Source organism: Heteronotia binoei, chromosome 17 (assembly GCF_032191835.1).
Source record: "Heteronotia binoei isolate CCM8104 ecotype False Entrance Well chromosome 17, APGP_CSIRO_Hbin_v1, whole genome shotgun sequence".
Lineage (NCBI taxonomy): Eukaryota > Metazoa > Chordata > Lepidosauria > Squamata > Gekkonidae > Heteronotia > Heteronotia binoei.
In genome coordinates, this window is record NC_083239.1 from 48,994,693 (window position 1) to 49,054,364 (window position 59,672).

Genomic DNA, 59,672 nt, shown 5'->3' on the forward strand with positions numbered 1-59,672 from the left:
TAGCTGTGTGAATCTGTGGGAGAGGCATTCTACGCTGTTAATACAAGGTTACACTAAACATCTTGGAGCTAGCTGGTTTTATTATGCATTCACAGGCCGGGGGAAGGAGAGAAGGGGGGAAGAAAGGAAAGGCATGGATAGAATCAAAACTCAGAAATAGCATGCTTGACAGTCAGGGCCAGATTAACAATTAGGCCAAGTAGGCACTGGCCTATGGGCCCCCATGCCTTTAGAGGCCCTGTGCTGGCTTTTCCCCTCAATTCCCCCCCCCCCCTTGCTTGCAGCCCACCCAGCCTGCATGTGCAGCCAGCAACTGAGCCGCTCTTTGCCCGACTTGCCCGGTGCAGCTGCTGCTGGCGTCATCAAGTTTGCCTCTTTCTGCCTCTCCCCTGCAGCTTTGTCAAAGGGGCTTTTAAGAAGGCGCCTGCAGGCTGCAGAGGGGGCCACGGGTTGCAAGGTGGTGTCAAGCATGTAATTTTCAAAGTAACCAGTCCTTGAGTTGAAACAAAGTATGGTTTATTGATAATCCATGTGGCTCTATTGAGCTAGGTATTGGAACTGATACAAAGTAACAGTAGGATGCATACTTAAAGATGGCACATCAAAGGTTCTCTAAACATGGCTACAAACTGTAAACAATTCTACATTCACCTGTGAAAATTCACAGTAACTTTCTTATCTCTCCTGTGGTTATTCTTCCTGGGTCCAGGTCTGGCCTGGGAAACTGTCCCTGGAGGCTTTATCTTCAAAGAGCAAATTCCTGCATTTGTTAGTAAAAGCGAAAGTGGTGCCTGCTATTTTCTACTTTGATGTGCCCAAGCTTAATTCAGGGTTAGTAATATCTTTAAAACATGGCAGTTATAGTCAGACAAAAATAGACAGTCAGAGAAGGATTAAACATTGCTTGACAGGTGGGTGCTCTGACTATCAGATAATCTGTGAGGGGCCCCCTGAGATTTGACTGCCTAGGGGCCTCCACAGGGCTTAATCTGGCACTGACAGGAGTCTACCCACACACACACACGTACTGTATCTTAACCTCACCATTCCACCCAAGTAGCTCAGAGTGGCATACGTCAGGGGTGGTCAAACTGCAGCTGAGAAGCCACATGTGGCACTTTTACGCATATTGTGTGGCTGTCAAAGCCCCCACCCAACTGGCCAGCTTGGAGAAGGCATTTGTCTCTTTAAATCACTTTGCCAAGCCAGCTGGAGGCTTGGAAAATACATTTAAAGTTACTTTCTTTCCACCTCTCCCATCTATTTTCCCTCCTTCCTTGCAACTCTTAAACAACTGACATTCTTGTCGTGTGGCTCTCAAGCGGCAGAGATCAGTTCACCTGGAGAAACTGGCTGCTTTGGAAGGTGGCCTCTGTGGCCATATACTCCACTGAATCATAGAATTGGAAGGGACCTCCAGGGTCATCTAGTCCAACCCCCTGCACAATGCAGGAAACTCACAGATACCTCCCCCTAAATCCACAGGATCTTCATTGTTGTCAGATGGCCATCTAGCTTCTGTTTAAAAACCTCCGAGGAAGGAGAGCCCACCACCTCCCGAGGAAGCCTGTTCCACTGAGGAACCGCTCTAATGGTCAGGACGTTCTTCCTAATGTTGCGCTGGAAACTCTTTTGGTTTAATTTCTTTTTCTTTTCTTTTCTTTTTTTGACAATCTCACTTTTATTTCTATGTCACATAGCAAAACATACTGATGCAAATTCATAAATAAACTCGGGATTGAATCCAGCCAGCTATTTCACAATGTAGGCCAATTCCACTCATTATTATTTTTTCTATAATTAAAAAATAATATTTTATGAAGTGTACATATATCAACAGATTTATACATCTCATATAAATACTTTTCATTTTTTGCTTGTTGTCTTCTACAAATTACTAATAACAAATAAATAAACTTTTCTTTATCTTATTTCCTTTCTTTGCCCAATTTCACCGGATCCCCAAACCACTTTTCCTAATTCGTATTCTAATCATAATTATATTCTTTCTTTTGTTTCCAACACTTCTTTAATTTAATTTCAACCCACTGGTTCTGGTCCAACCTTCTGGGGCCACAGAAAACAATTCCACACCATCCTCTATACCAGGGGTGGTCAACGGTAGCTCGCCAGATGTTTTTTGCCTACAACTCCCATCAGCCCCAGCCAGCATGGCCAATGGCTGGGGCTGATGGGAGTTGCAGGCAAAAAAAAACCTTCTGGAGAGCTACCGTTGGCCACTCTGGCTCTATACACCATCACCGAAGCCCATCCCCTTCCCAAAACCAGGCTCCACTTTCAGATTTTCTGGTACTTCTCATTCTGGAGCTGGCAACCCTATTTTAGACACATAGCATCCAAACTACCAGGAGGTTAGAAAGCCTAAACTCCACCCATCTGCAGGTTCATTTTTCTTTGTGGGAAAGGGCTTGGTTTGCTAGTGATACCATTGCCAGCTCTGATTTGGGAAATACCTAGAGATTTGGGAGCAGAGCCTGGGAAGGGACTTCGGTAGGGTATAATGCTGCAGAATCCATCCGCCAACGCACCCATTTTCTCTCTAAGGCGCTGATCTCTATTGAGATCAATTGTAACACTGTGGGGGGGAGGGGTAGATCTCCTTGAGGCTGGCAACCCTGCCTATAGTATTATTTCAATGCCATTTTTAGACGGTGGTGTTTTTACTCTTCAGAAAAACCCCTCAAAAGTTACTAAAAATTTGAGTTCCAAACCATATTTAATTGGTTTTAAAAACATTTTTTTTTTAAATCACTCTGCCAGTTTGGTGTGGTGGTGAAGTGTGCCGACTCTTATCTGGGAGAACCGGGTTTGATTCCTCTCTCCTCCGCTTGCAGCTGCTGGAATGGCCTTGGGTCGGCCATAGCTCTCACAGGAGTTGTCCTTGAAAGGGCAGCTTCTGTCAGAGCTCTCTCAGCCCCACCCACATCACAGGGTGCCTGTTGTGAGGGGGGGGAGGTAAAGGAGATTGTGAACCGCTCTGAGACTCTGATTCAGGGTGGAGGGTGGAATATAAATCCAGTATCATCATCATCTTCTTCTAAACACCGGTTGCGTTGTTGCCAACTGGGGGTTGGACTATTTCTAGAAATGTAGGCGCTAAACCCAGGGAGGGAGTTCATCCCAAGCTGCCATTCTCTCCAGGGGAACGGATCTCTCCACGGAAGAAGCAATCAGTGGTCATTCCGGGAGAACTCCAGGCTATACCTGGAGCTTGGCAACCAAAAGTACCACGCAGGGAGGGGGAGACACGAGCGCCGGGCGTCACATGTCCCGGCCCGGATGAGTCAGCACGGCGACGGTCACGTGGGCAATGGGAGCCCGGCCGGGAGGGAGGTGTCTGCCTGTCACGTGAGGGCCGGCGGTGCGCGGCGCCGCAAAGGGGGCGTGGCGGCGTGGCGCGGTGACGTCACGCGGCGACGGCGGCTCAGTCGGGGTGAAGCAGGGAACTGAGAGGACGCGTTTTCTCTTCCTCCTCCTCCACTTTTCCGGGCTCGGGTTGAGCGCAGCCGGCCATGGCCATGGATACGAGCGGCAAGGAGAAGGAGGCGCTGCAGCTGCTTGCCGAGGCCGACAAGAAAGTGCGGGGCTCCCAGGGCTTCTTCTCGGGCCTTTTCGGGTGAGCGCGGGGGGGGGGGGGGAGGGCGGCTGAAGGCTGGGCTGTGCATTTATATCCCGCTTAACCCGCCAAAGAAAAGCGGCCTTCGTCGTTCTCCTCGCCTCCATTGGAGCCTCGCCACAACAGCCCTGCCAGGTGGAACAGGCTTCCTCCTCGGGAGGTGGTGGGCTCCTCTTCCTTGGAGGTTTTAAAACAGATAGATGGCCAGTTGACAGCAGTGAAGATCCTGTGAATTTAGAGAGAGGTGTTTGTGAGTTTCTTGCATTGTGTAGGGGATTGGACCAGATGACCCTGGAGGTCCCTTCCAACTCTAGGATTCTATCCTGTGAATTTAGAGGGAGGTGTTTGTGAGTTCCCTGCATTGTGCAGGGGGTTGGACCAGATGACCCTGGAGGTCCCTTCCAACTCTAGGATTCTATCCTGTGAATTTAGAGGGAGGTGTTTGTGAGTTCCCTGCATTGTGCAGGGGGTTGGACCAGATGACCCTGGAGGTCCCTTCCAACTCTGTGATTCTAGAATTCTATCCTGTGAATTTAGGGGGAGGTGTTTGTGAGTTCCCTGCATTGTGCAGGGGGTTGGACTAGATGACCCTGGAGATCCCTTCCAACTCGTAGGAGTTTAGGTAGGTCGGTGGGGCTGAGTTGGCGGGTGTACCTGGCCCAAGGTCACTCTCCCAGCGCCCTGAGCTGGGCCAGTGGGGAGTTTGGACCCGGGTCTGCCCGATCCTAGTCTGGCAATCTAGCCGGCGCGTCAGGTTTGGGTTTTGGTAGGAGGTGCGAAGGAGTTGGTTATGGGCAATTTGGTGTAGAACCAGTTTGGTGTAGTTAAGTGTGTGGACTCTTATCTTGGAGAACCGGGTTTGTTTCCCCACTCCTCCACTTGCAGCTGCTGGAATGGCCTTGGGTCAGCCATAGCTCTCGCAGGAGTTGTCCTTGAAAGGGCAGCTGTGAGAGCCCTCTCAGCCCCACCCATCTCACAGAGTGTCTGTTATGGGGGAGAAAGATAAAGGAGATTGTGAGCCGCTCTGAGTCTCTCATTCAGAGAGGAGGGTGGGGTAGAAACCTATGATCTTGTTCTTCTTCTGTTAGTATGTTTGGGGAATTAGAGGGGGGGGTGTTCAGAGCGGGGGGGGGGCTGTGTTGACCTGCAGGAGCACAACCAGAACCGAGTCCAGTGGCATCCTCTTGGAGTGTATCATGCTACGCTAAACAATGCATTTTGCAACTGGATTTTTGTTGTTCTTACACAGCAAAAGTCCAGTTGCAGAACGCATTATTTAGCGTAGTATGAATGCACCCTGAGTTTGATTTCTGAGTGCTGGTCTTGATTCTAGCCAAAATGGAGAGAAGCCGATGGTGTGGCCCTAAACCAAAATCACACTCTCCTGTTTCCTAATCTTCTGTCCCCTCCCCCCCCTCGCATTTCCCCTTCTTCTCTAATCAAGCTGATTGCAATAGGCAAGGCACCTTTGCATCTTTTGCAAGCGTCGTTACAATATCCCTCCCACTTTCTGACTGGAATTGAAGGACTCCGCTCTCCTTTTTCACTTGTGTCTCGCCAAAAGAGCTTGGACTCTCGAAAGCTCAACCCCTGAAACCCCTGTTGGTCTGTTAAGATGCTTCGGGACGCGAATATAACTCTGATGTTGCAGTCAGAGGGTGCAGTTCTGCTCAGAATGGTGGTGTGAGGATTGTGGGTGGGGCAGCTCTGAATGAGCTGGTTGTGGAAGGGGTAGAATTCTGGCGAGGGCTGGTGAAAGGATGGGGAAATGGAGCCATCTGTGGGGTGGAGTGGAAGAGAGGAAGTCTGGAAATACCCTAAGAAGAGATTGGGAAACGGTCTGAAATGTGTGGATAAGCTGGCAAGGGAGGGCTCAGAAGGAATGGAATGAATTGTAGGAGGAGAAAGCAGGTTGAGGTGAAAGGGATTGTATGGATGAAGGTGGCGGGGGCTTTTTTTTTGGTAGCAGGAACTCCTTTGCATATTAAGCCACACCCCCTGATGCAGCCGATCCTCCAAGAGCTTACAAGGCTCTTAGTACAGGGCCTACTGTAAGCTCCAGGAGGATCGGCTACATCAGGGGTGTGTGGCCTAACATGCAAAGGAATTCCTGCTACAAAAAAAAGCCCAGGAGGTGGGAGATGGAAGTCAAAGGGAGAGGAGTTTTTGAAGCAGCAGCGTTTAGGGCATGGAGGTGTTCAGCAAGGAGATGGGTGGGCTCAGAAAGGTGCAGAAAGGTAGGGCTTGGGGTGGGTGTGAGCAGGGCCGGCCCTGAACTGTCTGGCACCCTAGGCAACGCTAACTTCTGGTGCCCCCCCCCCCCACTGATAGCCACACGGAGGCACCCAAATTGGTGCCCCCAAAAGGCCAGCGCCGTAGGCGATCACCTAGTTTGCCTAGTGGCAGGGCTGTCCCTGGGAATGCAGGCCAACTGTGCAGGTCTGCGTTCCTCTTTTGAAAAACAGGGGAGGGCCGGTGGCTCAGCGGTAGAGCATCTGCTTGGTAAGCAGAAGGTCCCAGGTTCAATCCCCGGCATCTCCAACTCAAAAGGGTCCAGGCAAGTACGTGTGAAAAACCTCAGCTGGAGAGCCGCTGCCAGTCTGAGTGGACGATGCTGACTTTGATGGACCAAGGAAGGTCTGATGCAGTAGAAGGCAGCTTCCTGTGTTCAGGGCATGCTAGGTAGAAGCGAGCCATCTGGAAGTGGCGGGTGGAGGTGTTAAACGAAGGGGCAGGTCTCTTGGAAGGGTCAGCTGTTTCCAATAGATGCCAAGTAAAGCTCTGGGGAGCAGGAAACATTTGCTGCTCATCTTGTGGTAACAGGGTGCAAGGGAGAAGTTCAGTAAGCAGCTGTGGGAAATGATAGTGACAAGGTGCGGAAGGAGCTGGAAGATAAGACAGAGTTGGGTGGCTGTCATGAATAAAACCGTCTTCAGCCACTTCCTAAAGCCTGGAAGTAAAGGGGGTCCAGGTAGTACTTCCTCTAAGCCAGAGGTGGCCAAACTTGCTTAACTTGCTTAACATAAGAGCAGTGTAGATTAAACTTCAGATGTTTGAGAGCCTCAAGACATGAATGTCAAATGTTTGAACCACAAGGAAGGGGGGGGGGAAGGAGAGGTGGAAAGAAAGCAGCTTTAAATGCATTCTCCCCGCTGGTTTAATGAGACGAATGCCGTCTCCAAGGCAGCTGACGGGGTGGTGGGAGCTTTGAGAGCCACAGAATACGTGTGAAAGCGCCACACGTTGCTCCTAAGCCACAGTTCGGCCACCGCTGCTCTAAGCTGTGGAGTCTTGTGAGCAGAAATTCCATTTTGTGAATTCCTGGTATTAAAGTTCTGTGCCACCGCATGAATTAGTTTGCTCCGGGGCTGTTTTTCCTGAGCGAACCGGAGGCTAAAAACCTGTGAGCTAGCTCACACTTAAGAAGGCTTGGAGGGAACACTGGTGGATGTTGTGATTGGCTGAAGCATCTCTGTCAGGGAAGGTACGACTTAATGAGAAGCAATTGCTGTGATTTATGACTTCTGTATTTTATAATAAAGATGCAAGTGGTCCTTACACATGACGTAGAAAAATACCATAACTGACAATGTGAATCCTGTATCACAAACTTCAGATAAGTCCCGTTGTGATGTTGTAGAGCAGGTCCCGTAATGAGTTGTAGGATGTTAGCCAGTTTCATTGTTTGTGTTCCTCAGAAGTTATTCATAGATCTTTCTCAGAAGTCATCTCCTTATTTACAACCAGGGGTGGAATTCCAGCAGGAGCTCCTTTGCATATTAGGCCACACACCCCTTGATGTAGCCAGTCCTCCAAGAGCTTACAAAAGAGAGCCCTGTAAGCTCTTGGAGGATTGGCTACGTCAGGGGGTGTGGCCTGATATGCAAAGGAGCTCCTGCTAGAATTCCACCCCTGCCGATGTTACTCCTGCAGTAAGGAACTTCCCTCCCTGAAGAGCTTTCTGGGTTCTTTATTGTAAGCTCTGGGAGGATTGGCTACTTCAGGGGTGTGCAGCCTAATATGCAAAGGAGTTCCTGCTGGAATTCCACCCCTGTTTACAACTCAGCTTTTACACAAGAAGCAAGCCAGTCCATTAACGTTTTGTTAATCAGGTGCAAGGTCTTCTGCTCTAATACTGGCAGAACACCCTCTAAGCATGCTGGCAACATAGTAGGAAGCTTTGTACCTGAGTTATAAGTAAGAGGGAGATAATTTCTGAGGAAGACCTACTATGAATAACTTCTGAGGAAGATTGGCCTTACGTCTAGATGCACAGCTTACTACAACCCATTGCAGAAGCTGTGCTACAATGTCGCAAGGATGATATTTTTTTCCAAATTTTGTGATAACAGGTTTGCGTTATGAGTTGTGGGTATCCCAGCTTGAAAGACATGTTAATCTTGCACCATAAATGAATGGACACACAGAGTGACTATAGTGACATGTATATTACTCACAGACACCTTGCTGTACTTAATTTATTGCAGCTGTCTCTGCCATATATCCGTAGAGTTGGATGATGAGCAATGTAATCTAGAAATTATTTTTTTTTATTCTCCCTTTTCCTTCCCCTCCCTCCCTGACCCTTTGGAAAACACAATAAAATCTGCTATTGTAGGACTGCATTATGAGTTGTGACATTTTTCTACGTAACGTGTAAGGACCATTTTGAATTTTTATTAATCTTTTTTAACAAACCATAAGTTTATTTTAAAAATTCCAAGTTATACAGAACTTTGTTGGGTGAAGTAGTATCAAGTAGATTAATTCTGTATAGAACAAAATTCTACTATGCATAAAGCACTATGTTATATAGCAGGGGTGGCCAACAGTTGCTCTCCAGATGTTTTTTGCCTACAACTCCCGTCAGCCCCAGCCAGCATGGCCAATGGCTAGGGCTGATGGGAGTTGTAGGCCAAAAAACATCTGGAGAGCTACTGTTGGCCACCCCTGGTATATATGACATTGTAGAACATCTTATTTAGCATTTAAGATAACGTCCCGTTTGACAATCAATCAGTTGATAGATAAATACCTTATTAAGAAGAATAAGATGATGATATTGGATTTATATCCCCGCCCTCAACTCCGAAGAGTCTCTCAGATTTTATTAATTTTTAAAGTGCCGTAGCCTTAAATCAGAGGGTTTGATTGTTAATTAGGGTTTTACACCGTGCTCCCGGTTTGTTCTTCTTCTCTAATTCAGGTATTAGGGTTTGTAGAATCTTTCGGGCTCAAGTGCCGTGTTTTACTGGAGAAAGTTTTCCTTCCAGACGTTTCGTTCTGAGCTGCGGAGAACATCCTCAGTGGCGTTGCAGCCGGAGCAGGCGCTCTGACCTTCTTGGCTGCTGTGCATCACTCAATGCACAGCAGCCAAGAAGGTCAGAGCGCCTGCTCCGGCTGCAACGCCACTGAGGATGTTCTCCGCAGCTGAGAACGAAACGTCTGGAAGGAAAACTTTCTCCAGTAGAACACGGCACTTGAGCCCGAAAGATTCTACAAACCCTAATGATGTTACTAGCCGTGAAAACCTGAAATCTTTGATAATTCAGGTCTGTCAGACGGCTTCAAGGGAAAGGGACCGTGCACTAAGCTGCTTTCCACCATGGACTTCCTAGCTTCAGAGAGCAGCCGTGCTGGTCTGCAGGAGAGAAGGGCAGGATTTGAATCCCCTTGCGCCTCAGAAACCGACACGACTCTCTGAAAGCTTTCGAGAGTCACAGTTCTGCTGAAGGAGCTTAGACTCTCGGACGCTTATGTTCCAAAAATCTCGTTGGTCTTGAAGGTGCAACTGGATTCTCAGCTAGCTTGACTTCTTGGTGGCAGTGATCTTTCGGGAGCAGTGCTCCTTCTGAGCTGTGGAGTCTTGGGAGTAAAAACTCTGCTTTGCGAGCTACTGGCATTAAAGCGGTGAGCTCCTGCATCAGTGAGTTGGCTCAGGGGCCGTTTTTCCTGAGCGGAGACAAAAAAAAGGTGTGAGGCGGAGGCTAAAAAAACTGAGCTGGCTCACACTGACTCAGTTTAGAGGGAATGTTTGTCAAAGGACACCTCATAATGTGCTTAGGTTTGTTCACTCGTAATGCACACTTGGAAGGTGAAATGGGCAGACATGTGGGGGCAGGAGCGGCCCGAGGGGGCACTGTTTTGGGAGGTAGAAGACAACGTTGGGTTCCGGGAGCCGGAATGAGAACAGGGGAAGAAGGTGCTGGCTGTGTGAATTATGCTGCCTTAGGTGGAGTGGAGCAACTGGTCCATCTTGTTCAGCGTCGCCTCTTTTGACCGGCAGCAATGCCACAGGGCTCTTTGAGACAGAGAATGATGTGTCCTAACACTTGCTGTCTGTGAGCTTTCGGGTGGGAATGGAGTCTGGGATCTTCCACCTGTGACTGCCTGGCTGTGGGTGATGGGAGCGGTCAGGATCTTCTCCGAGGTCTGCCCTTCAAAGGCTGTTGTTGAAAAAAAGTTTGGGGAGGGGCTAGGAGAAGCTTCTGTGTAAAAGCAGTCAAACGTTACCTGTCCTCCTGAGACTCACACCTGAGGTCCTGAACTTTGTGTCAGCTGTGACTGACTCCCAGAGAGTCCAAGACACCTTTTGCATCTAAAGTCTTCATCAGAGCCACTTGTCTTAAAAAAAGAGAAAAGTTTGATTATGGTTTAGACCAGGGTGTCAAACATCTGGCCTGGGGGCTGAATCAGGCCCCCAGAGGGCTCCTATCAGGCCCCTGAGCAACTGGCTGTCATCTGCTTCCTTCTCCCTCTCTCTTGCTTCCTTCTGCATCACAGCTTGCTTTGCCAGGCTTGCTCAGGAGCTCAGAGCAAAACCTCTGTGTTCTCCGTTGGCTGAGGCTCCTCCCTTGGGAGGAAGGGGGGGAGGGAGAGCTTGCTTTGCCAGGCTCCCTCAATCACACAGCAGAGCTACTGAGCCAAGCCTCTCTTCTTTCTATTGGCTGAGGCTCCTCCCCCACCTGGTCCCCTGGGGAAGGAAGGAAAGAATCCAGTTCCTTGGATCCCATGGGAGAAATACAAAGAAAGCACCTTTAAGACCCAACGAGTGCTAATGTTTTAAGCATGTTTTATTTTAAGGGTTTAAAAAAAAATCTTCAGTTGTGTTTGTCAGTGTCCTTTATAAAGTTTATATCTCTGCTACCAAGTCTTAAACAGGTACACACACAGCCCAGCCCGACATGGCCTGACCCAACAAGGTCTCATTTATGTCAGGTCCGGCCCTCATAACAAATGAGTTTGACATTCCTGGGTTATCAAGATTTCAGTTTTTCACGGCTGGTAACATCATTAGGGTTTGTAGAATCTTTCAGGCTCAAGTGCCGTGTTCTACTGTTCTACTGCATTGTCACTCAACGCACAGCAGCCAAGAAGGTCAGAGCGCCTGCTCCGGCTGCAACGGCACTGAGGATGTTCTCTGCAGCCGAGAACGAAACGTCTGGAAGGAAAACTTTCTCCAGTAGAACACGGCACTTGAGCCCAAAAGATTCTACAAACCCTAATTCCTGGTTTAGACAGTGTCCAAAAGCTCCTTCCTGCCTGCCACAAATGTAGTCTTTAAGGCATTAACTCCTTCCTTGGAGGTTTTTCAACAGAGGCGAGATGGCCATCTGACAGCACTGAAGATCCTGTGAATTTAGGGGGAGGCGTTTGTGAGTTTCCTGCGTTGTGCAGGGGGTTGGACTAGATGACCCTAGAGGTCCCTTCCAACTCCGTGATTCTATGATCCTTGCTCTTTTCTGCTGCGACAGGCAGCCGAACACGCCTGACCCGCCTTGAAGAAGTGAGCAGTGGCTCCCAAAAGCTCCTCCCCGGCCACAAATTTTTGTTAGTCTTTAAGCTGCCACAGGACTCCTGCTACAGACAGATTAACATGGCCACCCGTCTTGCTTTGGGGGAGGCAGTGATGCTTGAAGAAGTAATGCGCTGCAGGTAGACGAAGAATGTGGTGAAGCACAGTTGCCTGTGCGGGGGAAGGCCTCTTTCTCTGTGTCTGTGTGGCGAATGAGAATAACTTTACAGCAGGGGTGGCCAAACTGCGGCTCTGGAGCCACGTGCGGCTCTTTCACGCATATTGTGCGGCTCTTGAAGCCCCCGCTGCCCAATCAACCAAATTAGAGAAGGCATTTCTCCCTATAAATCACTTCTCCAAGCTGGCAGTTTGGAGGATGCGTTTAAAGTTGCTTACTTTCCACCTGTCTTTCAATTTTTTTTTCCTTTCCTCGCGGCTCTCCAACATGTTCATGTCTTGCGGCTCTCAAAACATCTGACATTTAATTCTGTGTGGCTCTCATGCTAAGCAAGTTTGGCCACCCCTGGCTTTACAGCCTTTTGCTCACCTTGAGTTATCACACACCCGGCTGGAAAACATATGGAATGGGGCTGGCACAAAACAAGAGGATGAAGATACGGAGCGGCTGAGGCCTGAATTGTGTGCTTCCATCTCTTCCTTGTGGGTGCCTGTGTTTCAGCGGGAGGCACCCTCCGGACTTGCATGCCAGTGTGAAGGGTAGAAATTACAAACCGGGAGAGCCTGTAAGGAATTGGGGCGCGTATGAACAAACAACAGGGAATTCTGCATTGCTGCCTCTAGTAGTGGAAGGTTGCTTCGTTCCAGGGAGAGATGAGCACCTTGGTGGTCACGTGGTTTTGACTCTCAGGAGTTTGGCATTTAGAGCTTAGTTGCCCACCATGCTGACAGCTAAGGCATTCAATGAAATTGCTGAGCAGTCGGGTTAGAACGGATAAAAGGAAGTCCTTCTTCACCCAAAGGGTGATTAACATGTGGAATTCACTGCCACAGGAGGTGGTGGCAGCTACAAGCATAGCCAACTTCAAGAGGGGGTTAGATAAAAATATGGAGCAGAGGTCCATCAGTGGCTGTTATCCACAGTGTGTGTATATATGTATATATTTATATAATTTTTTTGGCCACTGTGTGACTCAGAGTGCTGGACTGGATGGGCCATTGGCCTGATCCAACATGGCTTCTCTTCTGTTCTTATGTGTCATAGAGTGTTGGACTGGATGGGCCATTGGCCTGATCCAACATGGCTTCTCTTATGTTCTTATGTGATACAGAGTGTTGGACTGGGTGGGCCATTGGCCTGATCCAACATGGCTTCTCTTCTGTTCTTATGTGACATAGAGTGTTGGACTGGATGGGCCATTGGCCTGATCCAACATGGCTTCTCTTCTGTTCTTATGTGACTCAGAGTGTTGGACTGGGTGGGCCATTGGCCTGATCCAACATGGCTTCTCTTCTGTTCTTACGTGACATAGAGTGTTGGACTGGATGGGCCATTGGCCTGATCCAACATGGCTTCTCTTCTGTTCTTATGTGACTCAGAGTGTTGGACTGGGTGGGCCATTGGCCTGATCCAACATGGCTTCTCTTCTGTTCTTATGTGACTCAGAGTGTTGGACTGGGTGGGCCATTGGCCTGATCCAGCATGGCTTCTCTTCTGTTCTTATGTGACTCAGAGTGTTGGACTGGGTGGGCCATTGGCCTGATCCAGCATGGCTTCTCTTACGTTCTTATGTGACTCGGAGTGTTGGGCTGGGTGGGCCATTGGCCTGATCCAGCATGGCTTCTCTTATGTTCTTATGTGACACAGAGTGTTGGACTGGGTGGGCCATTGGCCTGATCCAACATGGCTTCTCTTATGTTCTTATGTGACACAGAGTGTTGGACTGGGTGGGCCATTGGCCTGATCCAACATGGCTTCTCTTATGTTCTTATTGAACATTGCGACTCTCAAACATCTGACATTTATTCTGTGCACCTCTTACGTTAAGCAAGTTTGGCCACCCCTGTGCTAAAGCGTCCTTTATGTTCTATACTTCCTGGAATGCACTGAGCATGCCTAGTCGTTATGAGGGCATTTGGGAAGGGGGAGTGAACAGCATGTCTTTCATTTGACAAATTATCCCCCCCCTTTACATTTTCCGCAAGGTCCTTTGTTAAAACACACATGCACAGAGCTCTGTCTTGTGTTTATGGCCTCATTTTACTCCTGGCAGAACCTCGTCCATTAGATACCTTGGTGGGTGGGTGGGGGGATATTCAAGTGTCATTAGAAAGAAGAGGAAACAGCAATAACAGAAGGCCTTGAAAGGTCCATAGCTGGCAGTGGGCTAGCTCAGTAGAGCAGCAAGTGGGGAGGGAGAGGGAGGGGCGGTGCTAGAGGGAAGGAATGGCCAAACTTGAAAGTCTGGAAGAGCGGATTTGGCAGAATTTCTTAAGAGGAAAAAAGGTTATCCTTTGGTTGATTGACTTCTGGGAAGCGATGAGGTGTTTCGACTCTTAAGTACTGGCAGTAAAGGCCAGGCTAGCCCAGCCTTGGAAGCTAAGAAGAGTCAGCAGTGGTCAGTGTTCAGATAGGAGATCTCCGGGAAATACCGGGGTTGTGACTTGGCCCTACCGGCTTTGAACATCCCTTACCTTGAAAACCCTACAGCAGTGGTCCCCAGCCTTTTTGGCATCACAAACCGGTTTTGTGGAAGACATATTTTTCATGGAGGAGGTGGGGGAGGAGGGGATGGTTTCAGGATGATGCAATCGTGCACTTTATTTCTAAAGCGTTTGGTGTGGTGGTGAAGTGCGCGGAGTCCTATCTGGGAGAACTGAATTTGTATTTCTAAAGCATTTGGTGTGGTGGTGAAGTGCGCGGAGTCCTATCTGGGAGAACTGAATTTGATTCCCCGCTCCTCCGCTTGCAGCTGCTGGGACAGCCTTGGGTCAGCCATAGCTCTCACAAAGCTGTCCTTGAAAGGGCAGCTTCTGGGAGAGCTCTCTCAGCCCCACCTTCCTCACAGGGTGTCTGTTGTGAGGGGAGGAAGGTAAAGGAGATTATGAGCCACTCTGAAATGCAGAGTGGAAGGCAGGCTATAAATCCATTGTCTTCTTCTACGTTGCAATATATAATGAAATAATTGTAGAACTCATGGCCTCGTTGCTAACAGGCCACGGACCAGTACTGGTCCACAGCCCAGGGGTTGAGCTGTGGACCAATCAGTTGGGCTGTGGACCAGTCTGCTGTGACTTGATAGCAAATATGTATAAAGCAGATTTGCTGGTGGGAAGGGGAATCCAATGTTTGCAGAACCCCCCAAACCCTGAACCTTGCATAGGGAAAAAAAAAAATCTTTCTTCCTGTCTCGTGTCCCCCATTGAGCAGCCGGCTCCTTCCCCACCTTAAACTCCGGCCAACCTCAGTCCCAACCAGGAATCCCTTTCATTGTCCGATCGATTCCACCCTACTGGTTAGTGGTAGCCGGGTTCTGGGTTAATTAATTAGAGGGGGGGAGGGGGGAAGAGAGCCGTTCCCGCTAGCGCAGTGGAAAATCACAGGCATCGCGATGCAGCTTTTCCTGGGAGCCCCGGGCGCATCCTCTGAACGCATTCTAGGAGATTTCCTTCTTGTCTCGTTGCCAAGACAAAGATTGCCTTCTCTTTCTGTGGGGCTCGCTCAAGGGTCGTTTGCCCTTGAGTCAGCTGTGATAGGAAAACAACAGAAAGTGCGTGAAATGCTCCTTAATCCCCCCCCCTCCAAATGGAACCTGCCATCGCCAGCGGAGGTAGCCTGTGGGTGGGGAAGGAGAGTGTCTCGGCTTCTCTCTGCAGCACCTCCCAGCAGCTGGTCTCTTTTCTCCCGCAGACGGTGTCTGTCACCGGAGCAGCCCATGCCTTGTGCAAAGGAGGGGAGGGTTGGGTTAGGGAGCAGAGGCTGGGTCGGATGAAGCGGGCGATTCAGGGTTGATTTTCCTGCCTTGCGCATCACAAGCGTCTGGGTCCAGAGAGGGCCGAACAGCTCTGCTCCCCCGGGGAGCTGCAAGAGAGGAATGTTCCTCAAAGGCTGAAGATAGGAGTCTGGGAGCAGGAGGAAGCCGGTGTATTTGGGGGTGTGGTGTGTGTGTGTGGGGCGGCCAGAATGGATTGAGCCAAGGAGCGCTTGAACACTAAGCCCTCTCTTTTGCAACTCAGAATGCTTCCTTTATAACCATCGTGCCATCAGCGCTGCTCAGGGAAGAATATCTGTGTTTGGAGATTATCAGATCAGTGCAGCTGTTAAGTGCACGGACTCTAATCTGGGAGAACCAGGTTTGATTCCTTGCTCTTCCTTCCCATGCAGCTGCTGAGTGACCTTGCTTCAGTCACAGTTTTCGGAAGAGCTGCTCGCTCTCTCTCTCTCTCAAGAGAGCAATTCTCTGAAGAGTTTTCTCAGCCCCGCTTACCTCACAGGGTGTCTGTTGTGAGGAGAGGAAGGGAAAGGAGATTGGAAGCCGCTCCAGGACTCTTGAGTGAAGGGCGGGGGATAAATTCAGTCTCTTCATCGTGAAACGATAGTGTAGGAGCAGCCCTGTGGGGTCAGACCAGCGATCCAGCATCCTGTCTCTCACAGTGGTGAACCAGTTCCTCTAGAGGGTCAGCAACAGGGCACAGAGGCTGAAGCCTTCCAGGACGAGGACCAGAAAATCCCTGCTGGATCAGACCAGTGGTCAGTCCAGTCTAGCGTCCTGTCTCACACACTTGCCAGCCAGTTCCTCTGGAGATCCAACCAAAGGGCACAGAGGCTGATAACTTCATAAGAACATCAGAAGAGCCCTGCGGGATCAGACCTGTGGTTTATCTAGTCCAGCCTCCTGTCTCAAAAAGTGGCCAGCCAGTTCCTCTGGAGGGTCAACAACAGGGCAGAGTGGCTGAGGCCTTCATAAGAACATCAGAAGAGCCCTGCTGCATCAGACCAGTGAGAGTCCATCTAGTCCAGCCTCCTGTCTCACACAGGGGCCAGCCAGTTCCTCTGGAGGACCAACAACAGGGCAGAGAGGCCAAGCCCTTCTCCTGATGTTGCTTCCTGACTCTTGGATTTAGAGGTTTACTGCCTCGGAATGTGGAGGCTCCCCACAGCCGCCATTGATAGACTTATCCTCTATGAATCTGTCTAATCCTCTTTCAGGCTTCCATTCCTTGGTGTCGGGAAGTGTGTGTGTGTGGGAGGGTGTCATGTAATCTCTCTGGCCCATTCTGCTCAGTTCCTAGGCAGGATTATAGCTCAACTGGCCGCTAATCTGTTTTTAATACACATCTACTGGAGAATAAGTGGACCTTTCTTCTAAGTCAGGGGTGGCCAGCGGTAGCTCTCCAGATGCTTTTTGCCTACAACTCCCGTCAGCCCCAGCCATCAGCCATGCTGGCTGGGGCTGATGGGAGTTGCAAGCAAAAAACATCTGGAGAGCTATTGTTGGCCACCCCTGTTCTAAGTAAATAAACATGCCGCAGGCTGCAAGCATCATGGGAGAAACACGTGGAGTTCTGGGGACTGTAGTTCTCTGGAGGTGGTTTTCCATCTTAACCTTCTAGCAGACCTGTAGTTCCCTTGGCCTATATGTTGGTTAAGTAGACCGACCTTCATTGTAATGGAGGGAGAGATCGAAGTCACAGAGTCCCGAAAGATCTCTCTGAAGGGTTTTATGGATGTGTTTTTCACCAGAGTCTAAAATCGAAGTATATGTAGCTTTTTCCCACCTGGTTTGAAAGCCTTCGCCGGAGTGTCGAACTCATTTGTTACGAGGGCCGATTCTGACAAAAATAAGACCTTGCTGGGCTGTGTTGGGCCAGGCCGTGCATGGGCCCAGGGCTTTTGTTGTAGCGGGATCTCTTTGGAATATTAGGCCAGACACCCCTGATGTAGCCAATCCTCCAAGAGCTTACAGTAGGCCCTGTGCTAAGAGCCCCTGAGAATTGGCTACATCAGGGGTGTGTGGCCTAATATGCAAAGGAGTTCCTGCTACAAAAAAAGCCCCGCATGTACCTATTTAAGATTAGGTAGCACAGAGATATAAAGTTTTTAAAGGACACAGACAAACTTTTATAAAGGATACAGACAAACACAAATAAAGGGTTTTTTTAAAATTTAAAATATGCTTAAAACATTAGCACTTGGTCTTAAAGGTGCTTTCTTTGTATCTCTCCCATGGGATACAGGGAACTAGACAAAGGAAGCTCTGGCTCTTTCCCTCCCTCCACAGGGGACCCAGGAGGGGGAGGAGCCTCAGCCAATGGAGAAAATAGAGGATTTGCTCTGTGGCTCTGCTGTGTGTTTGAGCAAACCTTGCAAAGCAAGAGAGAGGGAGAAGGAAGCAGATGACAGCCAGTTGCTCAGGGACCTGATAGGAGCCCTTTGGGGGCCTTATTTGGCCCCCGGGCTGCATGTTTGACACCTGTTTTAAAGGATTTAGGCCCCTTTTGAGTATGCTTAAGATCCTGTGGTTTTCATTAGAGTACCAGGCATAACCTTAATCCTCATCCTGTGCTCGCTATCTCTTCCAGTCTAATCTCTCTACCGTTGTCCTAACAATCCTGTTAGGTTGCCAGCTCAGGGTGCAGCTGGGGGAGCCCTGGAAATTTACTGCTGATCTCCAGGAACAGAGATGAGTCCCCCTAATGTACTTGATGGCATTATAAACCCCCTAATGTCCTTGGTTCACCCCAGCTCCGCATCCAGAAACTTCAGGAATCACCCATCGCAGAGTGGCAACCATACAGCCTGTAAAGTGGGTTGTATTTTACATCCCTTGCATTTTCATCTCACATTCAGAAATTATCTCTTCAGCTAGGACAATTAATTCAGTGTCTTCTTCAGAAGTAATTCAGAAGTCCTTCACCCAAAGGGCTTATGACACATCGAGGATGAGGGATTGGATAAGCATATGAGGAGAGCCATCAGTGGCTAATGAGCCTCAAGCGAATTGGTGGAGAGCTCTCTGTCTAAGGGGCAAGGTGGGATGCTCTGTATTCTTGGTGCTTGGGGGGGGGCATAGTGGAAGGGCTTCTAGTGTCCTGGCCCCACTGATGGACCTCCTTATGGCACGTGGCTTTTTTTTTGGCCACTGTGTGACACAGAGTGTTGAACTGGATGGGCCACTGGCCTGATCCAACATGGCTTCTCTTATGTTCTTATGGGACACAGAGTGTTGGACTGGATGGGCCATTGGCCTGATTCAACAGGGCTTCTCTTATGTTCTTATGTGACACAGAGTGTTGGACTGGATGGGCCACTGGCCTGATCCAACATGGCTTCTCTTATGTTCTTATGTGACACAGAGTGTTGGACTGGATGGGCCATTGGCCTGATCCAACATGGCTTCTCTTCTGTTCTTATGTGACACAGAGTGTTGGACTGGATGGGCCATTGGCCTGATCCAACATGGCTTCTCTTATGTTCTTATGGGACACAGAGTGTTGGACTGGATGGGCCACTGGCCTGATCCAACATGGCTTCTCTTATGTTCTTATGGGACACAGAGTGTTGGACTGGATGGGCCACTGGCCTGATCCAACATGGCTTCTCTTATGTTCTTATGGGACACAGAGTGTTGGACTGGATGGGCCATTGGCCTGATCCAACATGGCTTCTCTTATGTTCTTATGGGACACAAAGTGTTGGACTGGATGGGCCACTGGCCTGATCCAACATGGCTTCTCTTATGTGACACAGAGTGTTGGACTGGATGGGCCACTGGCCTGATCCCACATGGCTTCTCTTATGTTCTTATGTGACACAGTGTTGGACTGGATGGGCCACTGGCCTGATCCAACATGGCTTCTCTTATGTTCTTATGTCTCTTCCTGTCCCCCCCCCATACTATGTCCTCACAGTGACCCTGCGAGGTATGTTAGGTAGAAGAAAATCCTTTCTTGTCAGCAGAAGTTACCACTGGATAACTTCAGTGGTAATTTACTGCTCAGTGGTATATGCAGATGTACAACAGGAATTCGGCGGTAGATCTTAATTTTCAGGCCTTGCGTGCATAACAGGCAACAGGCATTGTCATTCACAATCGTAAGGGAATATTTTGGCTCACAGACACCTGCATTGGCTAATTACGTTGCTGGTTTTTTTCCAGCAAAGGCTCTCTGGTTGCCACAGTTTCCTAAGGGGGAATTCTGTAGCTGAAGTCGCCGCTCAACCCACACAGTCTAGGTTTAGCTCCGTGCTCCTTCACTGTGCCGTGTGCAGCCGGCTCAACGCCCCCAGACAAGGAATCTTCCGCCCGGCACTAGTGAGCAAAACCATAGCTGATGCCTTGATCTTGCTTGGAGGCTGACAGCCGATCTGGTCATAAGAACATCAGGGAAGTCTTGTTGGATCAGGCCAGGGGCTCGTCCAGTCCAACCGTCTTGTGTCACACAGTGGCCGTAACCCACGAGGCCACCTGCAATGTTCCCTCTAAGCTGAGTCATTGTGTGCGAGCTCACAGTTTTTTAGCCTCCAGCTCACATATTTTTGTCTTAGCTCAGGGGAAAAAATGTCCCCGGAGCAAACGAATGTATTCAGTAACTCACAACCTTAATGCCAGTAGCTCACAAAGTAGAATTTTTTGCTCACAAGACTCCACAGCTTAGAGGGAACATTGTCCACCAGCCGGGCCAGAACTCCAGAAGCCCTCCCACTGTTGCCCCCCCCCCCCCAGACACCAAGAAGACAGAGCATCTTTGCCCCAGACAGCGTTCCATCTTTAAAAGGGTAAAGGTAGTCCCCTGTGCAAGCACCGGTTGTTTCTGACTCTGGGGTGACGTCGCATCACGGCGTTTTCACGGCAGACTTTTTAACAGGGTGATTTGCCCTTGCCTTCCCCAGTCATCTACACTTTCCCCCCAGCAAACCGGGGATTCATTTTACCGGCCTCAGAAGGATGGAAGGCTGAGTCAACCTCAAGCCGGCTACCTGAAAACCCAGCTTCCGCTGGAGATCGAACTCGGATCGTGAACAGAGCTTAGGACTGCAGCTTTAACACTCTGCACTGTTCCGTCCTTACCTTATGGCTAATAGCCACTGATGGACCTCTGCTCCGTTCAGCTTCTCTAGCTGTTTATAGTTTGGCAACTTTCAAAACAGGATTCTGTACATTTTTTCCTTAAATAACCGAGAGGCTTAAGCCGCATGCATCCTGGAAACCTCTTTTCGTTCTGAATCGGAGCATAGCTCCCTGCCCCCTTCCCTTCTCAAGACAAGGCTGGAAAAGCCTGCTCTTCAAAGCCTGGCATTTATTTTGCTGATGCCAAAACCTTTTTTTTCCCCCTCCTCTGGCAAGGTCAGTCATCTTGGCCATCTGTAAGCAATTTTCGAAGAGAACTGAATCTTGTGCTTCTGGTGAAGGAATTCCTCTCCTCCTAAAGGCTGGGTGGCTAAAGAAAATATCGCAGAATGTTTCCAGGTTTGGCTGTGCAGGAGAAACGTGGGGAAGGTGCAGGATTATGCAGGGTCTTCCTTCCGGCAGGAAGTGTGCTCAGGATCCAAAAAGGGGAACAAGCGCTTTGCAACCTAGAGGACTGAATTGGGTCCTGCCGTTGTGTTTTTCATTTTTGCGTCATCTGCTGTCAAGACTGTTAAGGGACCTTGTGTTTGGGGACCGTTAGGTGGGCCCAGAAGACTCTTCAGTTGAGGCAGGTTTTTGAATACTTTGATCTGAATTTTATCTGGGCTGTATTAATGTCCCCGCACAGGGCTGAATATTTTATTGTTTGCATTGTATTTTGCTCTGTGGTTGCTTCCTGCTTTTGATGGTGGTAGAAATTAATAATCCAAAGAGGGAGGGATTGTGGCTCAGTGGTAGAGCATCTGCTTGGTAAGCAGACGGTCCCAGGTTCAGTCCCCGGCATCTGCAGTTGAAAGGACCAGGCAGGAGGTGATGGGAAAGACTTCAGCCTGAGACCCTGGAGAGCCAGGAAGTGGGGTTTACAGCTCAGTGGTAGAGCATCTGCTTGGTAAGCAGAAGGTCCCAGGTTCAATCCCCGGCATCTCCATCTTAAAAGGGTCCAGGCAAGTAGGCATGAAAAACCTCAGCTGGAGACCCTGGAGAGCAGGGGAGGGATGGTGGCTCAGTGGTAGAGCATCTGCTTGGTAAGCAAAAGGTCCCAGGTTCAATCTCCAGCATCTCCAACTAAAAAGGGTACAGGCAAGCAAGCGTGAAAAACCTCAGTGTGAGACCCTGGAGAGCCGCTGCCAGTCTGAGTAGACAACACTGACTTTGATGGACCCAGGGTTTGATTCCGTATAAGGCAGCTTCGTATGTTCATATCAAAGAATCCAAAGAGGGCACGTCAAATTCATCATCTTCTTTCTCACACTGGTTAGCCAGATGTCGCTAGAAAATTCACAAGCGGACAAAAAAGACAGTATTCATGTGTGCGTGTGCTTCGTACTCCACCTTTCTCACTAGGACTCAAAGTGGATTACACAGAGTGAGTTCAGCTGGGCGGGACATTCATTAAACAGTGAAATAGAATTTGGGTTGTAGAAGCGACCGGAAATATAAAAAGCAGAAGCGAAGCTGAAGTGTTAACGTAATGCTTAAAACAATACAAAAAGAGTTTTGGAAGATGATACAACAAGAAATCTCCAAAATTTTGGGTTACGACTTTAAGAAAACTGCAGAGACTTTTTTGCTTGGATTACAATTAGAAAAATTTCCAAAGGAAGACAGGACTTTAATTTGGTACTTGCTCTCAGCTGCTAGGACATTGTATGCGCAGCTGTGGAAACAGGGAAAAATACCAGAGAAATGGGATTGGATTGTGAAAGTTTTATCGTAGAGTGAGATGGACAAATTAACTAAATCTTTAAGAGGCGATGATTTAGATATATTCAAAAAGGAGAGGAAGAAATTTAAAGGATATATGGAGAAAGAGTGGAATGTAAAAAGACATTGGACAATTTTTTAGTATTAATGAGAAAAGAAAAGTATTGAACCTTGATTGGTTAGCGGTACCTTTATAATTGAATTTAAATTTATAACTTCGGGGAAGTCAAATATTGGAGGGAGGGGGGTTGAAATATCATATGGGTTAGTATAGAAAAGAGACAACTAAATATTGTAACCATATGTTATTAATAAATTGTTAAAACACGAAAACAATACAAAAACTACGTACTAGGGTCCCACTTATAGCAATCTAGACACAGCAGTATAGACCACAGACTCTTAATGGTTTATCCGAGTAATTTTTTGAATGGTTTAATACAGCGCAAGCCTCTTGTCCGTGTAGAAAAGTCCTCGAGTACTTCTGTTTGTGGAAAGCCAGATGGGCGGGGTCCTTCCTGACCACTCAGGCAGGCTGTTCTACAAGGGGGCAGGGACACAGCAGAGAAGGCCATGGGCTGTTGTTGATTTTGCCCGTTTGAAGGTTGGCAACTGCCCCAGTGACCGAAGCTGTTGTGGTGAATGATAAGTGAGCCAGTCTCACAGATTTGAGGGTCCAGTGGGGTCTTCTCAGCAGCTGGTATCTAGTGATATTCTACCTCATGCAAGATTCTGAAAAGCAAGTTAAAGATCTCTGATTTTTAGGGGGATGGTTTTGAATCAGGGTTGCCCAAAAAGCACAGCTTTGCTTGAGTGCATATTTCCATAGAGAGCCAGTGTTGGTGTAGTGGTTAAATGCACGGATTCTTATCTGGGAGAACTGGGTTTGATTCCCCACTCCTCTACCTGCAGCCGTAGAATGGCCTTGGGTCAGCCATAGCTCTCTTATCTGGGAGAACCGGGTTTGATTCTCCACTCTTCCACTTGCACCTGCTGGAATAGCCTTGGGTCAGCCATAGCTCTCTTATCTAGGAGAACCGGGTTTGATTCCCCACTCTATCTGCAGCTGTTGGAATGGCCTTGGGTCAGCCATAGGTCTCCCAGAGTTGTCCTTGAAAGGGCAGACTCTTATCTGGGAGAACCAGGTTTGATTCCCCACTCCTCCACTTGCAGCTGCTGGAATGGCCTTGGGTGAGCCATAGCTCTGGCAGAGGTCTTTGAAAGGGCAGCTGCTGTGAGAGCCCTCTCCAGCCCCACCCACCTCACAGGGTGGGTGTCTGTTGAGGGGGGGAAGGGAAAGGAGATTGTGAGCCGCTCTGAGTCTCTTGATTCAGAGAGAAGGGTGGGGTATAAATCTGCAGTCGTCGTCTTCGTATAACCACATCTCTGCCTGCCTCGCTTAGTATATTTACTTGTTGTTTTTCTCCCCCAAGGGACCCAAATTAGTTTGCATAATTAATGCAGATAATGAAAATACAATAGTCTAAACGTACCGTTTAAATTATTATAGCATGGGGACAGTCTAGAATCTAAAGGCCCGGCTCATTCAAGGGCATGAGCCTCAGGCTTCTGGCCCCACTTATGGTAAGTCTATAACAGTTCAACTGTATTTTTCATTTGCAACCGCAGGAGAGAACTCGGGGAATGATTTAGAAGTGGCTTCCAGGCTCTGCCAAGGTGCCCTCTGAGTGCGCCAGCACTGGGAGCTCTCACAGCATCCTCTGAGCGGGCTGGTTGCACAGGACCCAGGTAGTGTGAGCTGCCCTCTGAGAATCCAGGATCCTCATCTAATTCTGCTGGTTCTGTGGTGTGAGCCGGAGGCTTTGTCTCTTTGCTTGCATTACTCTTGGCAGCCAGCCTTCTGGAGCGCTCTCTGGAAAGATGATGATGGATTTATATCCCGCCCTGTTCTCTGAGTCTCAGAGCGGTCACAATCTCCTTTATCTTCCTTCCACAGACACCCTGTGAGGTGGGTGGGGCTGAGAGAGCTCTGACAAAAGCTGCGCTTTCAAGGACAACCTCTGCCAGAGCTACGGCTGACCCAAGGCCATCCCAGCAGGTGCAAGTGGAGGAGTGGGGAATCAAACCCGGTTCTCCCAGATAAGAGTCTGCCCTTTCAAGGACAGCTCTGCCAGAGCTCTGGCTGACCCAAGGCCATTCCAGCAGGTGCAAGTGGAGGAGGGGGGAATCAAACCCGGTTCTCCCAGATAAGAGTCTGCCCTTTCAAGGACAGCTCTGCCAGAGCTCTGGCTGACCCAAGGCCATCCCAGCAGGTGCAAGTGGAGGAGTGGGGAATCAAACCCGGTTCTCCCAGATAAGAGTCTGCCCTTTCAAGGAGAATTCCTGCCAGAGCTATGGCTGACCCAAGGCCATTCCAGCAGGTGCAAGTGGAGGAGGGGGGAATCAAACCCGGTTCTCCCAGATAAGAGTCTGCCCTTTCAAGGACAACCTCTGCCAGAGCTCTGGCTGACCCAAGGCCTTCCAGCAGCTGCAAGTGGAGGAGTGGGGAATCAAACCCGGTTCTCCCAGATAAGAGTCCGCACACTTCACCACTACACCAATCTGGCTCTCTGGTTTTATTCTCCCCATTGCTCTAGAAGTGGACGCCGATACCTTGACTTCCATCAACAAGAAAGTGCCTTTGGGTTTGCAGCTCAGGTGGCATGGCTCTCCCTCCTCACGTGGCCTAGCCGCAGCCTCCTCACCTGATTTTTAAAAAATGCGCTGGTGATGCTGTAGGCTGATGCAGCAGTGTGATTTTCTGTTTCCTAGGGGCGGCTCCTCCAGGGTGGAAGAGGCGTGCGACATCTACGCGAGAGCAGCCAACATGTTCAAAATGGCTAAGAACTGGAGCGGTACGTAGCACCCTTGGACCTTTCCTCTGTTTGAATCTTTCTCAGAGCAAGGTGCCTGAGTGGATTATGTCAAGATAGAGAGCTCACAGGTATGAATAGGCAAATAAATACAGAACACGGTGAGGGTTTTTGCTGATGCATGTAATACCAAAGCAGTTTTTATACTAAACCGTGTTCAATAGTATTCCAAAAATTCTCCTTTTCAAAAAATTGTACAGTGTTCTCTCTTTGTTTGCAGAACTACACAAAGTCCAAGAAATTCCAAAGTAGATATGGGAAAGGAAACGGAAAGGTCCTCTGTGCATGCACCAGTCTTTTCCGACTCTGGGGTGACGTTGCTTTCACAACGTTTTCACGGCAGACTTTTTACAGGGTGGTTTGCCATTGCCTTCCCCAGTCAGCTACGCTTTTCCCATAGCAAGCTGAGGACTCCTTTGACCGACTTCGGAAGGATGGAAGGCTGAGTCAACCTTGAGCCGGCTACCTGAAAACCCAGCTTCCGCCGGGGATCGAACTCAGGTCGTGAGCAGAGCTTGGGACTGCAGTACTGCAGCTTTAACACACTCTGCGCCTCTTTTCAAAGTAGGTATGACTTCTTCCCAAAACAGGTGTGGCTGCAAACGGTCTGTGCTTCTGTCCTCTTTTCGGGAGTTTCCTTCTTCAGGGCCCTTTCAAGAGAAGTCCAGGGGAAATAGGAGCATTGAGCCAGACCCATTGGAGACAAGAGCGCAGCCAATTGAAATAGTTTACCCTTTTGGCGAGCTGCCTGAAGAAGGAAACTCCCGAAAAGAGGACAGAAGCGCAGTCCATTTGCAGCCACACCTGTTTTGGGAAGCGGTCATGTCTGTCTTGGAATTTCTTGGACTTTGTGCAGCTCTGCAAACAAAGAGAGAACATTGAGCGGTCGGGTTAAAACGGATAAAAGGAAGTCCTTCTTCACCCAAGGGTGATTAACATGTGGAATTCACTGCCACAGGAGGTGGTGGCAGCTACAAGCATAGACAACTTCAAGAGGGGATTGGATAAAAATATGGAGCAGAGGTCCATCAGTGGCTATTAGCCACAGTGTGTATATATATATATATATGTGTGTATGTGTGTGTGTATACACACATACATATATTGGTCACTTTGTGACACAGAGTGTTGGACTGGTTGGGCCATTGGCCTGATCCAACATGGCTTCTCTTATGTTCTTATGCACAATTTTTTTGTAAAGGAGAATTTTTGGAATATTATTGAATATTGTTTAGTATAAAAATCGTTTTGGTGTTATATGCATTAGTAAAAATCCTCACACAGTGTTTTATATTTATTTACCTAAGTGGATTAGGCAGGGCTTTTTTTGTAGCAGGAACTCCTTTGCGTATTAGACCATACCCCAATGAGGTAGCCAGTCCTCCTGGAGCTTACAGTAGGCCCTGTATGAAGAGCCCTGTAACCTCTTGGAGGATTAGCGACATCAAGAGGGTGTGGCCTGATATGCAAAGGGTTCCTGCCACAAAGAGAGCCCCAGATTTAGGCAGGCTCTCTTTGGTTCTGGGATGATCCCTCTCGCTCCCATTGTGATGCGTATGCAGCCAGGCTGGGGAAGAGCCAAACAACCCTATTGAGTGCTCTGAAGAATGGAGAGCCTCCAAGAGCCGGGGAAGCGGCAAGTGCCGGAGATGTCTGCTCTCCTGTCCAGTTTCTTGCAGGGTTCCAGATTGTGATAGGAAGGATGGGTGGGAGAAGGAGAATCCATGCCACTCTTCTTCCTGGGTTCCCCACCTGTTCATTGATGTTTGAAGGACATGGGCATTGAGAGCTTGCTACAGAACACTACGGCCTGTCCCCAGCTAGCGACCTCAGAAAGGGGTGTGAAACTGTGTCTTATACCCTAAGACTGAAGTTGAGTTCTGCTGAATTAGACCAGAGGTCCATCTAGTCCAGCATCCTGTCTTACGCAGTGGCCAGCCAGTTCCTCTGGACAACCAACAACAGAGCATAGAGGCTGAGGCCTTTATAAGAACATCGGAAGAGCCCTGCTGGACCAGATCAGTGAGGGTCCATCTAGTCCAGCATCCTGTCTCATGCAGTGGCCAACCAGTTCCTCTGGAGGGCCAACAACAGGGCACAGAGGCCGAGGCCTTCATAAGAACCTTGGAAGAGCCCTGCTGGATCAGACCAGTGGTCCATCCATTCCTGCATCCTGTCTCTCACAGAGGCCAACCAGTTCTTCTGGAGGTCCAGCAACAGGGCAGAGGCCTTCATAAGAATATCATAAGAGCCCTGCTGGAACAGACCAGTGGTCTCTCTAGTCCAGCATCCTGTCTCATGCAGTGGCTAGTCAGTTCCTCTGGAGGTCCAACAACAGGGCACAGAGGCCGAGACCTTTCCCCTGATGTTACCTCCTGGCAATGAGATTCAGAGGCTGGCTTCCTCTGAACATGGGAGATTCCCTTTAGCCACCGTGGGGAGTCACCTCTCCTCCATGAACCTGTCTAATCCCCTTTTAAAGCTGTCTATTTCTGTCACTTCAGCCTCCAGCAGCGAATGCCACATTTTAGTCACTTGCTGTGTAAAGCAGCACTTCCTTCTGAGTCTGCTTCCCTGAGCCCTCTTCCCTTTGGTTTCGGAGTGATGGGACCACCTTTCGAGGGGCTTCCACTGGAGGTCTCTGGGGTGGCTCAGTGAACAGCGGCCATAGATCAGGCTTCCTTTTCTTCCAGTGCGTTCCCGTACAAGAGCTTCTCTTCTGAGCCCCGCGTGACCGCCTGCTCTTCTTTCCACAGCCGCGGGGAACGCTTTCTGCCAGGCCGCTCAGCTACATATCCAGTTGCAGAACAAGCATGATGCGGCCACCAGCTTTGTGGACGCCGGCAACGCTTTCAAGAAGGCTGATCCGCAAGGTAGGCGTGCTCTCGGTAGAGCGGCGGCAAGATCCCTGCAAGGGCAGAGGGCGTTTTGGACAAAAGAGGGCGCGTCGGTCCCTTATCCAAGCACTCCGAGCAGCTGGATGTGGAATTCGTCGTTTCATCCGTTAACTCTTTAAAAATGTAGAATCTGGGCCTCCCTACTGCAGTTCGCAGAACCCCCGGGGTTAACAAGATTCATCACCCTTTACTGAAGAAGTCTGCGTTTCTATGTAGTGATTGGCACAGAGGTGGAATTCTAGCAGGAGCTCCTTTGCATATTAGGCCACACACCCCTGATTGTAGTCAGTCCTCCAAGAGCTTTCTGGGCTCTTTTTTGTCAGCTCTTGGAGGATTGGCTGCATCAGCGGGGGTGTGGCCTGATATGCAAATGAGCTGCTAGAATTCCACCCCTGGATTTGCATTTTATATTTCAGGTTAGGCATTCTCCCTCTTGGGTATTTTGTGTGCGTGTGTGTGTGCGTGCGCACCCACACCTGGAAGTAATGGGGGCTTCTGATGATTGGCGGCCAGGATAGATTCAGGTGGGCAGCCGTGTTGGTCTGAAGCAGTTTGCCATTAGAAAAAATACATTAAAATGTAGCGGAAGATGGGTTTAGTATATGTAATGAGATAAACAGCCAATATCCCTTGTTTCGAGTGTGTCAATACAAAAACATTCTTTCACTATATTTTAATGCATTTTGTTCTAATGGTGAACTAGAATGATGTATATATATCTATGTGACGTGTTATAAGGTAAATTAGTTGGACAGGGAAAAAAACATCTGGGAAAGAAATGCCCTCATTTTGACCCAGGCTTATTAGCAATAGAATTATTAACAGACATTCTCACCTTCTGACATGTTACTGTTTTATTGGTTTCCCATGCAACTTAGATCAAAGGTTTTCTGATTTTGTTAATTTTTCTCTTCTGCTATTGGAAGAAGAAGAAGACTGCAGATTTATACCCTGCCCTTCTGTTTGAATCAGAGACTCAGAGCAGCTTACAAACTCCTATATCTTCTCCCCCCAAAACAGACACCCTGTGAGGTGGGTGGGGCTGAGAAGAAGTGGAAGAAGACTGCAGATTTATACCCTGCCCTTCTCTCTGAATCAGAGACTCAGAGCGGCTTACAATCTCCTCTATCTTCTCCCCCCACAACAGACACCCTGTGAGGTGGATAGGGCTGAGAAGAAGTGGAAGAAGACTGCAGATTTATACCCTGCCCTTCTCTCTGAATCAGAGACTCAGAGCAGTTTACAATGTCCTCTATCTTCTCCCCCCCCCCCCGCCACAACAGACACCCTGTGAGGTGGGTGGGTCTGAGAGAGCTCTGACAGAAGCTGCCCTTTCAAGGACAGCTCCTGCAGTAGCTATGGCTGACCTAAGGCCATTCCAGCAGCTGCCAGTGGAGGAGTGGGGAATCAAACCCGGTTCTCCCAGATAAGAGTCCGCACACTTAACCACTACACCAAACTGGCTCTGCAGATCTTAACAGAAACTCGAAGCGTTCTCCACCTCCAACAGCTCCTTTGGTGGGAGTTAGCTTGTGTTATGTTTCCTAATCAGTGCGTGCGTGAGAGGCACGAGTATCGGAGTTTAACTTTGTACCGCTTTGCATTCTAAACCTCACAAACTGTATGCTTACTGTACCTCATTCCTCGTCCGAAGAAGTGTGCATGCACACGAAAGCGTGCATTCGGAATAAACATTCGTTGGTCTTAATGGGGGCCTGTGGAATATTCAGGGAGGTGGCCGAATAGAAGCCTGCCCCCGCTTCCCAACCACTGGTATTCCAAGGAGGTCTTCCATCCAAGCACTTGCCAGAGTCGACCCTGCTTACCTTCCGAGCTTCCCTCCCTCCCGTCTGACTTTCATTCTGTGTGGCTCTTGCTTTAAACAAGTTTGGCCACCCCTGGAGTAGATGACCTTTGTGGCCCCTTCCAGCTGGTACGTTTTACTTTTTTTGTGTGCCTTTAGTTTTCCTCCTAGGACATGGTGTATTTGCACAGCAGCTAGAACAAGCAGGCCGTTATTTCCCCCAGCTGTGCTCTTTCTAGGCCAAAGGGCTGCTTCTGTCTCTCCCGGCAGACGGTCCCTCTTCTAGGGTTTTGCGTGCCTGTTTGGCAGGCAGTGATAAACCGGGGATACAGGGGCAGGTAGGCGGAGAGGCGACCACTTCTGCGTCAGACAGTCGTGTGTGTGGGGGGGAAGGGGGAATAATGAAGTAACCTGAGGAGAAAGCAGATTTAATCCTCCCTGTGGATTTTGCTTAATCTTTGGAGATTTGCATCATGATTATCGTCGCAACAGCCAGAGCAAAGAACGCTGAGAATCGCCGTACTCGGGAACGGAGCCACATTGGAGCGATGGGAGGGCTCACCCGAGGAGTCTTCAAAGGGGGCTGCCCTGACTTCCGCGGCCACCTCCTGTTTCGATCGCTCGGGATCTTCTGCTCTTTAGATCGGGCTTCCTTTTCTTCCGGAGCAAACCCTAGAGAGGAGAACGTGGTCTGCCGATTGGGGTGTGTTTGCAGAACGTGACATGATAGAGGTTGACAAGATAATGCTCGGGATAGAGAAGGTAGAGAAAGAAGTCCTTTTCTCCCTTTCTCACAAAACATGAACTCGTGGGCACTCCATGAAATTGCTGAGCAGTCGGGTTAGAACGGATAGAGGAAGTCCTTCTTCGCCCAAAGGGTGATTAACACGTGGAATTCACTGCCACAGGAGGTGATGGCGGCTACAAGCATAGACAGCTTCAAGAGGGGATTGGATATGGAGCAGAGGTCCATCAGTGGCTATTAGCCACAGCTTATTGTTGAAACTCTCTGTCTGGGGCAGGGATGCTCTGTATTCTTGGTGCTTGGGGGGCGGCACAGTGGAAGGGCTTCTAGCCCAGGGGTAGGGAACGTTGGCTCTCCAGATGTTTCCCCCCCCTACAACTCCCATCAGCCCCAACCAGCATGGCCAATGGCTGGGGCTGATGGAAGTTGTAGGCAAAAAACATCTGGAGAGCCAACATTCCCTACCCCTGTTCTAGCCTCACTGGTGGACCTCCTGATGGCCCCTGGGTTCTTTGGCCACTGTGTGACACAGAGCGTTGGACTGGATGAGCCATTGGCCTGATCCAACATGGCTTCTCTTATGTGAGCTGCGTATGTGTAGACGGCGTGGGGCAGAGGGTGGCGTTCTGGCCCCGGGAGTGCCATCCGACTCCTGGTTCATGAGGAGAGATCACCGCCGCAGTAGGAATAACTTTCATTAAAACAGTGAGGGCTAGAATCGGCTTTCTAAAAGTCAGGAATGCCTAATTCCTAGGAATGTAAAACGCTAAATATGAGGATTCTTTCGCCCTTTATATCAGGGGTGTCAAACTCTTTTGTTATGAGGGCCGAATCTGACATAAATGAAACCTTGTCGGGCCAGGCCATTTACGATTATAAACTTTATAAAGGATACAGACAAACCCAATTAAAGATTTTAAAAAAAAACTTAAAACATGCTTAAAACATTGGTCTAAAAGATGCTTTCTTTGTATATTTCCTGTGGAATACCGGGAACTGTGCAAAGGAAGCTCTGGCTCTTTCCTTCCTTCCCCAGGGGACTGGGGGAGGGGGGGGAGCCTCAGTCAATAGAAAGAAGAGAGGCTTGGCTCATTAGCTCTGCTGTGCAATTGAGAGAGGCTGGCAAAGCAAGCTCTCCCTCCTCCACTTCCTCCCCAAGGGAGGAGCCTCAGCCAGGGGAGACAATAGAGACTTTGCACTGTAGCTTCAGCGTGATTGAGTAAACTTGGCAAAGCAAGCTGTTATGCAGAAGGAAGCAAGAGAGAGGTAGAAGGAAGCAGATGACAGCCAGTTGCTCATCGGGCCTGATAGGAGCTCTCTGGGGGCCTGATTTGGCCCCCAGACTGCATGTTTGACACCCCTGCTTTATATATTTTACTATATTTTCCAGTGATCTGCGATGTGGGGTTGGAGGAGAGCGGGCCACCAAAAAGACAACTGTGTGTGTTTTAGACCGGATCAAGCTGGAATTCTCCCTATATACTAAAAGCGCCAAGCCGAGGCTATGGTACTTTGGTTGAACAATGAGAAGACAAAAGTCTCTGGGAAAGGCAGTCATGCTAGGAAAAGCTGAAGGCAGCAGGAAAGGAGGACGACCCAAGATGAGACGGATCGATTCAGTCCAGGAAGCCGTGGCCTCAGATGGCAAGACCCGAGGGCTTTTTCTAGCAGGAGCTCCTCTGCCTATTAGGCCACGCCCCCCCCGATGTAGCCAGTCCTCCTGGAGCTTACAGAAGGCCCTGTACGAAGAGCCCTCTAAGCTCTTGGAGGATTGGCTACATCGAGGGGGCGTGGCCTAATTTGCAGAGGAGCTCCTGCTAGAAAAAGAATTGGGTTGCCATTAGCTGGAAGCAGCTGGACCGTGCTTGGCCTACCTGTTTCCCAAGGTGTGGGAACCTGGCAGAGGGTTACCTGTGCGGTCCAGGAGGGCCTGTGCCTTCAGACCATGTTTTCCAGTGCAGGCCTCACTGTTCAACTTCTGCACACAAGACTGACAGCGAAGCACATTAGGACGTTCCTTTTTTGTTACGTGACGCTTAAGCAGAGCCAACATAAGGATGTGTATGTATGCTAGATTGAAAAGGTCACGTCGTTGAAATGATAAAACCTTTCTGCGCAATTTAAAAGGGTTGCTTTGTTCAGATTTGATATCCTCGTTAATTCCACGTACGGACAAAAGGTGTATCGTTCTGAATTGAATGCGTTCCGTTCTGCAGTTCCTCAGCCATCCACCGAAGGGCAGCAGGGAGCTCTTACTGTGCTGCCTGAGCTCGGCCGCGGGTTTTGAAGTGGCTCTTTGTACCCAAGTAGGCTTGATAGTGTTTCTTGTGGTTGCCAACTCTGGGTTGGGAAATTCCTGGGGATTTGGGTGGGCGGAGCCTGGGGACAGTAGGGTTTGGGGAGGCGAGGCACCTAAGTGGGTTATAATGCCGTAACGTCCCCCCTCCAAGGCAGCCATTTTCTCCAGGGAACTGATCTCTGTAATTTGGAGATCCAGGGCAATGCCAAGAGATCTTCAGGCCTCACCTGGAGGGTGGCGACTCTCTTCCCTCAGTTATGGGGGTGGTCTGAGAGAACAGACTGCACCCATTCCCACCTGGAGGAAAATGCACAATGGTATTTGTTTGTATTTATATCCGGCTTTTATTTATATTTATAGTTATTTATATTTATTTACATCCAGCTTTATTTCTATTTATTTATATCCGGCTTTTATTTCCCATTTTATTTCTGCTCTCAGTCAACGCAGAATAAGGTTGGGCCCGAAACATGGAAATGGTGGTTCGTTTCATGATTGGTTTGCCTGGTTCGGTGGTTCGTTTCATTCCATTTTTTAATTTTCTGAGGGAATTGTGGTCCGTCGGTTTGCTTGGTTCGGGAGGGCTAGAAAGCACTGGCACACCTTGAACGTGTCATACAGATGAGCCTGGGGCGATTGTGTCACCTTTGGCTGGGTGACATCATCACGACAGGCCCATTCGTGGCTCGCACGGAGGATCCCCTGCTGCTGCTGACACAGACAGACCATCCAAAAAATGACCTGCTTCGTTTTGCAAGTTGTGCCCTAGCGCGAGTGCCCGAACCGATTCAGAACAAACCACAAATCGGCTATTTTAGGCACGGATCGTGCTTCAATTCGTGCTCATCCTTAAAGGAGAATACAGAATGTCATTTATTTATAAAGGTAAAGGTAGTCCCCTGTGCAAGCACCAGTCGTTTACAATTTTGGGGTGACGCTGCTTTCACAACATTTTCACGGCAGACTTTTTACGGGGTGGTTTGCCCTTGCCTTCCCCAGTCATCTACACTTTCCCACCAGCAAGCTGGGGACTCATTCGACCGACCTTGGAAGGATGGAAGGCTGAGTCAACCTGGAGACGACTACCTGAACCCAGCTTCTGCTGGGATCGAACTCAGGTATGGGCAGAGAGCTCAGACTGCAGTACTGCAGCTTTAACTCCCTACACCTTTATTTCCCACAGCTTTACATAGTTCTGCTCCCATTTTACCCTCACAACGACCCCGTGAGGTAGGTCCGGCTGAGAGGGCATGGCTGGCCCAAGGTCACTTCCATGACACAAGTGGGGATTTGAGCTTGAGTTTCCCAGAGCCCCGTGGCGCATAGTGTTAAGAGCCAGTTTGGTGTAGTGGTTAAGTGTGCGGACTCTTATCTGGGAGAACCGGGTTTGATTCCCCACTCCTCCACTTGCACCTGCTAGCATGGTCTTGGGTCAGCCATAGCTCTGGCAAAGGTTGTCCTTGAAAGGGCAGCTGCTGTGAGAGCCCTCTCCAGCCCCACCCACCTCACAGGGTGTCTGTTGTGGGGGAGGAAGGTAAAGGAGATTGTGAGCCGCTGTGAGACTCTTCGGAGTGGAGGGTGGGATATAAATCCAATATCTTCTTCTTCTTCTTAAAGCTGCAGTACTGCAGTCCTAAGCTCTGCTCGTGACCTGAGTTCGATCCCGGCGGAAGCTGGGTTTTCAGGTAGCCGGCTCGAGGTTGACTCAGCCTTCCATCCTTCCGAGGTTGGTCAAATGAGTCCCCAGCTTGCTGGGAGGGAAGTGTAGACGACTGGGAAGGCAATGGCAAACCACCCATAAAAAGTCTGCCGTGAAAACATTGTGAAAGCAACGTCACCCCAGATGTCAGAAACGACTGGTGCTTGCACAGAGAACCTTTCCTTTCCTTCCCAGATCCTAGTCCGATACTCGTGTCTCACGCACACGCTGATTAAAAAACATAACACCAGCTAACTCCCATCAAAGGAGCTGTTGGAGGTGAAGAACGCTTTGAGTTCCTGTCAAGATCTGCAGGCCTCGGCAGATTTCCCCTAAGTGGGTATTGATTTCCTCCAGGGAGGGGAGTGTGCTATGAATAAACTCCTGGCTTTTTGTCCCTTTTAGGGAGGTCAGAAGAGCTGGCAGATGGCTTTATTATTTCTTCCCGTTATGTGTTAAAACTGCAAACTCCTCTCTCTCTCTTAACAGAGGCCATTAACTGTCTGCTCAGAGCGATTGAGATCTACACAGACATGGTAAGCTGGTCTTGAGGCATATCTGTTGTGCGATTCAGAGTCGATTGACTTGGAACGTTTTGCGGAGGGTGGGGGGGAGTCCCTGTGAATCCTTTCTTCTGCCTACTTGCTGTGATTTAGATGTCACGCTCAGGTGCAAGAAGCTGTAGCGTAGGTGTGCTGAGTATCCTAAGTGGCTTGATTTATTTCAAACATTTTATTAGCCACCTTTTCTGTCTTGCGAAAATCAAGGTGGCTTACAATTCATCGAATGGTTGGAAAATGCATAAAACACAAGTGTTTAAAATGTCAGTCAGGACTGCCAATAAATAACACCCCCCCCCCCCCTAAACTAGTCAAATGCCCATCTAAATAAAACCATCTTCAGCTGCTAACTGAAGATCAAAAGCAAAGGGTGCTTTTGATCACTCCAAAGGTGATTAACATGTGGAATTCACTGCCACAGGAGGTGGCGGCGGCTACAAGCATAGACGGCTTCAAGAGGGGATTGGATAAACATCTGGAGCAGAGTTCCATCAGTGGCTATTAGCCAAAGCGTATTGTTGGAACTCTCTGTCTCGGCAGTGATGCTCTATATTCTTGGTGCTTGGGAGGGGCACAGTGGGAGGGCTTCTAGCCCCACTGATGGACCTCCTGATGGCACTTGGGTTTTTTTGCCACTGTGTGACACAGAGTGTTGGACTGGATGGGCCATTGGGCTGATCCAACATGGCTTCTCTTATGTTCTTATGTCTGGGGCAGTGATGCTCTGTATTTTTGGTGCTTGGGGGGGCACAGCGGGAGGGTTTCTAGTGTCCTGGCCCCACTGATGGACCTTCTTGATGGCACCTGGGTTTTTTGGCCACTGTGTGACACAGAGTGTTGGACTGGATGGGCCATTGGCCTGATCCAACATGGCTTCTCTTAAGGGGTTGTTCCATAATTGTGAGGCTGCCACTGACAAGGCCCTCTCTCACATGACTGTCAAGTGAGCTTCATTGATTGGTGGGACAGTCTTAATTCCAGAGCAAGGATGTATGAGGGCAGTTTAAAACTGTGATGGGAGCAGCTGGTTCTCTGCCCCTCGGTTGTAAGACATTGTAATGTCCTTGTCTAGATCTGTGATGCAGCCTCATCGGTAATAGGGTGTATAGTTGGGTCACCATACCTCAAAAAGGACATGACAGAACTGGAAAAAGTAGAGAGGAGGGCAACAAAGATGAGGGGGTTGGAAAACCTGCTCTAGGAGGAAAGGCTGGGTCGTTTCAGTTTAGAAAAGAGACTAAGGGGCAACATGGTAGAGATTTTTTTTATTAAATATATATACATATATATTTATTCCAAAAAGTGGGGTGCAGAAGGACAAAAGGGGAAGTGTGAATTCATCAATAATTTTCAAATATGAAAAGTTACATACATAACTGACATGTGAAAACGGATAGTAGTAGAAGAAGACTGCAGACTTATACCCCGCCCTTCTGTCTGAATCAGAGACTCAGAGCAGTTTACAATCTCCTATATCTCCCCCCCCCCCCCCACAACAGACACCCTGTGAGGTGGGTGGAGCTGAGAGGGCTCTCACAGCAGCTGCCCTTTCAAGGACAGAGTCTCAGAGTGGCCTACAATCTCCTTTCCCTTCCTCCCCCACAACAGACACCCTGTGAGGTGGGGTGGGGCTGAGAGGGCTCTCACAGCAGCTGCCCTTTCAGGACAACCTCTGCCAGAGCTACGGCTGACCAAGCCATTCCAGCAGCTGCAAGTGGAGAGTGAGTGGGATCAAACCCGGTTCTCCCAGATAAGAGTCCGCGCACTTAACCACTACACCAAACCGGCTCTCTAGTAAAACATCACTATTACAGCATTTTGAGGTGAATTTAGTCACCACTGCTTTGATCCAGCAGAGCTCTTCTGATGTTCTTAGGCCTTGGCCTCTGTGTCCTGTTGCTGGACCTCTCAAAGGATCGGTTGGTCACTATGTGAAGCAGGATGCTGGACTAGATGGACCACTAATCTGATCCAGCAGGGCTCTTCCGATGTTCTTATGAAGGCCTTGGCCCTCTGTGTCCTGTTGCTGGACCTCCCAGAGGAGCTGGTTGGCCCCTGTGTGAGACAGGAGGCTGGACTAGATGGACCACTAGTCTGATCCAGCAGGGCTCTTCCGATGTTCTATGAAGGCCTTGGCCTCTGTTTCTTGTTGCTGGACTCGCAGAGGAACTGGTTGGCCTCTGTGTGAGACTGGAGGCTGGACTAGATGGACCCTCGCTAGTCTGATCCAGCAGGGCTCTTCTGGTGTTCTTATGTTCTTACAAGTTGCCAAGATCTGAACAACCATTGGGGAAAGGTGGCTGCTACTGATGGAGGGGGCGGCGGCAAAGACTTATTAATAGCTTCCTCAGGGTAACGTTTGCTGGCTGTACAAGTAGCTGGTGTTCCCGGCCAGATTGGCAGTAAATCTTCTATGGAGATCGTCTGAGTGGAGACCCGGTGCTTTCAGTCAATGCAGTATCCTAGCGCGGACGGTACTTAAGAGCGTAAGGCAGATGGCTTTGCCAAGTAAATCAAAGAACGCATCCGAGCTGTCGAGGCTGATCCCTGGACATCCTTGAAATAAGTTAATTGAAAGCCGTACGTAAGCTTTTACGAGCATATGCAGTCCTGCCATCCCATGAATAAAAATAGCATGAGTGAGGCATTGAGCCGATGAAAGGAAAGCAGTCCAAATGCATCCCGCCCTCCAGACGCTGGGCGAGGGGGGCCCTTAAAATTAATGCAGCTGAATCTTTGCAAAAACAACTAAATAATGGCCCAGGAAAGGTCCCCTGTGCGAGCGCCAGTCGTTTCCGACTCTGGGGTGACGTCGCTTTCATGTTTTCACGGCAAGGCTTTTGACAGGGTGGTTTGCCATTGCCTTCCCCAGTCTTTTACACTCCCCCCCCCCCCAGCAAGCTGGGACTCCTTTTACCTACCTCGGAAGGATGGAAGGCTGAGTCAACCTGGAGCCGGCTACCTGAACCAGCTTCACCGGAATCGAACTCAGGTCGTGAGCAGAGAGTTCAGACTGCAGTACTGCTGCTTTACCACTCTGCGCCACGGGGCTGCTAGATAATGTCCCAATCATTGAATAAATGGCCACTTTCCCATGCCCTGTTAACCCAAATGGGTTGTTTTAGGGCAGGGTGGCCAAACTGTGGCTGAGCAGCACATGTGGCTCTTTTACCGCTACTGTGTGACTGTGACTCCCGAAGTCTCCACCAACCTCGTCTGCTGGCTCGGGAAAGGCATTTGTCTCTTTAAAGAAGACGACCACAGATTTAAACCTACCCTTCTCTCTGAATCAGAGTCTCAGAGCGGCTCACAATCCTTTCCCTTCCTCCCCACAACAGACACTCTGCAAGGTGGGTGGGGCTGAGAGAGCTCTCCTAGCAACTGCCCTTTCAAGGACAACTCCTACGAGAGCTATGGCTGATCCAAGGCCATTCCAGCAGCTGCAAGTGGAGGATCAAACTCAGTTCTCCCAGATAAGAGTCCGCACACTTAACCACTACACCAGATTGGCTCTTCTCACTTCTCCAAGCCAGCTGGCAGCTTGAGAAATGGATTTGAAGTTAAAGTTGTTTTCTTTCCACCTCTCCCTCCATCCCTCATCTACTCGCCTTCCTCCCTCCTCTCAGATATTTGACTTTTTCTCTATGTGCCTCTTACCTTGAATAAGTCCAACCACCCTGTTTCAGGGTCAGGGAAGACCTACTAAGCAGCATGCATATCCCAGAATGCCGATCTGTGTTTCTCATCCCTTTGCCTTTGTTCTCCCGCCCAGGGCCGTTTCACCATTGCAGCCAAGCATCACATAACGATAGCGGAGATCTACGAGATGGAGCTGGTGGATATCGAAAAGGTACGAGACAGGAGACTCCGCAGAGGGGCAGGGGAGGAAATTTTCATTTTGTCTGAACGAATCGATTAGACAGGGTCTCCTTGCCTGTTTCCTTAAGGGGCTTTCTGCCCCCTGAAAGAATGCAGGGGGGGGGGTGTTATCAGAGCCAGGGTGAAGTTAGAAGAGCAAGCACATTTGAAACTGGGAACTAGAAGCCAGGGGGATCTGTCCAAAGAATTTAGGGCCGGGCGTGGATGGGGGCGCCTCCTGACAAGGAGAGTAAAGTGACCGTCGCCAGGCAAATCAGAGATGGGGAGATGTGTTTTAAATGCCACGGGGTTTCCTTGGGCTGTTGCTCGGTTCAGTATAAAGAGGGCTTTCTCGTGTCTGTTGGTATGTCAGAGTGACACCTTCCTGTGCGACAGGGCTGTGCGACAGGGCTGTGCGACGTCACATGAGATTATTTCCAATCCTTGAAGGGTGGGGGAGGGTTGATACTTCAGGCCGCACGGGGCATTATCTTCTGCAGGTGCTGATTTTTAAAGCTGGGTTTGACCCTCTTCCCAAACCAGGCCGTGGCAGAGTTGAGCACTCCACAACAAAAGAAGACTGTGTGTGCGTGTGTGTATCAGTGTTCCCTCTAAACTGAGTTAGCGTGAGCTAGCTCACAGATTTTTTAGCCTCCAGCTCACACCTTTTTGTCTTAGCTCAGGAAGGATGGCCCCAGAGCACAATAATGGATGCAGCAGCTCACAACTTGAATGCCAGGAGCTCACAAAGTAGAATTTCATGCAGCACACAAATTGGACATAGATAGATATATATGCACACACACACACATGGGGGGGAGGTTTTGAGCAGGAATGCACGGGAATGCAGTTCCGGCTGGCTTGGTGTCGGGGTGCAGCCTAATATGCAAATGAGTTCCTGCTGGGCTTTTTTCTACCAAAAAGCCCTGTATATGTGTTTGTGTGTGTGTGTGTGTGTGTATAAGTATGTGTGTGTATATATATGTGTGTGTGAGTTGTATATATATGTTTGTGTGTATATGTGTGTGGGTGTGTATGTGTGCGTATATTATGTGTGTGTGTGTATGTAAGTGTGTGTGTGTAGTATGTGTATATATAGTGTATGTGTATGTGTGTGTATTGTAAGTGTGTGGTTGTGGTGTATATGTGTTGTGTGTATATGTGTGTGGTTTGTATGTTTAGTGTTGTGGTATATGTGTGTGGGTGTGTATATGAATTATGTGTGTGGTGTGTATATGTGTGTTGTGTGTAGGTGTGCTATAAGTATGTGTGTGTGTATATGTGTGTATATGTGTATATGTGTGTATGTAGTGTGGTGTGTTGTATTGTATGTGGTGTAGTATGGTGTATATGTGTGTGTTTTGTGGTGTGTGTGTAGTGTGTGTGTGTATAAGTAAGTGTGTATATGTGGGTCTATATATCTATGGCCAATTTGTGTGCTGCATGACTCATTTCTTGAGGGCCAGGTGCTGTCTCTTAGGGTTCCCCTTGCAGAAGGGAGCGGAACAGGGAGGCGTTTTGGCCCCCGCTGCTTTTTAATTTCTATATTAACCCTATGAATAAATATAAATAATTAAAATAAATTAAATATGGTGCCATTTTTAATAATTTAGTTTGTCACCCTCCAGAATGAGCAAACGGAGCAATTCCACCTTATTAGATGCAGAGGATGCGATAAATCCGGTCTCACTCGCAAGGGGGGGCCTTAGGAGAGGACTTTTCAGCTTATTGCCAAGCGGAGCAGTTTGTGGAAGATTTCCCAGTCTGAGATCAGCTGGCCTGGGACGGTTGGGAGAGGGAAGGAGTTCCCAGAGGACAAGCTGGTCACCTCACACTTTGTCAGCTCTGTTGTTGAGGTGGTTTACCTGCAGAAGAATGTCAATGAAAGTCCATCGAATTTGCCTCATGCATTGGACTCCCTGCCACCGACAGCTTCCAGGTGCACAAGGATGTGAAGTTTTGCTGCTCGGTCTCACTTATGAACTCGCCGATGGCCTTTGACAGATCTTGGAAGCAGAGTTGCCAGTCAAATGCAAGTGCCCATGCCTGACCTTTTGCTTGCTTCCTTTCCAGGCGATAGCCCATTACGAGCAAGCTGCGGATTATTATAAAGGCGAAGAATCAAACAGGTAACCAGAAGCCTTCCGTGCCGGGTCAGGAAGCAGCAAGGCCTCCTCTGCTGTGGCACCCTCGTTGCTTTGCAGTGATTCCATGCCTCTCCATGGGGTAGACCTTGGGCTGCTGCTGTGTCTCAAGGGAGTTTAACATAAGAGGTGAAATTGCTGAGCAGTCAGGTTAGAATGGATAAAAGGAAGCACTTCTTCACCTTAAGGGTGATTAACACGTGGAATTCACTGCCACAGAGGTGATGGTGGCTACAAGCATAGACAGGTTCAAGAGGGAATTGAATAACATGAAGCAGAGGTCCATCAGTGGCTATTAGCCACAGCATATTGTTGGAACTCTCTGTCTGGGGCAGTGATGCTCTGTATTTTTGGTGCTTGGAGGAGGGCACAGTGGGAGGGCTTTTAGTGTCCTGGCCCCACTGGTGGACCTCCTGATGGCAACTGGGTTTTTGGCCACCGTGTGACACAGAATGTTGGACTGGGTGGCGCACTGGCCTGATCCAACATGGCTTCTCCTGTGATCTTATGTGCAAGAAGCCCCTGCCTTGTCTTCTGTGATTCGCTGAAGTGGCCTGCAACTGCTGGGAAAGGCTGTCCAGAGATTTGGGATTGGGGGCTTTCAGCTCAGTTCCACCTTTTCAACAGGGGAAGTACCGAGTGGGGTGGCTTCCATCAGTGACAGTTTGTTAGAGGGAGAATGGAGGTTGGTCCAGAAGAGATGGAGATGGGTGGGTGGAGGAAAGTGGCAAGTCACAGCTGACTTAGGGCAATCCCATAAGAACATAAGAGAAGCCATGTTGGATCAGGCCAATGGCCCATCCAGTCCAACACTATGTCACATAAGAATATAAGAGAAGCCATGTTGGATCAGGCCAATGGCCCATCCAGTCCAACACTCAGTGTCACATAAGAACAGAAGAGAAGCCCTGTTGGATCAGGCCAATGGCCCATCCAGTCCAACACTGTGTCACATAAGAACAGAAGAGAAGCCATGTTGGATCAGGCCAATGGCCCATCCAGTCCAACACTCTGTGTCACATAAGAACAGAAGAGAAGCCATGTTGGATCAGGCCAATGGCCCATCCAGTCCAACACTCTGTGTCACATAAGAACAGAAGAGAAGCCATGTTGGATCAGGCCAATGGCCCATCCAGTCCAACACTGTGTCACATAAGAACATAAGAGAAGCCATGTTGGATCAGGCCAATGGCCCATCCAGTCCAACACTGTGTCACATAAGAACATAAGAGAAGCCATGCTGGATCAGGCCAATGGCCCCTCCAGTCCAACACTCTGTGTCACATAAGAACAGAAGAGAAGCCCTGTTGGATCAGCCAGTGGCCCATCCAGTCCAACACTCTGTGTCACATAAGAACATAAGAGAAGCCATGCTGGATCAGGCCAATGGCCCCTTTAGTCCAACACTCTGTGTCACACAGTGGCCAAAAAAACCAGGCACCATCAGGAGGTCCACCAGTGGGGCCAGGACACTAGAAGCTCTCCCACTGTGGTCCCCCCACAAGCATCAAGAATACAGAGCATCACTGCCTAGACAGAGAGCTCCAACAACACGCTGTGGCTAATAGCCACTGATGGACCTCTACTCCAGATGTTGATCCAATCATAGAGTTTTGAACCCCATAGAGTTTTGAAGGCTAGAGACGTTCAGCGGTGGTTGCCATTGCCTGCCTCTGTGCAGCGACCCCGGACTTCCTCGGCGGTCTCCCATCTGAGTCCAAACCAGGGCCCGACCCTACTCATTTCCCAAGGTCTGACGAGGTCAGGCTAGCCTGGGCCAATCAGGACAGGGCGGAGAGTATCAGAGTTGATTTGCCCTTGCCTGCCTCTGCGCAGCAACCCTGGGCTTCCTCGATGGTCTCCCATCCAAGGACTAATCGGGGCTGACCCTGCTTAGCTTCTAGAATCTGACGAGGTCAGGTTAGTCCGGGCCATCCGGGTCAGGGCACGGCATCTTAAAGCGGGCAGTCCGCCGTAAGCAGGACTAATGAGATAGGAACCCCCCTCCCCAAATATTATATGAACAAACAATGGTTGCCTACACACAGCCCCGTTGCTAAGAGTCACAGGGGGAGGGGGGCCACGTGGTGGGTTGTAGAAGGGGGAGTCAGGGGGGTGAGAGCAAGAAGCTGCAGAGGGTGGGGGCCACCCCTCTCCCTCCCCCTCCAGTGTGCTTTAAATTGCATGTCAGCTCCGGTCCCCCCTTCTACCTTCCCTGGAGCTCAGCCTGCAGCGATCAGCTTCCAATTCCGAAGTTCCAAAGAAGGCCGATTTGTATCTCTGCGCTGCCTCCCCCCTCTCCCTGCTTTCCTGTGCCCTTCCCCAACCGGGAATGCACGCGGCTTGTACACGCTGGGGGTGGGGGTGGGAGACGGAGATGTGTCCAGGCCTCCCTCCTCCCCACCCTGAAAGAACTCTAGCTGCCCTTGCAGCTTGGAACCCCCCCCCTCCCCTTCCATATTATGCAGTCTAGGGGCCTCTTCTCCTCCCACCCACCCACCCAAGAACTTTACCGTTCTGGCCCATGGCAGTGGAAAACAAGGCAGCACATGGAGCCCTCAGCTCTTCATGGCCAGAGTAAGGGCTGCTGGGAGCAGAGGGTGGGGATGGCCACCCACCTACCCACCCAGCTTTCAGAATCTGCCTGCCCACCGCCCAGTTCTGCTCAGAGTGCTTCAGGGGAGAGCTTGCTGGTGCCACTGCCTTCTTCATGTGCTGAGGCGATCAGGGGGAGGGGTCCCCAGGGGAAGGGCGGAACCAAGGCTTGAGGAAGGGGGCCCATAAAATCTACAAGGAGGCTGGGCGCCATGGGGCGCTACAAGCCTACCTACCCAGCAAAACAAGTTATTTACGGTGTGTGCTTTACTGCCAAGGGACATACAGGTGCTGACTTTTTTGTACGCTTGTCGATCCTTCCCTCTTAACCCCCGCCCTGTGCACCCAAACCTCTCTCTTCCCTCTGAGAAAAACTGTGTCTGTAATATTAAAAGCGGAGGTGGGGTGGGGGGAGGGACGAGGTCTTTGGAGGAAAGGACGGGCAGGCTGATAAACGAAGTCCTCCCCCCACCTACTCCCACTGAGCCATTTTGCTGGGCATGTGCTCGCTCTCTCCCCTCCCGCACGAGCACAGGGCTGAGCCAGAGCAGGCATTTGTGCTGCAGGGTGCTGTTCCACGTTGCCGAGCAATAGGAGCCCGGCTGAAGCGAAGGGTGACTGACACATGGGATTCACTGCTGCAGGAGGTGGCGGCGGCTACAAGCATAGCCAGCTTCGAGAGGGGATTGGATAAGCATCTGGAGCAGAGCTCCATCAGTGGCTATTAGCCACAGCGTATCGTTGGGAATCTCTGTCTGGGGCAGTGATGCTCTCTTCTGGGTGTTTGTGGGGGGCACAGTGGGAGAGCTTCTAGCCCCACTGGTGGACCTCCTGATGGCGCCTGGGGTTCTTTTGGCCACTGTGTGACACAGAGTGTTGGACTGGATGGGCCACTGGCCTGATCCAACATGACTTCTTTTATGTTCTCTTAAGATCCTGTGAATTTAGGGGGAGGTCTATGTGAATTTCCTGCATTGTGCGGGGGGTTGGACTAGATGACCCTGGAGGTTCCTTCCTTCTCTGTGATTCGATGAAGGATCCGTTTCCTTCCTTACCTTCCTTCCCGCTCCTTCCCGTTTGGGAGGGTTGGCCTCTTTCTCAGAGATGCCTTTCTTCCCGGGGAAGTTCCTGCGTTTTGATCCTGCTCACCCTTCCTTGAGCTGCTGCTCTTTCTTGGGGGGGTGGGGGGAGGACCCAACGGGTTGTGTGGATGGGGAGGGGGGGCATTGGCTGCTGCCATTTCTTGTACAGACGCCTTCAGCTTCTCTTCCTCCTCCTCTTTGCAGCTCCGCTAACAAGTGTTTGCTGAAAGTGGCCACCTACGCCGCTCAGCTGGAGCAGTACCAGAAGGCCATCGAGATCTACGAACAGGTCTGTTCTCGACTTATTATCAAATTTATATCCCGCCCTCCCCTGACGGGCTTAGGGCAGATAAAAAACATTGTCACATTTTAAAAAAGCAGGATATGCAATAAAATCATTTCCATACATTTTACAGTTGTTAAAAGTCCCAAGATGCACGTTGGATGTTTTGGTTTCAATTATATTGGTGTCAGCGAGATTCTCGGTGCTGTGGGATAGTAGCCACCTCCCCTTAACCGTCAGAAGTGAGTTTGAGCAGTTCGGTCTTCCAGGCCCTGCCGCACGTTCGACACCCCTGTCCAGGTTATCAAAGATTTCAGGTTTTCACGGCTGGCAACATCATTAGGGTTTGTAGAATCTTTCGGGCTCAAGTGCCGTGTTCTACTGGAGAAAGTTTGTCTTCCAGACGTTTCGTTCTCGGCTGCAGAGAACATCCTCAGTGGCGTTGCAGCCGGAGCAGGCGCTCTGACCTTCTTGGCTGCTGTGCATTGAGTGGGGCCAGGGCTGCTGGAGAGCTGCTATTTCTAGGCTGGAGGGGGTGTGGTGAAAGGGCAGTAGGTTTGTGGATGTGCTCATTGTTTGATGGGGCTTCCTGTGATAAGGAAACTGGCTGTTGAATGTGACCATTGTTCTGTGTTAATTGCTGGGAGGGTTGGAAGGGGTGTGAAGGAAAGGGAGATGGTTGTTGACTGTGCTGATTGTTAGATAGATAGATAGATAGATAGATAGATAGATAGATAGATAGATAGATAGATAGATAGATAGATAGATAGATTTATTGTTATTGTTCTCAAAAAAGAAAATGAGAGCAATGAAATGAGGTGCTCTTCCACAAACATACCAACGCATCAACACCCACAAAAGGACATTTACATAGACCATTTAAATGCATCTAAAAACAAATAACCATTCATAACCCTGCATTTAGCCTAACCACGGCACTTGGATAGAAGCTGCCCTTGAATCTATTTGTCTTAGCCTTCAACACTCTATATCGCCTACCTGACGGTAAGATCTCAAATAGCAAGTGGCCCGGATGTGAAGGGTCCCTTAAGATCATTTGTATCTTCCTTTTACAAACCATATCATACAGATCCACCAATGAGGGGAGAGAACATCCACAAATCTTCTGTGCTCTCACCATCACTCTTTGGAGCACCCTTCTCTCTGCTTCCGTGCAGCTCCCAAACCACATGCAGAGGCAATAAGATAAAATGCTCTCAATGGAACTACGATAAAAGGCAACCAGCAGACTCCCTGACAGTTGTTGTAATCTTAAGAGTATTAAATAGTATAGTCGTTGCTGGGCCTTTTTCTGTAGAGCTAAAGTATTTGCCCCCCATGTTAGAACCTGTTTCATAGTAATTCCCAAAAACTTCCATTCTGTCATCTGTTCTACCATAACCCCATCAATAAACAACGGCTGAATGTCCAGACTACTCTTCCTATAATCCACTATATTGTTCTGTGGAATGTGCTGGTTGTTCTGTGAATTTCCCCTGTCTTAGTTCATTAAGACTCCTGTTTTCGTGCTTTGTCTGAGCGACTCTTCTTTTTCACTCAATTTACAAAACAGTCCATGAATTTGAGGCCAGGTGGGGACATCCTTTGGGCCAGGGACATCCAGGGGATAGCGCTCAGCGGAGCGTAAGGTCCTCAGGGGGGTATGTGGGGGGGAAGGCGGTTCCTTAGCTATTCTGGTCCCAGGCCATTAAGGTCTTTAAATGTTAGCACCATATATACTCTACAAAAATACCCAACACAGTCCAAATAGGAAAGACTGACTTTGACGAACCGAGGGTCTGATTTGGTACGGGGTGCTTTCATGTGTCCGTGTGAAAGGTAGCCGTAAGCAGAGCTAGTACTCAGCATACATCTTGCGAGGAAACAAAAGATGTGTCATAGATTCGACAGGCTGAGTTTCCTAGGGACGTGGGAGTCCCCAGAGTCTACCGGTTAGCTTTGCTAAAAGGAGCACGCCGAAACAGGCTAAGGACAACCACCTGCAATGAGCAGGAGCCGTGAGATAGGATAAATATCTCTTTTTTTCCTTCCTCTTATTTGGCATCCAGGTGGGCACCAGTGCGATGGACAGCCCCCTCCTGAAGTACAGTGCCAAGGAGTACTTCTTCAAGGCTGCCCTGTGCCACTTCTGCATCGACATGCTCAACGCCAAGGTTCGGGCGCTCCTTTTGTCTTCCTAGGGGGAGAAGGTGCTGAGTTTCGTATCCGCGTTTACGGGGATTTATTTGCATTTTTTGTAGTCCACCTTTCTTGCCAAAGCTCAAGGTGGATTATTTTATTTATGGAATTAAGTTTGAGTCCAGTGGCACCTTTAATTCTGGGTGTAAGCTTCCATGTGCATGCAGTACTTCAGAAGGTATCTGAATAATACCGTATGCGGAATATCTCCAATTCTCTGTTCCCAGTAGTTGGCTAAGCCAGTTTGGTGTAGTGGTTAAATGTGCAGACTCTTACCTGGGAGAACTGGATTTGATTCCCCACTCCTCCACTTGCAGCTGCTGGGATGGCCTTGGGTCAGCCATAGCTCTCGAAGAGTTGTCCTTGAAAGGGCAGCTTCTGGAAGAGCTCTTTCAGCCCCACCCGCCTCACAGGGTGTCTGTTGTGGGGGAAGAAGATAAAGGAGATTGTAAGCCGCTCTGAGTCTCTTAATTCAGAGAGAAGGGCGGGGTATAAATCTGCCATTCTTCTTCTTTATATGCATTCTTTGTAGTCCATCTTTCTTGCTGAAGCTCAAGGTGGATTATTTTATTGAACTAAGTTTGAGTCCAGTGGCACCTTTAGGACCAACAGAGTTTAATTCTGGGTGTAAGCTTTCGTGTGCATGCAATATTTCAGAAGGTATCTGAATAATACAGCATGCAGAATGTCCCCAATTCTCTGCCCCCAGTAGTTGGCTAAGCTGCTAAGAGAAAGTGGCGTTACGCAGGTCTTATTGGGGAGGGAGCTGTCTTTTGTATGAAAGGCCAAAGCTTTATGGTAGATCTATATGGAGAGCCAGTTTGGTGTTGGAGAGCCAGTTTGGTGTAGTGGTTAAGTGTGCGGTCTCTTATCTGGGAGAACCGGGTTTGATTCCCCACTCCTCCACTTGCACCTGCTGGCATGGCCTTGGGTCAGCCATAGCTCTGGCAGGGGTTGTCCTTGAAAGGGCAGCTGCTGTGAGAGCCCTCTCCAGCCCCACCCACCTCACAGGGTGTCTGTTGTGGGGGAGGAAGGGAAAGGAGATTGTGAGCCGCTCTGAGACTCTTCGGAGTGGAGGGCGGGATATAAATCCAGCATCATCTTCTTCATCTTCTATATAGTGTGGCCTCATTTGGAATACTGTGCACAGTTCTGGTCACTGTATCTCAAAAAAGACCTTGCAGAGCTGGAGAAATAACAAAGGGGGGGGGCAAGATGAGTAGGGGGTTGGAGCCCCTTTTCTGTGAGGAAGGACTGAAGAGTTTGGGACTTTTCAGTGTAGAAAAGAGAGGATTGGGTGGGTGGGGGCACGATAGAGGCTTATAAAACAACACGCAGGGTGGAATGGATTGACAAAGAGAGTTTTTTCCCTCCCTCTCTCCAATATTAGAACTCGAGAGCATCCAACAAAGCTGACAGGCAGTAGGTTCGGGGCAGGCAAAAGGAAATACTGCTTTATACAGAGCGATTAAAATGCGGGATTCTCTGCCAGAGGAGATAGTGATGGCCGCAGGAATAAACAGGAGGATTAAACAGATTTATGGAGGAGAGGTCTGTCAGTGGCTTCCTGCCGTGGTGACTGAGGGGAACTTCCACATTCAGAGGCACTAAGCGTCTGAATCCCAGAGCCTCAGAGGAAGGCCTCTCTGCCCTGTTGTTGGCCCTCCAGAGGAACTGGTTGGCCACTGTGTGAGACAGGAGGCTGGACTAGATGGACCTCTGGTGTGACCCAGCAGGGCTCCTCTTACGTTCTTTAAGCCATACGGTAAAACAAAGTGTGTGCAAGGTGCTATGGCATCATGTGACTGCAGATTGTGGGACTCCGTGGCATAAAGTGGGAAGGAACATGGATTGCCTCAGGGGCAGTGGCCTCTTAACATCTGAGCAGCAGTGTTACTAAACAGGTAGAGTGCCCTGTAACTAACCTGCCTTTTGTTTTGGAATCAGCTGGCTGTACAGAAATACGAAGAAATGTTCCCGGCTTTCTCAGACTCCAGGGAGTGCAAACTGGTTAAAGTGAGTCCTCTGTTTATGTCTGTGTGTGTCTTTGTCTTTCTGTCTCTCTCTCTCTCTTTCTCTGTCTCTCTCCCTCTGTCTTTTAATCTTGCCTTTCACTCTGTCTTAATATGTTTTAATATGTTAGGGTCCTAATATGTCTTAATATGTTTGGGTCCTACCCTTTGTCAGGAGATAGCCAATAGAATGACGACCCTGATTTCTGCACTTGGCAGTAGATGCCTGTCACTTTCATAGTGGTGTGTCAGTAAACCCATCCTAATCTCTGTGAGCCACTAGCAGTTGGACCTGAATGCGCAGAGCCTAAGGATGGAGAAGGGGGAGGTCATGCAGGGCCAACCAGCATCGCCTGAAGGTGGCCCAAGAGCCAGAAACTTATTTAAAGAAGATGATATTGGATTTATATCCCGCCCTCTACTCTGAAGAGTCTCAGAGCGGCTCACAATCTCCTTTACCTTCCTCCACACAACAGACACCCTGTGAGGTAGATGAAGATATTGGATTTATATCCCGTCCTCCACTCCAAAGAGTCTCAGAGCAGCTCACAATCTCCTTTACCTTCCTCCACACAACAGACACCCTGTGAGGTAGATGAAGATGTTGGATTTATGTCCTGCCCTCCACTCCGAAGAGTCTCAGAATGGCTCACAATCTCCTTTACCTTCCTCCCCACAACAGACACCCTGTGAGGTAGATGAAGATGTTGGATTTATATCCTGCCCTCCACTCCAAAGAGTCTCAGAGAGGCTCACAATCTCCTTTCCCTTCCTCCCCCACAACAGACACCCTGTGAGGTAGATGAAGCTATTGATTTATATCCCATCCTCCACTCCGAAGAGTCTCAGAGCAGCTCACAATCTCCTTTCCCTTCCTCCCCCACAACAGACACCCTGTGAGGTAGATGAAGCTATTGATTTATATCCCGGCCTCCACTCCGAAGAGTCTCAGAGCGGCTCACAATCTCCTTTCCCTTCCTCCCCCACAACAGACACCCTGTGAGGTGGGTGGGGCTGGAGAGGGCTCTACACAGCAGCTGCCCTTTCAAGGACAACCTCTGCCAGAGCTATGGCTGACCCAAGGCCATGCTAGCAGGTGCAAGTGGAGGAGTGGGGAATCAAACCCGGTTCTCCCAGTTAAGGGTCTGCCCTTTCAAGGACAACCTGTGCCAGAGCTGTGGCTGACCCAAGACCATTCCAGCAGGTGCAAGTGGAGGAGTGGGGAATCAAACCCGGTTCTCCCAGATAAGAGTCCACACACTTAACCACTACACCAAAGGGAAAAGAAGTCTTGGGCGAGCAGCCGAATCAGCCAGCTGCAGGGAAACCTGGCCCCCCTTTGTCACTTTACATTTGAACTGATCCACAAGGCGCCCTAATCTCCCGTCTCTCCCAACAGAAACTGCTGGACGCTCACGAAGAACAGAATATCGACAGCTACACTGAATCGGTATGGACTCAGCTCTCCTCTTTGCATAATGCTAGGCGGGGGTGGCTCATTAACCTGGCTTCTGTTGTGTCCGCTGGGCTGTGAAGACAGACCAGACGTCCCTCTGCGGTCGGAGGACGGCTTTCTTCTAACTTTGGGGGAAGGGCGTTTCTGAGGCTGCCCGTGTCCTTCCCTTCTTGGTGTGCCTCTCCCCCCTTTCTTAAAGGAAAGCAGACAAACTTTAGGGAATAAAGAGATCAAGATGGGTAGCTGAGTTATTAGCCTGTTTTGCGGCTGCAGAAAAGAGCCAAGAGTCCAGTTGCGCAAAGACAGACGGTAACAAGATTTGTGGCAGAAGAGGAGCTTTTTGTGAGGCACTTCTCACAGTTCAAGAAGTGAGAAGGGACTTCCAGATGGTCCTCCCCTGTGTAGTGCCAGGGCTAAGTTTTAAGTTGACTCAGTTAATAATTATGGCTAATAAACCTCTTAACTCTTTGGAGAAATTAATTAACAAGGGCAGGACCTCAATAATAATAATAATATGATATTGGATTTATATCCCGCCCTCCACTCCGAAGAGTCTCAGAGCGGCTCACAATCTCCTTTACCTTCCTCCCCCACAACAGACACCCTGTGAGGTGGGTGGGGCTGGAGAGGGCTCTCACAGCAACTGCCCTTTCAAGGACAACCTCTGCCAAAGCTACAGCTAACCCAAGGCCATTCCAGCAGGTGCAAGTGGAGGAGTAGGGAATCAAACCCAGTTCTCACAGATAAGAGTTTGCACACTTAACCTCTACACCAAACTGACTGTTATCTCTATTATATATATGGGGGGGGGGCAAACAGTAGCTCTCTAGATGTTTTTTGCCTACAACTCCCATCAGCCCCAGCCATTGGCCATGCTGGCTGGGGCTGATGGGAGTTGTAGGTAAAAAAAACATCCGGAGAGCTACCATTGGCCATCACTGATATATACTCTCTTAAATCTACCGCTATGGACTGATACTTCCAGCCAGCAACTGGCTTGGCAAAAAGATTGTCATAATACAATCAACGATGACCAATGGGAACAAATTGGGTTATCATCTTTATTTAAAACCAAATCTTACGACTTTTGATTACAGAATTACCAGATTTTTTCAAGACGGTATGTGACTCTGTGCAGGCTTTATAAGGGGCAAAGTAAAGGCTAATCCAAATTGTTGGGAAGGCTGTGGGCAATCTGGTACATTCATACACTGTTTGTGGGAGTATCCTGAGGTCAAGGCCTTCTGGAAAAAAAGTCCCGGAAAAACCCCCCAGAAGTAGTTGGGTTTATAGTTCCACTTACTCCAGAATCACTGCCGCTAAACTTTTGGCCTAATTCTAACTTATCTTACACTCCAAAAAGAGTTGTTTGCTTTATTATTATTGGCAGGAAAAATGGTTATAGCCAGTTTCTGGGAACTATCTAAAGTTCCCACTTTGAATTGTTGGTTTAACGAAGTCTGGGATATTTTGATCCAAGATAAATCAGCCACCAGTATCATACCGCAAGATAACTCCAAAGCGGGTGACTGGTTTATTGAAAAACGGTTTGTCTTTCTTGAGAACGTTAACAATAAGGAATCTAATTTTGGCAGAATTCCCACCAAGTACATGAACGTTATGATTCATTAACCGTTTGTCTTAACAATGTGCAGCTTTGTTCTTCGCGGTTTGGTGGTGTATTGGATATCTGTGTTGTATCCTCAGCCGCCTTATCTAGGTCACAAGGTAGCCATGCAGTTTGTATTTTGTTCGGTGTCTATCTTTATTTGGTTTGGCTTATGTGTAAAAAAGCTTTAATAAAATTTAAATCATTAAAAAAACAAAAGTTGACTAAGTTCCGCAGGATTTCTCTCCCCTTCTGTTGCAAGACCCGGGGTGGAATCACCAGCTGCAAGGCATCAGGCCTTGACTGCCGATTAGAGGCTGGCAAAAGAGGAGAGAATTTCTCCTCCTAGTTTGAGTCTTCCGGGGCTGCTTTCTTAGGCAAGGAGCGGTGCCAGATTTAAACCCCGCGGAGGTCCCCTAGGCGGTCAAAATCTGGCAGGCCCCCTTGCAAATGATCTCAGAGCAGGGTGCCCCCGCTGCAGACTGCAGGCACCCTCTCCAAAGCTGCGGGGGAGAGGCAGAGAGACGCCTGCAGCAGCCGCACCAGGCAAGTCGGGCAAAGAGCGGCTCCGTCGCTGGCTGCGCGTGCAAGGCTGGGAGGGCTGCAAACGGGGAAAGCCGGCATGGGGGCCCATAGGCCAGTGCCTTCTTGGCCTAATAGTTAATCCAGCCCTTGCAAGGAGCTGTGTGACCTGAGGGATCAGTAAGAGTATTATTAGGAACCCTGGTGGATTTGGCCGGACCTGTGGAGCGCCTGTGGAACTCTGAACCTTTTTAGCTCTCTACAAAATGGCCTGAGGGTCAAGGTAATGGACAGCTTGGAAAGCTTTTTGTTACTTCGTGGCATGGTGTTGGGAACAATACCTGTACTGTCGGAATAAAATTTTGTTTCCCCTTTTGTGGCTTGCAAAGGCGCCAGTGCCTGACGGCCCTACTCTAGCCAGCTCCGTGTAAGGAGGCCAGTCTAAGAACTTTCTACCAGGGCACTTTTGGTCTAATGCCAAAGGGGAGGCAAAGCTCTTCCACCTTCTCCCCCAAGGTTGCTGCCACCAGACTGGTATGTTTTACAGGGCCCAATCCACCCTGGTTCCCCTGAAGGATCAACAATCTCCAGATAACCAAAGGGGGGATGCTTATGGCAGGGGTGGCCAAGGGTAGCTCTCCAGATTATTATTTTTGCCTACAACTCCCATCAGCCCCAGCCAGCGTGGCCAATGGCTGGGGCTGATGGGAGTTGTAGGCAAAAAGCATCTGGAGAGCTACCGTTGGCCACCCCTTCCCCGAAGGATCAACAATCTCCAGATAACCAAAGGGACACTTATGGCATTCACACACTCTTCTGAGTAGGGCCCAACAGGCACTGGTCCCTTTGCAAGCCACTGACACCAAACAGTACGGGTATTTTCACTACACCATGTCACAAAACAACAAAAAGCTTTCAAAAATGTCTATTTACCTTGACCCTCTACCTTGTAGAGAGCGAAAAGGTTCAGAGTTCCACATGCACTCCCTTCTGGGACGGTCCGGCCAAATCCAAGAGTACTCTTACGGACCCCTCAGGTCATCACAGCTCCTTGCCGAAGCAAGCAGCCCAGAAGACTCAAACTAGGAGGAGAGATCGTCTTTTACTAGCCCACCAGCCTCTAATTGGCAGTCAAGGCTTGCAGCAGAAAGTGATAAATCCTGTAGAACTTAAGTCAGCTTAAAATTTAGCCCCGGCACTACAGTCTGTCTGTTCTCTGGGTGCAAACCAACAACGATCCCTAGCAGAGCTTGGCTTCAAATCCATCTAGGGTTTTTTTTTTAAATAAAATTTTTATATGAAACATTATTAACACAAAAGATATTAGTAACGCAAAAGATAATATAAAATATGAAACAAAATCTCCATATATCCCCCAGAGAGCACTGAGATCTAGCTCCCAAAATCTTTTAAACATCCGTGGACCAAGGGAGGCCAAATTGAAAACAACCCGGGGAGCAGGCCTTCTCAGTAATGGCCCCTCATTGGTGGAACCAACTACCAATGGAGGTTCGAGCCCTGCGGGACTATAATCAGTTCCGCAGGGCCTGCAAAACTAGCCTTTTTCAAATGGCCTACAAGACTGAATCCTGAAATGACACCTAGCCGTCTGATATACATCTAATATGTTCGCATTGTAGCACCTTAATTGCAATGGTTTTAACTAATTATTTATTTAATGTATTTTACCGTATAATGTATTAAATGTAATCACGGTACTTCCATGTCTGTGAGCCGCCCTGAGCCTGCTTCGGCGGGGAGGGCGGGATATAAATAAAAAATATTATTATTATAAAATTACAACCAACCTAAAACCCTAAGCAAAATTCTTTTTTCCTATAATTCGATACCCCATTATTCCCCTGTTCATTGTTCTTTAATCTGTTATCATTTAAAAGTAATTTATCCTTTTTTTAAAAAAATACATAAGCTCCTGGGGAAAAAAAAAGATTAGATGACAGAATTTTGCTCTCTTGAAGAAACTGAACTACCGGAAATGTAGTTATCAGAAAAAAATTCAAACCTTCTGGTCACCTGGGTTTTCATGGATGGTGCGACTGAAAGGACACAGTGGAGAGCCAGGTCTGCTTGCATTAGATAGAGCAAACCAATACTGATTCCCCACTAGCCTTATGCCACTCTCGGTCTCCTCTCCTCTCGTCTGCAGGGCTTCCGTCAGATTTCACACTATCTCCCCCGGGGCTGCAAACTAGCTCTGCCTCTTTCGCGCAGCAAACAAGGATCCTCTAAAAACCGGTTTCTGTTGCCGCACAAAAAAGGCGAAGTGAGTTGCAGCCCCAGGGGGCGGGGGGCGGATAGTGTGAAATCCGACTGAGTCCCTGCAGAGGAGCGTGAGAGCGGCGTAAGGCTCGTGGGGAATCGGTACAAAAGTCCTGTGAGCTTGAAGCAAACGCGGATCAGTTCTGGGAAGGGTGGCATCCTCCTTTCTAGGGAGTGACTTGGACTTCAGAGCCTCGCTGACCCGCCGTTGCGTTTTCCTTTCTCACCGTCAGGTCAAGGAATACGACTCGATCTCCCGCCTGGACCAGTGGCTCACCACCATGCTCCTGCGCATCAAGAAGACCATACAGGGCGAAGAGGAGGACCTGCGTTAAGGCGGCGGCCATCCCCCGCGACCCGCTGCTCCTTCTCTGCGGGACTTCCGCGTGGATCAGCGGTGGGGGAGAGAGGGGGGGGGGTCTTAGCACCAGGAACTGGACTCCGATGGCAAATCGTTTATTTAATCCCGTTCTCATCAGCTCCCCCCCCCTCTCCCTGCCACGGTCTCTTCGTACGGCAGAAACAGGACCAGAGAGAGAGCGCAGTGCCTGCGGACTGGCTCCAGCGGGAGAGAAACGCAAGCCCCGTAGTAGGAAGTTCCTTCCCCCTTGTCGTTGCCTCGCCGTGCTTCCCTTACCAGACCCGAGAGTCTCTCTCTTCCTCAGCCAGCCTGAATTTTCTTCCCTTTCCAGGTTTCTCTTCCCGAGCCAGCCTGGGTTCCTTTCTGTGGGGGGCTTAAAATAAACTTCCGCAGTTCAATATTTATAGTCTTTCCAGCAGTCCCAGCTGGCGGCACGGCCTTCTTTTTTCCCTTTTCGCCTAGATAACCCGTTTGGAGAGTCGCCCAATAGAATGGGAATAGAATGCACCCCCTAATTGCAGAGGAGACCACCGTTGCTTCATCTCCCGCTCCTCTGACCCCACCCCCGAGCTTCCAAAACAGTTCTGGCCTGCCTCCCTGAAGTAGGTTTTCGTACAGGGTGGGTGACCTTGTCTCTCCCCGCTTCAAGCTTCTGGGTAACGTCCTCTCCTTGGGTGCGGCCGCTTTGCGTCCCTTAGGTCAGCGCCGAGCTCACCCTCTGTGGCCGCAGCTTCCCGTCGAGCCCTGGCTTGCGTGGCGGCTCCCCCCGTTTCCCAAATAAGGTCTGAGAAATTGCAGCGCCTCAACGTGACTTGCACCCTGCGCAGACCAGCTCGGCTTTTCCTAGGGGACAAGGTTCTCTTGGCCCCCGGCATTCCAGACGGTAAATTTCTCCTTCCAAGCTCTTCCCCTTACTATACGGGCGGGCAGCTTATAAAATACGCGGTGGCGCACAGCATCCTCGTCGCTAGTCCCTGGACCGAGCAAGATGACGGTTCCACTCCCTGAAGGGCAGTGAGCAGCTAGCTCAGTGGTCACCAAAATCCCCTCCACGCTAGTGACACTCTGCATCAGCTGTTTTGAGAGCTGCCATTTTGCCCTGCCTCTCCACTCCGGGCTTAGTTTAAGAGGGAGCGTTCCTCTCGCCGAGTATTTATTCCGCGTTTGGTACTCATCGCCGGGGCTTTTTTTATAGCAGGAGCTCCTTTGCCTATTGGGTCACACCCACCCCCTGATGTAGCCAGTCCTCCAAGAGGTTACAGGGCTCCTAACAGGGCCTCTTGTAAGCTCCAGGAGGATTGGCTACCTCAGTGGGGTGTGGCCTAATAGGCAAAGGAGTTCCCGCTACAAAAAAAAAAGGCCCTGCTCGTTGCCATAATAAGCTCTGTCCTTCCTTGCCCCCCCTCCCACCTTGCGTTTGACTTCCCTAAAAAAAAAAAGGTATCATGTAGCCGGGGGTAAAAAGGGGTCGGATCTTCAGGATTACTCACCCCTCGGTAATTCTCAGACTCACCTTTCCGTTCTCGAAAGGGGGGAAGCGGGAGGGCTTCGGAAGCGGCCTGCATGCGTCTAACCTCCACCCGCAACAGACTTTCGCTGATCCTAGTGAACAACCCGGCACACAGCAACAGAACAGTAACTTTAGAAACAATACACTTTGCATGGGTGGGAAAAAGAAACCACAATAACGTCTTGACGGTAGCCTCTCTCCAGCTTAAGTTCCTGCTGCTTTTCCTGGGCTTCAAAACGACGTGCATGTCTTCAAAATGTACCTTTGCTGTTCTCTCCCCCCCCCCTGTGTTTGAGGACTAATTCTGGCCCCTCTTCCCCGCCCCCCCACCCATCGCCCCACTCAGTTGTGGTTCCATTTCTGGCTGTGATTCTCTCTCTCTATATATATGTCTATAAAAACAGAATTGTACGCCTGAATCCGGCTGCCTCTGTGTCTGTCTAGCCTTCAGGTTGACGGAGGGTTGCGCTGGGTCGACTCTGGGCTTCTCTGCTCCTCCTCTGCTTCTTGCGGCCTTCGCTGATTGAGCTTGAGCGGGGCTAGAGGTATTTCACCCTCACGGCCTAGCCCAGGGGTGTCGAACTCATTTGTTATGAGGGCCAGATCTGACATAAATGAGACCTTGCCAGGCCAGGCCAGGCCATGCGTGTACCTATTTAAGATTAGGCAGCAGAGATATAAATTTTATAAAGAACACAAATATATTTATTTTTAAAACTTTAAACATGCTTGAAACGTTAGCATTCATTGGTCTTAAAGGTGTTTCTTTGTATTTCTCCCATGGGATCCAGGGAACTGGGCAAAGAAAGCTCTGGCTCTTTCCTTCCTTCCCCAGAGGACGGGAGGGTGGGGAGGAGCCTCAGCCAATAGAAGGAAGAGAGGCTTGGCTCAGTAGCTCTGCTGTGAATTGAGAGCCCAGCAAAGCAAGCTTTGCCTCCCCATGGGAGGAGCCTCAGCCAGTAGAAGGAAGAGAGGCTTTGCTCGGTAGCTCTGCTGTGCAATTGAGAGAGCCCGGCAAAGCAAGCTCTGCCTCCCCATGGGAGGAGCCTCAGCCAATGGAGAAAATAGAGGTTTTGCTCTGTAGCTCCTGTGCATTTAAGCATGTTTGACTCTCCTGGCCTAGCCGTTAACCAGATCAGGACCTGTGCTCTTAATTAATTGGCAATTAAGCCAATTTAATTTGCATACTTCTGCTTCCTCGGTTGCCATGCTTCCCCCGAGTCTGGCTCTGGCTTCAGAAATTTCACTAGGCAGAGATTATTTTTTTAGTATATTATACTTAAGAATGCCTGATTCCCCCAGCTGTGGGGCTCTGGGTGATGTGCAGTGCTGTAAAAACAGTAAAACCATTAACATCAACATCACACCCGTTATACTTTCGTTTAAAGTTAAGTGGCAGAATTTCAGCCTCTTGGCGGCTCATGGATTTGGGGGAGAGGAATTGGATCGGTCAGGGGCGGAGAAAGCAACTTTAAATGCGTTCTCCAAGCCACAGGCTGGCTTAGTGTTTGGAGAAGTGATTTAAGGAGACTCCTTCAAGCCTTCTCTAAGCTGGCCGATGGGGATGTGGGGGCTTCAAGAGCCACACCATATGTGTGAAAAGCCACATGTGGCTCCCGAGCCCATTTGGCCACTTCTGGTTTAGCAGTTCACTGGAATACCTTTTGCTTACAGCTAGGGCTGGCCCTGCCTGGAGGCAAAATAGGCAGTCGCCTAGGGCGCCAGCCTGTTCAGGGTGCTAAATTGCACCCCCCCTCGTGACTCCATGTCATTAGCCTTTGTATAGCAGGCTAGGGTGCTGTGAAATGAATGGGAGGGGATGCGCTTCTTGGTAGCAGTGTGTGTGAACAAGATCTTGGGGGTATGGATTGATCATAAGCTAAATACACATCACAGTTCAGCAATGGAATTGTCTGTCTTGGGGGGAGTGGGGTGAGGCCTGCCCTGTACTGGCAGTCTTCAAGCAGCAGCCAGGCAAACACTTGTCTGGGATATTTTAGGCTGATTCTGCATTGAGCAGGGGGTTGAACTAGACGGCCTGTACAACCTTTTCCAGTTCTATGACTGGCCAGTTCCAGAAGCAGCCAAGTCTCCTTAGCCTTCTTGCTTGCTACAGCCCACCCCCCACTTCCAACAATAAATATGCCACTTGTTTTTCTGTGCAAGAGAGGGGACATTGCTAAACTTGCCCATGTTTACGGGAGCATTTTATAAGAACATAAGAGAAGCCCAGTTGTATCAGGACAATGGCCCATCCAGTTCAACACTGTGTCACACAGTGGCCAAAAACCCCCAAGTGCCATCAGGAGGTTCACCATTGCAGCCAGGACACTAGAAGTCTGTTGCCTCTCCCAAGCACCAAGAATACAGAGCATCATTTGCCCCAGACAAAATTCCAACAATTCACTATGGCTAATAGCCACTGATGGATCTTTGCTCCATATGCTTATCCAATCCCCTCTTGAAGCTGGCTATGCTTGTAGCCGCCACCACCTCCTGTGGCAGTGAATTCCACCCTTCCTTTTACTTTTTTAGCTGACTGCTCAGCAATTTCATTGAGTCAAAAAGAATTGTACACAGTACTGCAAATGAGGCAGCATCATTGATTTATACAGGGGCAAAGGACAAGGTAGGTTGGGGGTGGGGGGAGGAGGAGCCC

The 59,672-nt window shown here is 49.4% G+C and overlaps 1 protein-coding gene across 1 annotated transcript; it reads left to right on the forward strand.

Moving 5' to 3' along the window:
- The first annotated feature begins 3,447 nt into the window (after positions 1–3,447).
- Positions 3,448–57,432, forward strand: NAPA (NSF attachment protein alpha). Its single transcript, XM_060257617.1, has 11 exons — positions 3,448–3,637; positions 24,998–25,080; positions 27,855–27,971; positions 35,032–35,078; positions 38,875–38,952; positions 41,034–41,089; positions 44,986–45,070; positions 47,134–47,238; positions 49,211–49,279; positions 50,675–50,725; positions 55,376–57,432. The coding sequence occupies exons 1-11, from the start codon at positions 3,534–3,536 to the stop codon at positions 55,475–55,477; spliced, it is 897 nt and encodes a 298-aa protein (XP_060113600.1). The 5' UTR covers positions 3,448–3,533; the 3' UTR covers positions 55,478–57,432.
- The last annotated feature ends 2,240 nt before the right edge of the window (positions 57,433–59,672 follow it).

Bases quoted from the DNA above. Each gene is read 5' to 3' on its own strand.
- NAPA (XM_060257617.1), top strand. From the start codon at position 3,534: ATGGCCATGGATACGAGCGGCAAGGAGAAGGAGGCGCTGCAGCTGCTT. The intron at 27,972-35,031 runs GTAGGCGTGCTC...CTCTCTTAACAG, and splicing joins CAAGAAGGCTGATCCGCAAG to AGGCCATTAACTGTCTGCTC. The intron at 35,079-38,874 runs GTAAGCTGGTCT...TCTCCCGCCCAG, and splicing joins TTGAGATCTACACAGACATG to GGCCGTTTCACCATTGCAGC.